The 72089-nt window shown below is 35.8% G+C and overlaps 1 pseudogene; it reads left to right on the top strand.

Moving 5' to 3' along the window:
• The first annotated feature begins 18239 nt into the window (after window positions 1–18239).
• Window positions 18240–37108, top strand: LOC149546057 (SUMO-activating enzyme subunit 1B-1 pseudogene; annotated as a pseudogene).
• The last annotated feature ends 34981 nt before the right edge of the window (window positions 37109–72089 follow it).

Here is a 72089-nt window from a genome sequence, read left to right as displayed (position 1 = left end):
CTTTCTCTGCTTTGTTGAACTCTCTCTATCTCAACTGGTCGAATGGAATGGAACATTCCTTTTGTCTTCTACCAAAAGGTTTTTCCCCTCATTTCTGAATTCAAAAAATTTCCACCTACCATGCAATAAATATAATTAATCATTCAGCAAGCCGTTAGGGAGCTAGTTGGGTGTTTGGCTCCAGGGAGAAATGACTGACTGCATTAAATATTCCAACACTTATTAGGTGCAAGTTTTTTTTTTGCTATTAAGGCTCCTTTTAATAAGATTGTCACAAATTTATGCTTTTAGGGTTCATGAGCATGCAAGTGAACCAATAATTCTTTTTAGTGGCATTTTAGAGAAGAAGCTAGCAGATACGCCTCTTGCTGAAGCTACCATGTATTATGAGGAAAATAAAACTTGGAGGTATTTTCCTCCACTCTGGCATATAGCATACATATGCAATAAAAAAAAGTTTGATTTTTTATTCAGCTCTAACGTTCAATACTTGAAAAGCCATACATGATTTAACTCAAAGAAATCCATATGATAAAATGCATGATGAATGGTAATAGCATTATCTTCTCTAAAATTGAAGTGAAGTTGACACAAAGCAAGATGATCTAGAGGCCATAAAAAATATAGTAACATTTTCCTTAAATTTCAATGTAGCCTAGAGAAATAAAAGTTCTCTAAAGCAATAATTATGGAAGAAATGAAATTTAGATGTGATAACCAATTTAAACAAAACAATGGGAGGGAGATGTTCTTATGAATTTGTGGTTGCCAGTTTAGCAAAAATTGAGCCTTCTCCTAGTGGTATTATTAAAATAAGCATTTGTCCAAGACCACTACCTTTTTATATTTTTCATAGTTTTCTAACAAGTTATGGTGCATAAACTCATCAAGTGAAAATATGGCATCAAAATAGAAGACACTCTTATTTCAAAATTTCAAACTTGTTATGACACTAGCACTTGCACCTTTGATGGTGCAAGGGGTTATGCCCATAGTCTTATGTACTTTTGAGTATTTTCTTTAGTATATTTTCTATGTAATATGTTTGATTTAGTAATGTAATTTTGATTTCTTGTTACAATCACAATACAAATAAAGACTTTGTATTTAACTCCCTACCCCAACTTTTATATCTTGTTTACTCACACACATAGACACTCATTTCTCTCCCACTATCTCCATATTATCCCCCTCTTTGCATTAAACCTCTGTAAATATTCTAATTTCTATGATTATATTTGATATGTTCTATATAGATATATATCTAGCTATACTTCTATTCATCTATCACTTCGTATATCATTATCATTCTACCTCTTCATCTTTGCCCTCTCATCTCTCCCCTTATTTTTTCTTCCTCTTCCAGTCCCTTCACATCTATCTCACTCAAACACATAGATGTGTACCTTCTCTCACTCTCTCTCACTCTCCCTCTCTATTATTTTTATCTCTATCAATATTTACACCTTTCTATCTCTCATTATCCCTCTTTTTCTTATAAATATTACTTGTTTTGTCCCCTTCCCCATATCTCCTTATCTAACTATAATTTTCTATATAAAATAGACAAACAAGCTTGTTGAAATTAACCATTAAAAATTGGTTGAATCTCATCATATCTATTGCTTCCTCTTCATCTCACCCTATATATCTATATCTCCATTTCTCCTTTTTTATTGTTTTATCTCTCTATCTTAACCTATCCCTCCACTTCTCTTCATATATATATATATATATATATATATATATATATATCTTAACTTACCCTTATATTTATTATTTACCTCTCTTTATGTATACCTCATTTCCTTTATCTATATGTCTATCTATCCATCAATAAATTGACTCACATATCTTTCTTGTTCTATCTCTTCATCTTGCCCTCCTTTCCTTTCTTCCTATTTATTCTCCTCTCATTTTCCCCTCCCTCCTTCCCTCCCATTACTTCCTCTTTGTCTATCTTTCATAACTATTCCTCACTTTTTTATTGCATTATAGTCCATCTATCTACGCATTCTCTCACTTAATGAGTATTTTCTTATATAGGGTCCTTATTTGACCATCCTATATAATTCATGCATACTTTTTCAAGCTAGGGCCCAAGAGATTCCAAAAAATTTAGTTCTAGAAGAGAACAATTGGAGGTAATACATTAATGTTTTATTTTTAGAGTATGGTGGAACTCCTTATATATGAATCCTCATATAGTTTTGCCTAAATGATTCAAGCATCCTTTGTCAATCTAGAGCCTAGTGGGTTGTAAAGCTAATATTTCCTAATGCAATGAATAGTCAGAGGAAATATTCATATAACTAATGTCTAAGAGTATAATTAACTTCATCTATAGTACATAAGAAATATTTGCGTTAAACCTAGCATTAAGTAATGTCACAAAATTATTAACAAAAAAATTATGAGTAAGAGATACAAAGAAGAAACACTCACCCCATCTGACAAACCCTTGTACTTAACAGGAACCTCAAATATAGAAAGTGAGTAGGAATTATATAAAATTATAATTTCCTAAACTAAAAAAAGTTCATTCAGCTGAACCATTTTCCATTCAATAGACAAACATTTCAAAATGGTAATCTACCATTAAAACAAACATAGATATTTATTTAATCACTTGCAAATGGTATTGGTTTTATTGTAGGGCATTGTAAAGTAGAATCACATGTGTAGATGGGTATTATCATTATCATTATTAGATTTGAGATAATGAAGATAACAACATAAGAGTAAGTTAATAATAAAATATATCTATATTTTTTATAACAAAATGATAAAAATATCCTCATTAATAACTTACTAGAATTTAAATTCGACAAAAAATAATATTGAAATACATAACTAATTTGTGTAACAATAAATAATATAAAAAATAGTAATAATTAAAAATAATAATTTTATTATGTAATGAATTTTATAATGTAAATGAAATCATTAAAATATCCTCATTTATTAACTTATTTTTAAATTTGATTGGAAGTTTAATAATTTTATCCAATAGAAGAATTAAAAATATTGCATTTATAAAAAAATCAAAACTAAAAAAATCAAAATAGAAATATTCAAATCTAGTTGGATGAATGAAAAAATCTTGCTCAGTCAGCATGCCTCGGTTTGCATAGCACATGTCTTCTTATTATTTGCATGCCACATGTCACATCATCAACAAGTAAGAGACCATATGTCATATGTCTTCTTATTATTTGCATGCCACATGTCATGCCATCAACAAGTAAGAGACCATATGCCACATCTCTTCTTATTATTTGCATGCCACATGTCACGCCATCAGCAAGTACGACACCGTATGTTAGGTGTCCTCCTTGCTCAGTCAACATGCTTCAGTTTGCATGCCACATGGCATGTCATCAACAAGTAAGAGACCATATGCTAGGTGTCCTCCTTGCTTAGTGAGCATGCTTCAGTTCACATACCACATCACATCATCAATAAGTAAGAGATTGTATGCTAGGTGTCCTCATTCATCTCTCAACATGCTTAGATTTGCATGCCACATGTCATGCATGCAAATGTCACGTCATCAACAAGTAAGAGACCATATGCTAAGTGTCCTCGTTGCTCAGTCAACATACTTTAGTTTGCATGCCACATGTCACATATTTTTAATTTAAATATAAATAAATAATATTTAAAATCTATTTAATATATTTTATTTAAATTATATCTTAATTCATATACATTAATTTATATTTAATTAATAATAATATTATTAAATACTTATCATCTCTATCATTGTGTGTGTGTGTAAAGCGTGCAACTACTAAGAAGACTTTGTCACTACTTTTCATTATAAGTTGGAAAACAAGACGTTTTATCCAAAAATTGGCTTTGGTTAGAAGCTGTTCACTAAGTGAGTAGAGCTCACATTGTAGTTTATAAAATGATTCTTTTATTGTGTATACTAATAGGAAAATCAGCCGGCTTGTTATATAGCTCTAATAGGACAAGACAACTGTGATAGGTCGAATAGTCAAACAATACTATAATGTGTTGTTAATTAAAATAAGTTTCTTATGTGTCTTCCCAATATTAAAATGGAGAGTCAGAATGGCAAAACAATATTATAATGCATGATGAAAAAATATATAATTCATCATGATTAATTTGTGAATTGAAACAAATGTAATGTACATAATTAATTTGTGTAACAATAAATAATATATAAAATAGTAATAATTAAAAACAATAATTTTATTATGTAATTAATTTTATAATATAAATGAAATTATTAAAATATTTTCATTTATTAACTTATTTTTAAATTTGATTGGAAGTTTTATCCAATTGAAGAATTAAAAATCTTGCATTTATAAAAAAATCAAAAGTAAAGAAATCAAAATAGAAATATTCAAATCTAATTGGATAAAATCAATTTTTTTTGTTTAGTCAGCATGCTTCAATTTTCATGTCACATGTCTTCTTATTATTTGCATGCCACATGTCGTGTCATCAGCAAGTAAGTGACCATATGCCACATGTATTCTTATTATTTGCATGCTACATGTCATGTCATCAGCAAGTAAGAGACCATATGCTAGATGTCTTCTTATTATTTGCATGTCACATGTCACATCATCGGCAAGTAAGAAACCATATGCTATGGTTGGCATGCCACATGTAATGTCATCAACAAGTAAGAGAACATATGCTAAGTGTCCTCCTTGCTTAGTGAGCATGCTTCAGTTTGCATGCCACATGTCATTTTCATCAACAAGTAAGAGACTATATGCTAGGTGTCCTTGTTGTTTATTCAACATGCCTAGATTTTCATTCCACATGTCACACATGCAAATGTCATGTCATCAATAAGTAAGAGACCATATGCTAAGTGTCCTCATTGATTAGTCAACATGCTTCGATTTGCATGTCACATTTCATGTCATTTGCAAATTAAATTATATATATATATATATATATATAAAGTGTGCAACTACTAAGACAACTTTGTCGCTGCTTTTCATTATAAGCTAGAAAACAAGATAGTTTTGTCCAAAAATTGGCTTTGGTTAGAAGCTCTTGACTAAGCAAGTAGAGCTCACATTTTAGTCTATAAAATAATTCTTTTATTGTGTATATGTGAGAAATATAAATTAAAATTTGAACTCAATACTTACAACCCTAACTCAAAATCTTTACTCGGCATTGACACTCAGTCATGCCTAGAGGAGCTTAGCACTATCTGAATCTGCTTGCCTTTTCTTCTATTCGCTCCTTCGTCTTGCTATTCATCAGCATCCTCTTCACTCATAATTAGCACTTTACTTGATGTGCTCAGTGATTAATCAATTGAACCATACCAAGACTGATTTTCATGAAATTTCACATCTCTTGAAAGCATCATCTTGTTGTTCAATGGGTCATACAATCTGTATGCCTTCGATTCTAGGCTATACCTTGTGAAAATGCATTTCACACCTTTGTTGTCCAATTTTTTCCTTTTCTCTTTAGGCACATGTGCATATGCAACACATCCAAACACCCTTAAGTGTTCAACTGTCCATCTTCTTCATGACCATGCTTCCATTGGAATTCTGTCATGGACTGCCTTTGTGGTGATGCAGAGCCACACCTTGGAAAACTCAGGAGGAATTAGACACTCAACTGAGTTGCTTCAAGGGGCATCTACAACCTCCAAGATCACACACTAAAATCAGATTCAAAACAAAACTTTGAAAATAAAATCCCCCACAATATCTTCTTGCTACCTCCAGATAGACCTGCACTCACACATGAATAACTTTCGAACCAAAATAGATTTACTCAATCCAACTGTTGAGATTTGGAATAACTAGGTTTCAAACACATATAAAAATTTGAGAGAAATCTAATGGTTCAAACCCGAGATATTGACCACGCATCAGAGTACATTTTTCTGCAAAACATTGCTTCTTGCTGTCTCTAGATAGACCCGTGAACAAACATGTATAACTTTTTAACCAGACAATATTTTCTCAATCCAACCATTGATATTTTGCATAACTAGGTTTCAAACAACATATAAAAATTTGAGAGAAATCCAACAGTTCATTTGGGAGATATTACCCATGTACTAAGACTAATTTTTTGCAAACATACCGAATTCGACCCAAAACTAAAACTTTTTAATCTTCTGCAAACTATCAACTTGTTTCCAGTGAAAAGATAAGAAAAATCCATTCAAAACTCAGACCATCGAAAACTTGCACAAAGACAAAATAAAAAAACATTCCATATCTCTCCAAATTCGATCCCTGTCTTACATAGCCGACTGGGTCATCCTTAAAATTGACTTTCTTTTTCCTATTAAAGGATGTGAAACGTTTTCTTCTTATTTTAGAAAAGAAGAATGTCTTCTATCCAAAAAAAGGATAATAATCCGAAACATTTTTTCTACCAATATTAGACAGTCGTTTTCTAAGTCAAGAATATTCCAAAAATTGCCTACTACCTATTATTGGATTCTAAAAATCATTAAACACTCCACCTACGAACTAAAAAAAACTATTCTAATTTAAGATCCACACACCTGGTCCTAGGTGGCTATATCTGGAGAGCTTATCGAACTGCTACTCTAGGTATGCCACCACATGTAGGACGTTATTACAAACTTCAAAAACTAAAAGCATTTAAAACATAACATTAAATTTCCTATTACATTTTCAACAATGTTGCCTCCTATAGCGTTTCTCTTCTCTGCCACTGCAGCATACTCCCCTGTAGAATGAATCTCAAGTCCTCTTGAGATGATGTGTTGTAGAAATGAATCTCATTCTTCTTTCGAACTTTCCAATTTCTTTGAACTAGGATGAGCATATCTACAAGAAAAACAAAAATAATATCCAACTTCTCCACCTTGTAGCTTTGATTCTTTAATGCTGTAAATGTCACAGAAAATTCTCCAGCATGATTCACTATACATGAAATCTGCATCTCTGCATAAACATTATTAGAAGAAAACATATCATCAGCATTAAGATTATTTGAGTTCTCTTTTTGAATATGAGCTTCCTTATACACTATTTAATGTGCATCATATCTATCTTCATCAATAGTAACCATAAACTTATCTGCTTCTTGACTATCAACCAGTTTCACATCTTGAATCTTAAGAATTGTATTTGTCTCTTCTTCCTTTATTAAACATTTATCATCATCTTGATCTTTTGTAGTAATCTCACTTTCAAATATCTCTTTCTTATTACAACTTTGCTCAAGAACAATAACAGTATTGCACTCTTTCCTTTCTTCTTCAAGCTGAGTTTCCATACTACCACCATGCCTTTTCCATTCTCCCACAATGGCTGCAAATTTTTCCCATAAATCAGATTCTTCTTTAGAACTTGCTGTTACACATTCCTTAGCTTCATCTTCATGCCATTCCTCTTGACATTTTTCTTCATTATGCATATTTAAGGCTTCATCAGTTGCCTCCAAAATCTTTTCCATAGGAGTACCTTCCAACATTGTACTCTTCTCTATTTTCAAAAGACATGTTACTGTTCCAACCACAAATTGTTCACACTCAAATCCCATAGGACTTGTCTCATTACTGCTCTCACCAATAGTTACTTGCTGCACTTCTTCTTTCTGCATTTTATTTTCTCTCAACTTAGCTTCATTCTCTTCAAGTTTCCTTCTCAAATTGTTTATCTCTTCTTCTATCTTGCTTAACTCTTCTCTTTGTTTTCTCCTTTCTTCTTTCTCTTTTTTCTTCTTTTCCTCTATCTCCTTCTATTTAGAATCCTTTCTCTGTCGATACCTTCTAAAAAGATACAATAAAGTTGCTTCTTCTTGTCTCATCATTCCTTAGCTAGGTTATTTTTTTCTTATCTAGTCTCCTGGACTTCTTCTCAAACTATTTCTATCAATCTTTCACAATCACACAAACATATACACAACTACTTTTTCCCAAACTTTTTGTTGGGCTCTGATACCAAAAATGATGTAGAGCCACACCTTGGAAAACTTAGGAGGAATCAGACACTCAACTGAGTTGCTTCAAGGGGCATCTACAACCTCCGGGATCACACACCAAAATCAGATTCAAAACAAAACTTTGAAAATAAAATCCCCCACAATATCTTCTTGCTGCCTCCGGATAGACCTGCACTCAGACAAGAATAACTTTCGAACCAAAATAGATTTACTCAATCCAACCATTGAGATTTGGCATAACTAGGTTTCAAACAACATATAAAAATTTGAGAGAAATCCAACAGTTTAAACCCGAGATATTGACCATGCATCAGAGTACATTTTTCTGCAAAACATTGCTTCTTGCTGTCTCTAGATAGACCCATGAACAGACATGTAGAAATTTTTAACCAGACAATATTTTCTCAATCCAACCATTGATATTTTGCATAACTAGGTTTCAAACAACATATAAAAATTTGAGAGAAATCCAATAGTTCATTTAGGAGATATTACCCATGCACTGAGACTAATTTTCTACAAACATACCGAATTCGACCCAAAACTAAAACTTTTTAATCTTCTGAAAACTATCAACTTGTTTCCAATGAGAAGATAAGAAAAATCCGTTCAAAACTCAGACCATCGAAAACTTGCACAGAGACAAAATAAAAAAACATTCCATATTTCTCCAAATTTGATTCCTATCTTACATAGTCGACTGGCTCATCCTTAAAACTGACTTTTTTTTTCTATTAAAGGATGTGAAACATTTTCTTCTTATTTTAGAAAAGAAGAATGTCTTCTATCCAAAAAAAGGATAAGAATCTGAAACATTTTTTCTACCAATATTAGACAGTCGTTTTCTAAGTCAGGAATATTCCAAAAATTGCCTACTACCTATTATTGGATTCTAAAAATCATTAAACACTCCACCTACGAACTAAAAAAAATTTATTCTAATTTAAGATCCACACACCTGGTCCTAGGTGGCTATATCTGGAGAGCTTATCGAACTGCTACTCTAGGTATGCCACCACATGTAGGACGTTATTAAAAACTTCAAAAACTAAAAGCATTTAAAACATAACATTAAATTTCCTATTATATTTTCAACAATGTTGCCTCCTATAGTGTTTCTCTTCTCTGCCACTACAGCATGTGGGACACCTATTAATTAGGTAAACTGCTATTGCCATAGCTTCTCCCCAAAATTCAGTTGGAAGACCTTTCTCTTTCATCATGCTCCTTGCCATTTCAACAATGGTTGTGTTCTTTATTTCAGCCACTCCATTCTGCTGTGGTGTATAGCTGGCTATGAGCTCTTTCTTAATGCCATATTTCTTGCAAAAATTTACAAAAGAATTGGAGGTATACTCCCCTCCTCTATCTGATCTTAGGACCTTGATATATTGTCCACATTCTCTTTCAGCCTAGGATTTAAATTCTACAAATTTATCAAATGCTTCAGATTTATTCTTTAAGAAATACACCCATGTCCTATGATTGAAATCATCTATGAATGTCATAAAATAAGTACTCTCCCCAATGGAAGTAACTTGCATAGGACCGACTATGTCAGTATGCACTAATTCTAATGGATATCTAGCCCTCCTAGAATTTTCAAAATTAAAGGGAAGCCTATGTTGCTTACCCAAAATACAAGCCTCACACTTGTCACAAGAATTTCCTACATGTGGCAAACCATCTACGATTCTTTTATTTGACAATAAATTTAAACCAGCATAGCCAAGATGACCATACCTGAGGTGCCATAGCCGTGAGGAGTCTTCAATCACACTCCTTAGAGCTGATTGTGTGTGAGGTGCAGCACTAACTTGAGATGAGAAACATGTCTCAATCCTCAAGGGAAACATTTTGTTCTTGGTCATTTGAACTGCTACAAGTATATTCTTGCTCACATCTTTTTCATGAATGACACACGTGTCATTCTCCATCAGCACTTTATATCCATTTTGAATGAGCTAACCAATGCTCATCAAATTGTGCTTCATACCAGCGGTGAAATACACATTTTGTATTTCCCTTTTCTCACCTTTCTTGGTGCGGACCATAATAGATCCTTTACCCACAACTGGTAGGGTTCCATTGTTACCCATCTTAATTTTTGATTTGAAACTCTTGTCAATGAATGAAAGCAAGGTTTCATTACCACTCATGTGGTTGCTACATCCTCTGTCGAGGTACCAAACCTCAGGGCTTCCTTCTTCACCAACATTACACATGATGAAGGCATCAGCATTGGGTCCTCTTCCCATGTTCACATCAGCCACATTCTCTTGTCTTAACTGATCATTCTGCTTCTTCCAGCATTCATTTGCATAATGCCCATATTTATGACAGTAGTAGCATTCTACATTACTCTTATTTGAGTTGTAATTTTTCTTACCTCCTCTTGAAGTATTTTGTGAGGTACTTGCTCTATCTGCTCTTCTTGAGCTTTCTACTACATCATTTCTTTGTCCTCCATTTCCTTGGCCTCTACCTCTGGAGTTTCTACCTGAGCCATTTCTTCCTCTCCCCCTTCCTCTTGGATTTGTCTGAGCCTTGAATGCTTTCTCTTGGGAAGAAGAAGATGTGAATCTATTGATCCTATGCTCATGGGTTTGAAGAGTATCGATCAACTCATCCATTGTCAGAACAGTGAGGTCTTTTGCCTCTTCTATGGTCATGACCAAATTGTCATATTTATGAAGTAAACCCCTCAATATCTTTTTCAGTATCCTCTGCTCTTGATAGTCTTCTCCATTTGACTTCAATTGGTTAATCACATTGGAGGTCCTTGAACTGAAGTCTGCAACTGATTCATTCTCCTTCATCTGAAGGTTCTCAAACTCTCTCTTGATGGCTTTACTATGTGGACTTTATCAGTCCCCTTGAAGTTCATCTCAAGGATATCCCAAGTTTCCTTTGCATAATTTGCTGCTACAATCTTAGGAAATACTGTCTCTGTCATTGTTGCTTCAATAAGGCTTAATGCCTTAGCATCCTTCCTCCTTGACTCTTTCAAATGAGTCTTATGTGCATTTGTGAGGGTAGCATACTGAGTTCGATCAGTCACGTCATTGAATCCATTGACCACAGACTTTCACAAATCATTTGCTACCATAATGGTCTTCATCTTCTTTGCCCATGTATAATAGTTTTGCCCATTAAAGGATGCTGACTGCTACCATATCTTTCGTGCATCTCCTGCCATGATAAATATCCCAAGAAAACAAATGCCCTAACTCACTTTCGATGTGAGGCCTCAAAGCTCTGATACCATGTGAGAAATATAAATTAAAATTTGAACTCAATACTCACAACCCTAACTCAAAAACTTTACTCGGCACTCAAAAGGTGCTCGGCACATGAAGGTGCCGAGTGCTAGTTTTACTCGGCACTTGATGGTGCCGAGTGGTAGGTTGCTCAGCACTTGATAGTGCCGAGTGATAGGCAACAGGTGCCGAGTGAACTCAGCACAAAGAGGAGCTCGGCACTTGAAAGGTCGACAGCAATAGATGCCGAGTATGCTCGACTCCAAAAGAGATGCTCGGCAACAATAGATGCAGAGTGAGCTCAGCTCCAACTAAAATTTATAACTTAGAAAATTTCCAATGTGAATGCATTCACCATTGAAACCAAAGAGCCAAAGCTTTAAGCTTTCAAACAAATTTCTCAAATGCAACATATAAGGAAAGATCAATAGATTCAAGTATGTTTGCTTGCTTTTTATTCAATCTTTCATTAAACTATTGCAAATCTAAGAGCATTTGGCTTCAACCAGAAAATTCTAAAATAACCCTAAACTGATAATACTTCAAACTTCAATAAACTTTAAACCTGCAACTCTAATGGCTGCATATAATGGTGCCTGGAGCAATCACTGCTTCAACAGGACAAAATCAAATAACAACAAACTTACTAAGTGAGGAGGGGAAACATGTGCAACTGCAGGCACAAACTTCTTTCCTTCTTCCTTCTCTGCTCAACTTTGCAACTTCTCTCTGATCTGCTTGGTCTGCAAAAACTCTTTGAATGAATAAATAAACATTCCTTTTGTCACTTTCCATTTTCCCCCTCTTTTTCAGAATTTGGAAAAACCTTACCTACCCGTATTAACTTTTCTGTCTATTCTAGACGTTAGGGTGGTAGGTGAGCGTTTGGCTCAAGGGACAAACGTCAACGCTCCATGAAGTTTTCCAACAGTATACTCATAGGAAAATCAGCTGGCTTTGGGCTCAACGGGATAATGGGTTTATAGTTCTAATAGGACAAGGCAATTGTGATAGGTCAAATAGTCAAACAATACTATAATGTATCGTCAATTAAAATAAGTTTCTTATGTCTCTTCCCAATATTAAAATGGATAGGCAGAATGACGAAACAATATTATAATGTACGGTGAAAAAATATATAATGCATCGTGATTAATTTGTGAACTGAAATAAAAGTAATGTATTAGCCATGGAAGCTTCCGGCTACATTCAGGTAACACAGTTATAAAATGTTCACAAATGATGAATGCTCTTCGTATAAAGTATTGTTTCACCAGTCTGCGTATGTATTAAAATAATTATCGTCAATCTCGAATCAATATTTTTATTCGCAAAGTGTTTTCCGTCAAGGCCCCACATGTTCAGTCTCCAATGTGAAATGAAGGAAAGCGGTACATTATTGTTGAGCAGTATCACAAATCGGCTACATCAGACCGGTTCAATATTATAATGTCAAGGTGTAACGAATTTCTTAGCAAGGTTGTGTTACAATATTTTAATTATTACACTATTATTATCATTGAAAAAGAAGGTCCATAGAAATGCCGATTAAGCGTGTTTGATCAGATGGACAAGATAAGGCATTAAGCTTCTCTCTGATTGGTGAAAACAGTTTCGGTGTAGGCAGCCGGAACTCTTCTTTTCAAAGTGTAATCTGCTTTTCACGGCGTCCGACAACGTTCAAATTAACTTTTCCCTTTAATTTGGACTATTAAATTTTTTTCTCCTAAACATGCTTGCTCAGTAATCTCCATGCACAATTGCACTACCAGAGCGTGCATATAAATAACGAATTTTATCTAAGGAGAAAATTCAAAGCAGTGGAGGAGTAAATATAAATTTAGTTAACATATCAAATACATCAAACTCTTTAAGAGATCCAACTTCTCACATTAAAAGTGTCATTTCAAGACACTAATCAACTAGTTCATAACAGGGACAGTACTCTTGCTCCTACAACCCCTCTTCTAACTTCAACCTCCAATAGGCCTTCAAAAACAACAAGATCCTCAAAGGATCATTCCAAATCACACTAGATTCACCTTAGCCCACATGCAGAAACAGTAACACTCACCAAACTCTGATGAAACATTGACCATTTCAGCATTCATATGTTTATTTGCGTAAATAGCAAACTTGACAGTTTCCTATCAGCATTTTGCCTAAACTCATATTCTATTATCATTATCATTTGGTTCCCATTCACCCTCAGATTAAGAAATATTACACCTATCCAAGGGTTTATCCACATCTATTCTGACCTTGGATCCCCTATGTGATTCATTTCCAAGATAATTAAACAGTTATCTTACTCTGCTATCCTTACTGTGACAACAACCTTAACTCTGCAACCTTCTAGGCATCAACCCCCCTTTTGACTTGTTTTCTATACAAAGACTCTACACAGGTTATAATATATTCCTCAAACCCTTCCAAAGGTTTTCACACTATCCTTTCAACCATCTACTCTCAAGACTTTGAATGCCAACCTTCGTCAGTATGGACACCACCCTCAATTTCCTTTGCTTATGTTCTACTTGGCACTAAGATGGTTACAGTCATATTTATCAAACCAAATAATGTATACCCCTTCGCATGCCTTCCCATACATTACATATTATGTAAAACATGTGGTATTCCATCCCCACTTCCAATTTGGGGGCTGAACAAACACAAATATCAAATTTATTACATTTTATTTGCTCTCAGTTTCCTTAAACAAGGGTTTAGACAACTTTCACGAAATCTACAATTTCTCACTCAATACTTGATGGAATTCAGTCAAACAAAAACCAAACTTTCAAGGACTCATTACTTTAACCAATAAAATGAAAAATGAGCTAAAAAAATTAAGTCTTGCCACGTTAAAATGGGTTACAATCACACTATTTATGCAGAAAACCCAGAAATAAAACAGTTTTCAATAAAAAAGAAATATCTCTCTTAATACTCAATGGAATTAAGTGCCACGAAAGCCAAAATGTTCTTAATTCAATGAAATAACAGTAATAATCAAATACAATTCAACTTGACCACGTTTGTACCACTGAAAACATATTTGAATATAACTGTAACAAGAAATATGTATCTGGGATTTGCAGCAATCTTAATCTATATTCATGAAAACTCCTTCAATACAATGATTCCCCTTCATTTTGATTGTATCTTTCACACTTTATAATATATTTTAAATGTCCAGATATGTACCATCTCCTAAAACTACCCAAAAACTGCCCAAAACTAACTTCTATTAAAAAAATATAAAAGAGATAGAAAATTGGTGACAGCAGATAACAAAAATTATTTTATTAATCTGGCTGCACCCAAACAACCAATTACATAACCTCTATAAATAGAGGACTCCAGCTATAAAACCAGTAGAGGAAAATTCTAGGCTTTTGACAAGTGGATGGCTGCATGAGCTGTAAGACTTAGTACACAAAGAGATGTGGATTTTATAGAGTTGTATGACCTATTCTGGAGGACAGCATCCATATCCTTTTAGCAAGAAAATCTATAGTGATTATAACAGAAGCTGATGTGGATTTGACCGGCATGGGTTTTTGACTATTTCTAACATCCTCCCTTAATTTCTACCACTAAAGACTCTTTCAATGGGAGAAATTACAATAAGAAAACTAAACATGATAGGTCCCGGCATTAAGCCTTTTGAGGTACCCATTTACAACATAGAAAATTCATTTTTCTTGTTAAGTGGTTTTTAGCTTACCACAAACTCTTCGGAAAAAAATGCTTTCGGATCTTTCACCCAAACAAGTGGTTTTTGTTTACCACAAACCCTTCAAGAATTTTAGGTTTTTCACCTAAATAAGTGGTTTTGGCTTACCACAAACCGTTCAATAGATTTACTTAAACAAGTGGTTTTGGATTACCACAAACCCTTCAAACTTCACAAAACCATTGATCCAATGATAGGTAAACCAACTCTAAACTTTTTCTCTAGCATACTAATATTGAGTCCATATGAAAAATAATCCATCTACCGAGTCACATGGGTACCCAGCCGCTGTGCTCGCTAGTTCTCTAGGAATATTTTTCAGATACATGGTTCATCAATATAGTAAAAACTTTTGAAGTGTCGGGTACAACCGATAGTACACCTCTTGCTACAACCATCACTATTGTGATCTTCATATTGCAGACATTGACTTCAATGATTAGCCTTTCTTTTCATTTGACAACAACATATCTTCTCTAGCTTGCTCCAACTTGCATTTCCACAACTCCTTTTCTCTATCAATTTGGTGAGGTTCCCCAATTTCTTTATTTACTAACCTCTTTAAAGCCTTCTCTCTTAGAGCATTCTTGATTGCAATCTTTCAATCTACAAAACCACTTCCATCAAAGATAGGCAAAACTTCATTTGAAGAACCCATGTTAGCAAAAAATCAGCCTTCAAACAAATCTAGCAATATTCCAGCAGCATAACAGCCCTTCAACCAAATATCACTCCAAAAAAAATATCAACCCTACAAACAAACCATTTCCAGCAATATATTTTCCTTCAACAAAACCCTCTAGCAATATTTCTAGTTGAATTTCTAAATAAATCTCCAGCTGAACTTGTCTAAACCTTGCTCTGATAACATCAAGACACAACAACGCTTGGCATGATAAACAGCAGGACCCAACAACACAGCCCAAAAATCTAACAGCTCTGATACCATATTAAAAAAATATAAAAGAGAAAGAAAATTGGTGACAGCAGATAACAAAAATTATTTTATTAATCTTGCTGCACCAAACAACCAATTACATAACCTCTATAAATAGAGGACTCTAGCTATAAAATCAGTAGAGGAAAATTCTAGGCTTTTGACAAGTGGATGGCTGCATGAGCTGTAAGACTTAGTCCACAAAGAGATGTGGATTTTATAGAGTTTTATGACCTATTCTGGAGAACAGCATCCATATCCTTTTAGCAAGAAAATCTATACTGATTATAACATAAGCTGATGTGGATTTGACTGGCATAGGTTTTTGACTATTTCTAACAACTTCTTAATTGATTTACTATACTGATTTTTATATTGTAAAGTTAATTAAATTGTCAACTCAACAACTTATTAACCCTAGGTGCTTTCCATTTACATTGAAAATGCTTGATAATGATAATATAAAAAAACTTCAACTCAGCCTTGTTTTAGCTCATAACCCTAACAAAGTGGCCCTTATAGGCTCTATTGCGCAACATTGATAATTTGAACATATGAACATAGTTTGACTCAGAAAACCTTAAAATGGTTCTAATTACCTCAATTACATAAATTTAGGGCCTTAAAGGTCACCTCAATATTTAAACTGATCGTAAGGAGAATTAGGATGGGAGTCACCAAGTGGATGCTGCAAGGACTGTTTATTACAGGAAATGCTGCCCACTGGTTAGAGGTCTATTAAAGTCACAGTATGAAAAGTTTATCTGTTATTCAGAATAGTACATAAGTTGGATGTCATAGGTTAAGTAGTATTTACTGTCTTGCTTCTTCTATCAAACTTGTCCTCTTCCGTATCATATTGTCGAATTAAATGCTTTGGAAGTTTGTTCCTATCAGCCCCCTTACAAGGATTCATTCCCTTTCTAGTGCTGGAGTTTGGGATACATTATCTTGGCGACTCTTCGATTATTTGTGTTCTTTCAGTTTTAACTGTTAAGAAATTTTATTTTAGGGTAGAGGTGTATATTTTAAGTATCTTTAAATATGAACAGTTACAATAAATCTTTCCAGTTTTATTTATCGATGCAACTGGAAGTGACTGCAGTCCCATGGCTTGATATCCTTCAAATACTCTTGAAATCATTTACAATAGCTATACCCAGCCCTTCTATACAATACAAAATAGTTAACACCATTATGTCAGATTTAAGTGTCCCAAATAATGCTTGATCAACCCTCCAAGGAAAACATATACATAGCTTGAACCTAGGGCAAAATTGTGTTCCAACCATTCTGCTTGAGCTTTAGAGGTAGGAAAGAGTATATATAATCTTAATTAGTAGATGTAATGTTTAATCATAATATCACTGAATTTTCATTTGTTCACATATGCTTCCCCAAAAATCATCAACATAAATCCCATACCACAGGAACAGATTAAAAAAGTTGGCAGAACATAATTTTCCTGATCTAAATATCTGAGCAATTGTTTCGAGTAGAAAGAAAGATTTCATGATCAATTTCGATACTTCCTCAATGAAACACAAATGAATGGGATATGACTGTGGTTTTCTGAAAATAAGCAATTATAGCTGTCCCAAAACCGAGACTTACTTTCGAAGCTTTGGGTTATATAATTAATCCAAATTGTATAATGTTATTAAATTGCTTAGAGAGCAAACCAGATATAGAAAATTGAAAAGAGATGCATGATCACTCGTTAAAATCATCTCAAATATGCAATGCGATCAAACTAACATGCATAAAGATGTTCATATGGAGCCTTAGAAAAACCCTTATCTAAGTATTTTATGAAGTTCAGGAAGACTGCATGACTGACAGAACTTCTATTCACTTTAGAATTCTAGAATAAAATATTTTGTACTCACATGATTATTTTAATATTGAGCTGATTGCAGTTAACTGATGTATGCTATGATTATAAGGTATTTGGAATTTGATCTTAAACACGGTAACTGAAACATCGTGTAACACATATTTAGAAGCAACTATTTCATATCTTCTTTTCTTTCCAACATTTGAATGTGATGGATATGAGACCTGCCTAAGGAAACAGGGCATACCATTGTGTGCACGTTTAATCTAAGTCATCGACCCAACTAAAAACAAAATGTAGAGATTTCTGAAACTTTAAACTATTGGTGCATGGTCCAGATCATTTTATATTAGGGATAAATAGACAAAGGGGGTCCTAGATCATTTACATGCTACAAAGCTTGGAGGAATTGATGGTGTAGAGGGGTAAGTATCGCTTTCTTAGTCCCCCACAGTTAATGAAGTGTTGAAAGAATTGTCTTAGCTTTCCTTTCTCTATCTCTAGCAGTGACAGGTAATTATGTGCAAAGTGGATGGTGAGTTGTTGACTGACCAGGAAACTGTTGTTTATGATCATCAAATCCGCATTTGGGGAGTAGATTCACAAACAAGGTTAAACAAATATTACGTTTTAGTTATTATAATTACAGGTGTGGTTGCACAGATGTGCAAAAAGATTGTCTTGGAAGGCATTGGTAGTTTAACCTTGATGGATGATAGTCCGATGACAGATGCATGTGGAGGATTCAAAGTACAAGGGGAAATCAATTGCTGAAGGTTTCCAGGAATCTTTAAGGGATTTCAATCCTATGGTCCTTGTTTTTGTTGGAAAATATTACTCTATTTTCTCTGATTGAAAACCTTGAATTTTGAGATATTGAAGTCAGTTCATCTAAGTCTTTGGAGGATAAAAATCCTCTTGTAGAAGATCAATTTTGGTGGTGAAAGATACATTCCCTTGTGATTTTAGGAGAAACCATTCAAGTTTCTCATTTGGAATCAATTATTGGATTCGGGAAATCGTTGAAGTCTTCATTCAAGACGATTTTCTAGGGCTTCGAAGATTTTATAGGTTGCCTGTATTTAATGCTTGGAAATTTCATTAACTTATTGTGCTTGAAAGAGATTATTATCGGATGTGGAGGGAAATTTTCCCTAGTTATGTAGATTCCTTAACTCCAGGCATGGTGTTTATTGGTTATTTATTGGTTATTTGATGGAATCAATGTGCATATTGGAGGAGAACAAGTGCTTTTTTAGAGATGACATGGATGGAAGAGCATGTACATGGTTGGGAGCTAGATAATGTGTCGGGTGTAGAGTATTTTATGTTATAGATTGGTGAGTATTGTGGGAAGACAACTTTGAACTAGAAAAAATTCAAATGGCTACGCATAATCGTGATGCTGGAGATATTTCCATTTGCTATATGTGGGTTTTTGAATATCTGTTGGGCATGGTGATTATCTTCCCTTTTGCCTCTATCCTAAAACTCTTTGAGTCTACCAAACTTGTACAAGCTCAGGAGCTTCTGGAGGAGTATCTTCCTTAGGAATTGGGACTTGCAGAGAGGACATGGAGTCACTTGTGTGATCTTCCTGGGAGTGGAAATAATCATGAGGATTATAAATGATACAATGCACATTGTCGATGCTGCTGGATATTTTGAGTATTTGGAGAATGCAATCCATCACTTTTAATTGTTGTTGTTCAATACTGAATTGTCCATATTATTCTGGTTATTTTGGCTATTGTATCTATACTACTGCAGTTTGAATACAGAATATTCAGTCGAGTGTCAAGACTTGTGCAAGATTATTTCAGTCAATAGAAAGGCAATCAAGTTGAGATAGCCTAATTTTCTAGACAACTTCTATGTTGTAGTTCTCGGACACATATCAATTACCACTAAAATGGAAGTGAATGATTTGTGTTGCAAGACGTCTCAACGAGCTTCATTTTATTCAGTTGACTGTCGAGGGTCCTATGGATAAATATTTGTTGATGTAAAAAATCACACATATAATCACAAAAAGATGGAAAATACTCCTTTAGAAGTTACCTTTCCAAGCTTAGAGGAGGCTACATCTGTGTGCTGAAGCATACTTCCTAGAAACACATCAAAGTTGTACTGTACTATGCGAGTTGTAGAAATATTTGAACAAGTTGAGGGTCAAGAGCCTGGTTATCAGATATCCATAGGTATGACATCTATACTTAAGATGCAGAAAAAGCTCTATGAAGAACAAGAGTTTGTCGAATCCTGAATACCAGATCTTCTTTTGCAAAGAATTATTGATGCTAGAAAGAGATAACTCCCTCCCGTTTGTGCCATTGTTAGGGGCATCCTTGAGCAGGAAGTAACGAAATGTCCTGCAAGGGTGATCCGCTAAATAATTTCTTCTTCTTTGACGTAATGGATGGGATGGAGATAACAGAGGACATTTCTATTGGAGAAAAAAATGGAGTTTATTCTTTAGAGATATATGTCAAAATTGTATGCTATCTTACTGTTTGCAAAAAGAGGGGTAAAAATTTATTAAGACAGAAAGAAATACAACAAGGAGAGCTCAACAAGGAGCTCGATCCTGAGCAACAAGATCATCAAATTCTTGCACCATCTCAAAGGACAGTTGCCTCCTACCCTAATATTCCAACCCGGATCATGACTAGATGCCCATTTGGCTAAACAATCAGCAGTTCTATTCCATTCACAAGGAATATATGTGAACCTAATGAACTGAAAAGAGGAAGAGAAGAAAAGAATCTGCTTAACAACAGTGGCTAGCTTCCAACTAACATCCTCAAGCTCTTGCGAAGAAAGCATGTTCACCACCACCTGGGAATCAGACTCACAGATAATCTTACTCCATCCCCGCAAGCAACACTGTTCCACAGCATATAAAATAGCCTGAGCTTCCATGAGATTGTTAGTATAATCACCCTTATGAACTGAGAAGAAAAATTTAACATCCCCAGAACTACAACGAGCCACTCTGCCAATACCAGCCGGACCAGGATTCCCACGGGAAGAACCATCAGTGTTAATTTTCAGAACTCCATAGGGAGGAGGAGTCCAGTGCCCATCCCGGTCAACCCGACCCTTCCTCTGATGGTGAAGCTGCCTGGACATAGAAGGAAACCTATGAGCTGCAGCTCCATCCTGCAGATGAAAATTGAGGCGATTACAGATAGCAAGATCAACCGGATCCATACCCCATCAAGCTCACACTTCACAAGAATAGTTTCCTGAAGAGAATGTGATATTTTCCACCAAAGATGCAAAACACCAAGTCGAACATCTTGAAATATGCGACGATTCCTCTCCAACCAAATATGCCAAAGCATGAAAGATGGGCCAGCAATCCAAGCAACATGGAGAAAAGAAGACTTGGAGGGAGTAGTACCCAAGCGGGCCCAAAACTCAAGCAAAGAGGAAGCATGCCGACAAGAGCAATCCCAAGCGCTCCACCAAAGGTGCCATATCTGAGTAGAATAGGAGCAATGGAAGAACAGATGGGAGATAGACTCCTCTCCATTACCACACAAAACACAATAAGAGGGGCCCTGAAATCCACATTTACAAAGATTATTCCAGGTAAGACAACGGTTGTGAGCCACTAGCCACATGAAAAAATTGCACTTGGACCAAGAAACTTAATTCCAAACTTGCTTCCACCAAGGGACCTCAGCATCCCCAAATAATTGTCTAGTTATCTCCTGATACCCAGCAGAGACATGATATTTACCAGACAAGGTACCGCCCCAAGCCAAAACATCTAGACCAAGCAAAGAAGAACACTCTCTAGAGGCCAAAATTTGAGAAAGCTCCTGACGATCCATGTCTGTACCTCTAGGAGGCCAATCAGAAGAATGCTTCCATCTGTAACCAACAACAGGTCCCAATTGATAAGGAGTCTTGTAATGAGCCACTTTATCCCATCCAGCGGCAAGAAAAGAGTCACAAAGAGGCTGAAGATGAGGGTATATGGATAAAATGGAAGGGAATCCATCCCAAGCATTAGACCAAAACAAAGCCTGAGAACCTCCTTTACATATCCAAAATAGACCCCTCTTTACCAACATCGCACCTGTCTTCAAAGTATGCCAAACCATTGAGCCACGACCTTCAAGAGGAAGTGCAGAAACAGAGCAAGGATTAGCACCATGAAAATATTTATGAGTGATAATACGAGCACAAAGTTGATGTTGTCCAGAGCACCATCAACAATAAAGTTTAGCAGCCAAAGCTTGACTACTCAATAGAGCAGATCGAAGACCAAGACCACCCTCCTTTTTAGGCCTACAAACAGTTCCCCAATTAACCAAGCTCCATTTAGTACTACGTAAATTACCACTCCAAAGGAATTGTCGAGAAAGAGCATCAAACTCCTTGAGAAAGTAAATAGGTGCAGCGTGAACCATGCTTCGATAAGTAGGAAGAGCTTGGATAATAGCTTGAAGAAGAGTAACCCGGTCAGCAATAGAAAGCCATCTATGAGTCCAATGATTTACCTTATCCTGAAGCTTGGTAATCAAATTTTGTCAGAAGAGACGTGGCTGCCTGGAAACAGTAATAGGGATGCCAAGATAACTCAAAGGAAGTGATCCTATCTGAAACCTTAGGATACCAACAATCCTGTGCTGAATAGAATCAAGAGTGTTAAAAAAGTAAATGGAAGATTTGTGCTCATTAACTTTCTGGCCTGAAGCTGCCAGATAAATGTCCAAAGTATGTCGAAAGGCTTCAGCTTCCTTGATCCTAGCAAGACCAACAAGAGTAGAATCATCAACAAATTGAAGATGGGAAAGAGAAGGTAAGCCATTACCCCACCTCCATCCTTGAATAGAATTCTGGGACACCTGATGCTTAATGAATCTGCCCAAGCCTTCAGCCATGATGATGAATAGATATGGGGAGAGAGGGTCACGCTGGCAGAGGCCTCTAGAAGCACCAAATAGTTGAGAAGGTTGACCATTAATAAGAACTGAAAAAGAGGCAGAAGTAACACAACTCATAATCCAACTCACCCAGTCAGAGCTAAATCCAAAAGAAAGAAGAATACTCCTTAGGAAGCTCGATTTAACTCTATCGTAAGCCTTAGCCATATCCAGCTTAACAAACATGGTTCTCTCCCTTGAAGTAGCCATAGAGTGAATAGCCTTAGTAGCAATAACCACCCCATCCAAAATTTGTCTGCCAGCAACAAAACCACGTTATTCTTCTGAGATAATAATGGGAAGCCACATTTTCAATCTCTCAGCAATCAACTTAGTAATAACTTTGTAAACCACATTACATAAGGAAATTGGTGTAAATCACTCCAATTGATTAGCACCCTCTCTCTTAGGAATAAGAGTCAAGAATGTAGAGTTCAAAGCTCGAAGCATCTGCTTGCTAGCATAGGATTCTTTAACCATCGCCAACAAATCATGATTAATGATGTCCCAAAATTCCTGAAAGAATTCAACTGGAAAGCCATCAAGACTAGGAGCCTTCCCCTTAGGCATGCAAAAGACTACCTCCTCCAGCTCTTCCAAAGAAATAGGACGCATGAGATAATCATTCATTTATTGAGTGATAAGGAAAGGAATATAGGACAAAATAAGATTTTCTTCATTATCAACAGGAGTAGAGTCCTCAGAGAAGAGGGTAGAGAAGTACCAAAAAGCCTCCTAGAACAAAGCTGGCAAGGAATTCAGTTGGGTACCTTGAGAATTAACCAAAGAAGAGATAGTGCTCTGATTCCTGTGAGATTGCACTATTTTATGAAAAAAGGCAGTGTTACGATCACCTTCCTGGAGCCAATCAACTCTAGCCTTTTGCTTCCAAAAAATTTCCTCTCGAAGTTCCCATTCTTCTAGAGCTCTAGAAGCAAGGGATTCAGCCTTGCCAAGAGCCTCTGAGAAACCTTGATCTCTAATCTCCCTTGTGATGACATCAAGATCTTCTTGAGCAAGCCTTTTCATAAAGTGAAGGTTCCCAAAGCAATCCCTATTCCATATCTTAAGCTGCCTTTTAACATATTGAAGCCTTTTAGAAAATGAGAACATTGTAGTACCATATGCAGGAGCACCATCTTTCCACCAACAGAAAACACAATCATGAAGAGAGGAGTCCCGAAGCCACATCAACTGGAATTTCAAAGGAGGATGCTTCAGAACATAAGCCCCTATAGCAAAAAATTTGATTGGCCAATGATCTGAACCCCTCCAATCAAGGATTTATGAAGAGATAGTAAGGGTGCCACTAACCCATAAGCAAGAAACAATAAATCTATTCAGACGTTTTGAGATAGTAGCAACACCAGTCCTGCGATTATTCCAGGTATAGAGACCATTACAAGGCTTAACATCAGAGAGATGCAAAAGAGATATCTGTTGCCAAAGAAGAGCAGAAGAAGGCCCCAATCTAGCCAAACCACCATGCTTCTCCTCCAGACTTAAAACTGAATTGAAGTCCCTTGCTAACACCCAAGGATGATAAGGATGACAATTTCTAACATATTGAATATGTTCCCAAAGTTCCTCCTTTCCCACAAGATCAACAGGTGCATACACATTAGTAACCATGATTACCTCTCCTGAGTCTAGAGCAGAAGCTACCATAGAGAGAGCTGAGCGAGAAGACATCCAACCAAGAGGAGAAATTTTTTGAGGATCCCAAAATATAGCTAAACCATCTGCACTGCCTGTTGTCCCAACACACTGGCATTGGCCATGAGACCAAATACTAGAGGCATGTTGGACCATAGACTCCACAGAGAGCTTAGTCTCTTGGATACAAAAAACATTAGGGTTATGATCAACCACCAAGTTATGAATAGCCTTTTGTCTAGGGATGCTATTCAAACCCCTTACATTCCATGAGAGAATAATCATCATTGGGTGGAATTGGGAAAATGAGAATCCAAAGGTTTCACTAAACCAAACTCAATCAATATATCACCTATGAGTTTAATCTTCTCTTGGTCTGTTTTGCACCCACTCCTTAGAGGAGTAGAAGAAGCCCACTTAAAGGGTCGAGACATCAACCCCAAGGGGAGAGGAGAACCCTTGCCCTTACCTGATGGTAGCACATCCTTAACCAAGTCAGCTAAAACAACATCATTATCCTCCAACACTGCAGGAGTTACCAGAGCCTCTGTCACAGGAGCTACAGGGCCCTCACAGTTTTGATATACTACAACTTGGGATGCCCCACAAGCATCATTAGGAACAGATCTCTCATCTGGGCAAACTGGATCAGAAGAGATAGGAGGAGGAATACCCTCCTCTAGAACCATACTATCCAACACCTCAAAGTAGTTAAAACCTGAATCAGATAATCTTTCTTTCAAAGGCCTCTTTTGACCACGGCCCTTAGCACGAGGGCGAACAGGGGTAAATCCATCCTTATCCTGCATTTGAGGCTTACCCTTACCTGAAGCATCTTGCGAATTCATCCCCTTGGTAGTATTAGCCATTTGAGATTGTCCTTTCCCTATAGTATCTGCCAAACCACCAGTATTGCCAGCTGTAGAACCATCCACTCCTTTGAAACTTGAGTTACGGGGGCACTGACGCAGTAAATGACCATATTCATGACAAATTCGGCAACGAAAAGGGAGAGATTCATAATCTAACTATTGCACCCAAGAAAAATCCCCCATACAAATTTCCAAAGAATCTGGTAATGGGTTATTCAAATTAATTTCAACACAAATTCTAGCATAAGAAATAACCTTTTTATCGAGGGATTGATGTGCGATCGCAGCCGGCTTCCCCAACGAAGTAGCAATTTGTCGAAGGATGTCTTCATGCCAAAATTCCAAGGGAAGACGAGGCAAGCAAACCCAAACTGTCACTGTTGAAGGGAGATCCTCAGCAGAATTAAAACCTGAATGCCAAGGTTTGACAAATAACCCCACATGGTTGTAGAAAAAAGGGCCTCCTTCAAAAACACGATCCCAATCAGACATGCAAAAGAATACAACAAAAAAAATAACTATTCCCTGCCAACATAATCTCCATATCACCTTTCACTTGCCATGAGCGGCGGATCCATGCCTCAAGAGCGGATAGGGAAATCCAAATTCCAAGAAATTTGCATATCAAAGCATGCTTGGTCCAATAATCAATGTCCTCCATTACAGCCATTGGAGGAATAACCAGAATAGGGCGATCATGGCTACACGGAAAACAACCATTAACTTTTTTCAACTTGGAGCTCTCCCTTGAATAAAATGTTTCAGATCGCATTGCATGCATAGTTGGAGAAGAACCATCTGTTCTCACCAACGAAGAAGAAATCCCAGGCCCTGCCATGCAAACAATAAAACCCCAATCCAAAATTGACTGCAGAAGATTTCCAAAAACATCGACGCAAATTATGTCAAGTAGCTAGCAATCCAAACAGAATAGAAAAATAGTAATCATAATGCCTCTACTGATAGAAAAGTAGCTAGCATCATCTGACTGTTATGTGAAACTAGGATAATCTTTTTGTTGTTTAATGAAATATTTTAATTCTTTTTGTCACAGTTTGACATTAAGTATGTAAGATAAAGGCATAGTAGAGATGTAGTTCCAAGCTTCTAAATGAAATATCCAAAGTATAGCTAGAAAACCTTTAAATTGAGCATACATATTATCATAATAGTGTATATAATACCTTGTCCGTGTTATTCCTTTCCTTTCATGGTTTCCTAATAAATACAGGATGCATGGAAATGATTAGCTCTAAGCGTAATCTAGTAGATAGTGCACATGTAGATGATATGTACAAGGAAAGAAAATTTTATAGTGAGATTAATCTCATTGGAGTAACAATTTGAGACTATTCATTGATATTAAAGGAAAATCATTTGCTTCAAATTTTTTCCATGGACATAATTAATTTTTGTTTCATGGAAACTGCTCAATGTTTGGAAAACATATATTGTGACCTACTGAAGTTAGTCATCATGATTGATTAAGGATTACTGTTTGTAACTATCCAAGAAGTGATACACAATCCCAAGATGAAATATTTGTTCTTTGAGGGATTGAAATCATCAAATACAATTGAAAGATACTACATTGAAGAGCTAATGACTTCCCTCATGTCTTATGGAAGTCTGATTAGTTGGTGACCCTATTTGTAAATGGAAAGTAATGATGTTTAGGAAATGAAGGTCATGCCATGAATTATAGGTACTACCTATTACATGACCATGAATTTAATGGCTAATGATCTTAAGTGTATGAAGATGTTCCTTATAGATAAATGAGGCCTAAGGGTGGTGTAATGGTTGCTTGAGGGTGGTCTGATGGTTTCTTGAAAGCTACGATGTGTGATAGGTTGAATAGGGATATGATCAAAATTAAATGACAGATTGATGTATGTAAGGAAGGACCATAGATTCCTTTGAAATAAACACAATAGGATGTTACTTGGGGTAAGAACTCAGAAATAGTAAGAATCAAGGTATGGAATATGTTTGCAAGTATATGGTTTGTGGAATAGATTAACCAACTGATTGGATTGGGATTATGTCATGATGATTATTGATTGGATTAGTATTACTGATTTGGGTATAACTTATTTAGAATTAAGGTGTTCGTTCGACCAGTTGGAGTATTTTATTATTCTTGAAGATTAAGATGATGCATTCATGGAGTAGTTGAGTCATAGGTTGATAATACAGTTATATGTTATTGATCAATTGAGTTTTCAAAAATTAATATTCTTGCTAAAAGACTCTAATGATTTGTTTTTGTGATGTAATATTTCCTTTGTTGTCGATGTTAATTATTGTTAGTTGGACAGCTGTTATTTCTGACCCAAAAATAGCAATAGTATTTATGGGTAGCTTGGACAGCTGTTCGTCCTTATCTATGTATAGCAGCATTAGTTATGGGTAGTTTGGACAGCTGTTTGTCCACTTGCCGAGAATTAGTAAATGGTTGTTGCAAGGATAATTATTTACTAATTTTAGTGATTCCCTTTTGGACACCTTGCAACCAATTCTATTGTTGGCTGTCGAGTTGTCTTAATCTCAACTGTCGATTGTAAATCAATCTCGACCGTTGGTTTATCAACAAGAGTAGTATAAAAGGAGGTCAGGGGGGCATTTGGAGAACATGAAGTTTGGAAAAATGTTTGCAGTGTTAGCAAACAGTCTTGTAGTGTTAGCAAGGGCGCAGTGTTAGCGTGGGGATAGCAGTGGGGAATATCAGCGGGAGAAATTAGGAGGTTGTCGAAGTTCTGCCAGTGAGAGGCAAGAAATTTTTGTATCTCTTGATTTGCTGAAGTTTAATATAATTCCTCATCTATAGAACTGGTTTTCCCTTAGGGGTTTTTCCAGGGACAATTTGTCCAAAAATATTGTGTTCATTGTGTTGCACATTTCTTTCTGTATTTTATAAGTGAAGTTGCAGTTGTGTTATTTTTCGATATTAGCTGAGAATTTATTTTCAGCAGTTTAATAATCGTTTGTGATAGGAGATTAATAATCAGTGACTGCAATAGTTGATTTTTCACATGGTATCAGAGCATTGTTAAGGGTAGAAGAGTTTTGCCCTAGGAAAGAAATTTTGATCTCTTTAGATTTATTATTGCTTTAAACCCTTCAGATGGCTTCAGCTGGTTTGAGAGATCAGGATAGATTGGATGATGCCTCAAATTTTGTAGTCTGGAAGTCCAAAATTTCTTTATTGTTGGAAGAGAATGGTATCAAGGATTATGCTACCAGTGTTCTACCTATACCAACGGATGCAACACAGCTTGCAGCATATAGGAAGGATGATGCCAAAGCAAGGAGGATTATCCTTGATGGTGTCAAGGATCATATTGTTCCACATATCGCAGAGCTAGATACAACGAAGAAGATGTGGGATGCCATTCTGAATCTATACCAGAATGCTACCACCAACAGGAAGCTGATTCTTAGAGAAAAGCTAAAGAATACCTGAATGAATCGGGGAGAAGACATCACAAGTTACCTCACCAGGCTCAGACTTGTCAAGGATGAGTTAGTAGCTGTTGGAGATAGTCTTAATGATGACAAGCTAGTGAGAATAGCCCTAGATGGGTTTACTAAACAATGGAGTGTATTTGTTGAAGTTGTCAGTGGACGAGATACTTAACCGAGTTGGGATTGACTATGGACTGATTTCACTCAGGAGGAGTTTAGACTAAATCTTGTTAATGGGGCCAACAAGAGTAAAAAAAATGAGGTGGAACAAGAGAACGTTGCCCTAGTGGGTAAAGGGAAAGCAAAGAAGCGATCTAGCAAAGGATCAAAGTCACAAAGTGAGAAGAAGAAAAGGGACCTTTCTAAGGTCAAGTGCTTTGGATGTCACGAGTTTGGCCACTATGCCAGTGATTTCCCAGAGAGGAAGAAGGGTAAGAAGCAGGTGGCAGCTTTAGCAAGTGCAGAAGAACTCTCCAGTAGAATGGAAGATGAGTTTGCACTCATAGCTTGTATGGTTAGCTCAACCTCACAGTGTGTTTGGTATATAGATAGTGGGGCATCATTTCATATGATAGGAGTTAGAGAATACTTCTCCAATTACAAGGAGGAGGACACCAACATCTAGATTTCTATAGGAAACTTGTCCAAATTCAACCCTATTGGGAAAGGGACTATTCAGTTTCAAAGGGAGAATGGAAAGATAATTCCACTTCATGATGTGTTATATGTGCCAAGCTTAGGTGTCAATTTGATTTCTGTATCTGTTCTTCAGGATAGGGGATATAATGTACTCTTTAGAGGGACACATGTGTTGATTAAGCACAAGGATTGGAAATCACCCATAACTATTGGAGTTAGGAGTGGTCACCTTTATAGATTGCAGTTTTATACTCCTAAGGCACTTATGAGCAACAGTAGTCCTAGAGATCTTGGAGAGCTATGGCATAGGAGGATGGGCCATATTCATCATGGAGCACTTAGATTTCTTTATGAGACGGTGACAGGTGTTCCAGAGGTGAGCACAGAGCATGACAATCTATGTAAGGGATGTGTGTTGGAGAAGTTTGCGAAAACATCTTTTCCAAGGAGTGACACTAGATCTAAGGGTGTTCTTGATCTAGTACATTCAGATGTTTGTGGATCAATGTCGACAAAATCTCTTAGAGGATATGAGTATTATGTTACTTTTATTGATGATTTCTCTCGAAAGACCTGGATATACTTCTTGAAGACTAAGGATGAGGTTTTCAGTCGATTCCAAGAGTTCAAAGCTCTCGTGGAGAACTCGACAGGAAAGAAGATAAAGGTTCTTCGATCAGACAATGGAGGCGAGTACAAAGGAAATGTCTTCTAGGAGTTTTGCACCAGAGAAGGAATCAAGAGAGAATGGATTATTCCTTACAATCCACAACAAAATGGAGTTGTTCAGCTACAGTACATACATATATAGGAGCAGGTAGTAGACATTCTGACTAAGGCATTGGGGAAGGCAAAATTTATCTTCTTCAGAGATAAGTTAGGTGTCCTGCAAAATAGCTTCCTCGCTAAAAGGGAGTGTTAATTATTGTTAGTTGGACAGCTGTTATTTCTGACCCGAAAATAGCAATAGTATTTATGGGTAGCTTGGACAATTGTTCGTCCTTATCTATGTAGAGCAGCATTAGTTATGGGTAGTTTGGACAATTTTTTGTCCACTTTCCGAGAATTAGTAAATGGTTGTTGCAAGGAAAATTATTTACTAATTTTAGTGATTCCCTTTTGGACACCTTGCAGCCAATTCTATTGTTGGCTGTCGAGTTGTCTTAATCTCAACCGTCAATTGTAAATCAATCTCGGCCATTGGTTTACCAATAGGAGTAGTATAAAAGGAGGTCAGGGGGGCATTTGGAGAACATAAAGTTTGGAAAAACATTTGCAGTGTTAGCAAACAGTCTTGCAGTGTTAGCAAGGGCACAGTGTTAGCGTGGGGATAGCAATGGGGAATATAAGCAGGAGAAATTAGGAGGTTGTCGAAGTTCTACCAGTGAGAGGCAAGAAATTTTTGTATCTCTTGATTTGCTGAAGTTTAATATAATTCCTCATATGTAGAACTGGTTTTCCCTTAGGGGTTTTTCTAGGGACAATTTGCCCAAAAATATTGTGTTCATTGTGTTGTGCATTTCTTTCCATATTTTATAAGTGAAGTTGCAGTTGTGTTATTTTTCAATATTAGCTGGGAATTTATTTTAAGCAGTTTAATAATCGTTTATGATAGGAGATTAATAATCCATAAATGCAATAGTTGATTTTTCACATGGTATCAAAGAATTGTTAAGGGTAGAAGAGGTTTTCCCTAGGAAAGAAATTTTGAAGAGATCATGATAGATTGGATGGTGCCTCAAATTTTGGTGTTTGGAAGGCCAGAATTTTTTTATTGTTGAAAGAGAATGGTATCAAGGATTATGCTACTAGTGTTGTACCAGAACTAATGGATGCAACACAACTTGCAGCATATAGGAAGGACGATGCCAAAGCGAGGAGGATTATTCGTGATGGTGTCAAGAATCATATTATTCCACATATCGTAAAGCTAGATATAGCAAAGAAGATGTGGGATGCCATTCTGAATCTATACCAGAATGCTACCACCAACAAGAAGCTAATTCTTAGAGAGAAGCTAAAGAATACCCGAATGAATCAGGGAGAAGACGTCACAAGTTACCTCACCAGGCTCAGACTTGTCAAGGATGAGTTAGCAGCTGTTGGAGATAGTCCTAGTGAGAATAGCCCTAAATGAGTTTACTAAACAATGGAGTGTCTTTGTTGAAGTTGTCAGTGGACGAGATACTTTATCGAGTTGGGATCGACTATGGACTAATTTCACTCAGGAGGAGTTTAGACTAAATCTTGTCAATCGGGCCAACAAGAGTCAAAAAAATGAGGTGGAACAAGAGAACATTGCCCTAGCTGGTAAAGGGAAAGCAAAGAAGGGATCTAGCAAAGGATCAAATTCATAAAGTGAGAAGAAGAAGGACCTTTCTAAGGTCAAGTGCTTTGGATGTCACGAGTTTGGCCACTATGTCAGTGATTGCCCAGAGAGGAAGAAGGGTAAGAAGTAGGTGGCAGCTTCAACAAGTGCGAAAGAACTCTCTAGTAGAATGGAAGATGAGTTTGCACTCATAGCTTGTATGGTTAGCTCAACTTCATAGTGTGTTTGGTATATAGATAGTGGGGCGTCCTTTCATATGACAGGAGTTAGAGAGTACTTCTCCAGTTACAAGGAGGAGGACACCAACATCCAAATTTCTATAGGAAACTTGTCCAAACTCAACCCTGTTGGGAAAGAGATTGTTTAGTTTCAGAAGGAGAATGGAAAGATAATTCCACTTCATGATGTGTTATATGTGCTAGGCTTAGGTATGAATTTGATTTCTGTATCTGTTCTTCAAGATAGGGTGTATAATGTAGTCTTTAGAGGGACACATGTGTTGATTAAGCACAAGGATTGGAAATCACCCATAACTATTGGAGTTAGGAGTGGTCGCCTTTATAGATTGCAGTTTGATACTCCTAAGGCACTTATGAGCAACAGTAATCTTAGAGATCTTGGAGAGCTATGGCATAGGAGGATGGGCCATATTCATCATGGAGCACTTAAATTCCTTCGTGAGACGGTGACAGGTGTTCCAGAGGTGAGCACAGCGCATGATGATGTATGTAAGGGATGTGTGTTGGGAAAGTTTGGGAAAACATCTTTTCCAAGGAGTGACACCAGATCTAAGGGTGTTCTTGATCTAGTACATTCAGATGTTTGTGGACCGATGTCGACAAAATCTCTTAGAGGATATGAGTATTATGTTACTTTTATTGATGATTTCTCTAGAAAGACCTAGATATACTTCTTGAAGCCTAAGGATGAGGTTTTCAGTCGATTCCAAGAGTTCAAGGCTCTTGTGGAGAACTCAACAGGAAAGAAGATAAAGGTTCTTCAGTCAGACAATGGAGGCGAGTACAAAGGAAATGTTTTCCAGGAGTTCTGCACCAGAGAAGGAATCAAGAGAGAATAGATTGTTCCTTAGAATCCACAACAGAATGGAGTTGTTCAGCTACAATACATACCTACAGAGGAGCAAGTAGCAGACATTCTGACTAAGGCATTGGGGAAGACAAAATTTATCTTCTTCAGAGATAAGTTAGGTGTCCTGTAGAATAGCTTCCTCGCTAAGAGGGAGTGTTAATTATTGTTAGTTGGACAACTGTTATTTCTAACCCGAAAATAGCAATAGTATTTATGGGTAGCTTGGATAGCTATTCGTCCTTATCTATGTATAGCAGCATTAGTTATGGGTAGTTTGGACAGGTGTTTGTCCACTTGCCGAGAATTAGTAAATGGTTGTTGCAAGGATAGATATTTACTAATTTTAGTGATTCCCTTTTGGACACATTGCAACCAATTCTATTGTTGGCTATCGAGTTGTCTTAATCTAAACCGTCGATTGTAAATCAATCTCGACCGTTAGTTTACCAATAGGAGTAGTATAAAAGGAGGTCAGGGTGCATTTGGAGAATATGAAGTTTGGAAAAACGTCTGCAGTGTTAGCAAACAGTCTTGCAGTGTTAGCAAGGGCGCAGTGTTAGCGTGGGGATAGCAGTCAGGAATATTAGTGGGAGAAATTAGGAGGTTGTTGGAGTTCTACCAGTGAGAGGCAAATAATTTTTGTATCTCTTGATTTGCTGAAGTTTAATATAATTTCTCATCTATAGAACTGGTTTTCCCTTAGGGATTTTTCCAGGGACAATTTGTCCAAAAGTATTGTGTTCATTGTGTTGCACATTTCTTTCCGTATTTTATAAGTGAAGTTGCAGTTGCGTTATCTTTTGATATTAGCTGGGAATTTATTTTCAGCAATTTAATAATCATTTGTGATAAGAGATTAATAATCAGTGACTGCAATAGTTGATTTTTCACAGTCGATTTTGGTTTGAGGTCAGATTCAGGTTCATGAATCTGATTTGTAGATTTGTGCTATTTTATTTTTCGTATTATGATTCGTAAGGATTTGTGAATATATATATATATGAATTTGTGTGTACTTATTTCAAGTTTAGCCCACATGTCCTTGGGGACTCGTAATGGATTCATGCGGGTTTGTGATGGATTTGCACACGGTACAAATTTGACCCCATGGATTCATCTAGATTTGCTGTCTGCGAATCCAGATGAAGTTAGTGTCAAATACAAACCTTACGCAAATCCAACAGGAACCGGTTTGCAAATCCAGGCTTGGATCCAAAATGAATTGCAGTAAAATTGAAGCCATAATAAATGTTATTAACATGTTTATCTTATGCCATATTGGCCTTAGACTGAAATATGCTATTTGATGAACGTAATGCCTTCTAGTCTATCCTCTTGACTATCTCAAGGCTCTTACAAACAATCAAGGTACTCCTTTAAAGATGGTGGGTCTACCCTTGAACAAAATGTAATACCCCGATAATCCTAGGATAATCCTATGCTAGGATACTAGGATAATCGTAGCTGACTTCCTCTCATGACCTTTATCATTTTGAAGCTAGGCTAACAAATCTCCAACTTCCTCAATGTTGGTTTGCACTTCTTGAGCCGACTCTTCTTCCTCGTTACATCCACAAGTATGACAAAGTGACCAAATTTGTTGACAACTAAAACATATCTGCTCTTTCCTCATTATGTTCCTGCTCATTTTCGCAGGATTCATAACCTGTGTGCTTGCTGGAAATGTATCTTCACTGGTTTACACTACAAGCTTATCATCCCAATTCATGTACTTTGAGCATGCCCGGGCATGTGGTAAAGCTTGGATACAACTACCTATATGCTTATTTGAAAAACCAAAGATATATGAGACAGATTCATATGTCGGTCTTTCCTCTAGGGGACCTTCCAGACCATTACTAGATTTTTACTTTGACTTCTCTCAACTTACATATATTTTCTTCCAACATTCAGTTGGAGTGGGTCCATCAATTTCTTTTCCATCCTCCGATGTGATACGAAAGAGTGGCATATTCCTTTGTGAAGGATTTCTCAAAACTTCCATATTGTACTCTGCACTACCCTGTCCTTTTGTAGAAGTAAATTCCCTTATAGCAGTCTATCCCTCGGTCCATATATGATTCTCATCATAAAAATGTTCTGAATCTTTTACAATTTTACCTAAATTTAAAACATGAAGATTCCTTTTTACATTCAAAGCATACAGAAATGAAACATGTGACTCCGATGGATCTTTACGTGAGAACTCTTCCCCTGAGAAGCAACTTGAAATATTACCAGTTGCAGATCTTTTCAAAGCTTGTCCATCGTGTGTTGTAATATCTAATCCTGAAACAAGAAATGCTTCCATCTCATCTGTAAACCTAACAGAGTTTTCAAATATGAACGGACTTAGAGCATTAGAGATCACTGATTTCAATTCTCTGGTAGAATGTGTGTTTGCTGCATTTGTCCAATTATGAAAAGATTCCAGAATTCCAGGTGTATAGTGTGTGAATCCTCTTCTTTTATTAGACATTGAAGTTCTCAACGTATCCAGCACTGCAATCTACATCTACTTTGCGAATTCCCGTACCAATTTCAATACTCCAAGGCCTTCATGTTACTATATGCAACATCTGGTGGTTTTGAATATTTTTGTAGTCTTTGATAGTGTGCCTCTGATGTGACAAACTCTTTCACGAAGCGTACACACGCACACACATATATATATTGTGTTGTGCAACTTTACATCAAACCTTTGTCTGTAATAATGTTAAATACAGCTCCACAGATAATATAAATACAGTCCTCACTATATATTGGGTCCACAAATATATATGTACTCTTCAGCTTTGAACCAACTAGCTCTTACGTTTTCACCCGAGTCTGATTACCGAGAGTGGGCTACATAACACTAAATTGCTGCAATTTGATTGTGAGGCGCGCACCCAGCATGTAATAAATGTTTCCCTTGCCTACTTCACATCGTTGGCTGCTCCATTTGAGATTTGATCATTCCAGAAATTCTCGGGCGGTACTTCTGTGAGAAATTCTCCAATCTGGTTAAATCTGAACTCGGTTTCCAAATACCTTTAGAGTACAACTTTCAGAACAAACTGTTCTAACACCTTCTTATTGATATTGTGTAATGCTCTAAGCTTTGATTAATTATTATTTTTCCCTAATACAGTATTCTGATCGCATTTATCAGGAGAGAGAGATAACATGTGACTCATGCCATGCATTAACCAACAGATAACACAAGCATTTAAACAGAGTTCTTCTAGACAGGAAACGATGTACTTCAGTTTGATGAACAATTTTGAAGCCAAGCGACACGACATCTTTCCTTGTTTCAAGATCTGTAATCCTGCACTATATTTGATGGTTCAAGCACAAATGGAAGTTCTCGAGTAGTGCTGCAGGAGCAAGTGCTAGGCACAGGAATAAATTTTTGGTTTGCAATTGTGATGGTGTTTAAATGTTTTTTTGTTATTATTAAATTTTAGGATTTGCATTGCATTCGGGGTGGTGTTTAATTTAAGGGCTCAATTTAATATTTTGTTAGAACTTTAGTAAAGGTTTAAACAAAACCTTTACGGGTCTGGTGGTTGCCAAAACCAGTTCTTAACTGTTTGGCTTCATTTATAAATTCTCTCCGAAATCTTTTGGGAGGGTATGATTTGAGATTTTTCATTTCTGTGTGAAGAAGGACTGAGATGAACAGATGAAATAAATAAAATTGTAATTCTTTGTTGCTACTTGGATTTTGGTTTTATTTTATTCACACTGCAAATTGATTAGGGATGTGTATCATAGCTGTTGTTTTCTGAATAAAATAATAGTAGTAGCATTGTTTTCCTTTTGTAGAAGTTATCATTGCAGGAAGCCAGACTCACACTAGAATCTCTGGAAATTAAATTGTGCAATAATGCCTCTTGCTCGCATAATCACCATGTGAAGTGGCCTAAGTGTGGTGGAGAGCGGGTAGGAGGAATGCACATTACTTTCTTCATGGCCATTTGCAGGAATGGGCTACAGTTTGAAGAAACATGTGTTTGGTAAGGCAGCATCCCTATGTGCTAGCCATGAATGAACACATGTAACCTGTAAGGTGTTGTTCATATTTGGTGTTTCCCTGTAGTTTTTTTTATTTCTTCTTTCCATCCAATATTGAGCCTATTATAGGCTTTGTTCTTGTTATCTCCTCATCATATTGGTATCAGAGCGAGACAAGATCTTGCTGGGAAGTGTATGTCTGCAGAAGAATCACAGGCTGAAGCTGAGGCTCACACCATGCCTCCAAAAAGTATGACTCCAGATGCCATCAAAAAGATGATGGAGGAACTTCTAGAAGAGAAGTTGAAGGAGTTCAAGGAGTCCAATAACAAGGATAAGGAGAATGAGGTGGAAGAAGGTACCAGTGGAGATGAAGAAGAAGAACAACACTAGGATCCACCAACAGAATTGGGTGCAGATCAAAAGACATTCGTTGATGCCTTAAAGTCAATAAAAGGAGATATTAGTGGTAAGCTACCTACATATAGAGGTAGTCTCAATAGTGAGGAAGTGATTGAATGGATTGAAGCAATCACGAATTACTTCGAGTTGAATGAAGTTTGAAAGAATGATAGGGTAAAGATTGCAAAAGGAAAGTTGAAAGGATCTGCTCTCTCATAGTGGAATTATATTCAAGGAGAAAGGATACAAAATAAGAAAAATATGATCTCTTCATGGGAAGTGATGAAGGGAAAAATCAAGGCACAATTTTTGCCTGTAGATTATGAGGTGCAATTGTTTAAGAAGTTGCAAAGCTTGAGGCAATGAGAGATGGACGTGAATACCTATGCAGAGGAGGTCCATAGGTTAACTCTTAGGGAAAAGAAACAAGAGGAGGAACCAGAAAGAGTGGCTAGATATTTAAATGGGCTGAGAATGAACATACAAGAGGAGATCAGCCTCTTGGCTCCAGATACATTGGGGAAGTGTTTTCAACTTGCTGTTAAAGTTGAAGAGAAGTTGAAGAGGAAGAGTGATTAGCAACAAGGAGGGAGAAGTGTAAGGAATGACCGAGGTAGGGGAAACTTCAACAATAGAGGACAAGGCCAGAGGTCCCGAGGTGAGTCTAACCCTAAGGAGCAAGTGGGTAACTCAAGTAGCAGAGGAGGCTATGGTGGAAGAGGATCTAATGGAGGAAGGTCAGATGGATCAGGTAGAGGATCCAAATTCTCAGGAATGAAGTGCTATAGTTGTGGTCAGATAGGGCAACCAAAATATAAGTGTCCACAAAGGGCATCTACTTCTCAAAATGGTGAAAGGAGAGTCACTTATGTGCAGGAAGATAATGTGAGTATGAACTCACCAGAAGTTTAGTTGATGACAGAGGCTCAGGGAGAAAGTCTCATGTTAAGGAGGACACTTCTTAAGGAACCACTGAAAGAAGATACTACTCAAAGGAGGGCTCTTTTTCGAGTTCAATGCAAGGTGAAAGGTAAGTTGTGCAAAGTAATAATTGATTCAGGTTCTACAGATAACATCATCTCACTTGAAGCTATAAACAAATTGAAGTTAGAGAGACTTCCACATTATTGTCCATACAAGGTTAGTTGGTTGAACAAAGGGTAACAGGAAGTTGTGAATGAGCAAGCTTGGGTAGAGTTTAGTATAAGGGAATATAAAGATAACATATTGTGTGATGTCTTCCCCATGGATGCTTGCCACCTCTTGCTGGGAAGACCTTGGCAATTTGACACGAAGGCACGCCATGATGGTGAGAAGAATTCTTATAGCTTCCAAAAGGATGGAGTAACATACAGATTGAATTCTGAAGGAGAAGAGAAAGGGGTTGGTCAAGTTTGACCAAGTGTGTTGATGGTGGGTGAGAAAGAGTTCATTAATACTCTTGAAGAAGATGGAATAGGCTTTGCATTGGTACTAAAGCATATGAAAGATAGGAAGAAGGAGCATAGGACAGTAGGCCGGAAAGAAGTTGAAGAGTTGTTGAACCAGTACAAGGAAATTATTGCTGAGATAATGCTTGAGTCTCTGCCACCAATAAGAGACATAAGTCACTAGATTGATCTTATTCCTAGAGTAGTGCTACCAACAAGGTAGCATATAAGATGACACCACAACAAAATGAAGAGATTGCTAGGCAAATACAAGAGTTTCTTGACAAGGGGTTGATAAGGAAAAGTCTTAGCCCATGTGTCGTACCCTCAGTTCTTGCTCCAAAGAAGGATGGTAAGTGGCAGTTGTGTACTAATTCTAGAGCTATTAATAGGATAACTATAAGATATAGATTTCCTATTCCTAGAACAGAAGATTTGTTGGATTTTTTGGGGGGAACTTCATATTTTTCTAAAATAGATCTCAAAAGTGGGTATCATCAAATAAGGATATGAGAAGGGGATGAATGGAAGATAGCCTTCAAAACTAATGAAGGGCTGTATAAATGGCTGGTTATGGCATTTGGTTTATCTAATGCTCCTAGTACATTTTCTCGACTAATGAATGAAGTTTTGCATGACTTCATTGAGAAGTTTGTTGTTGTCTACCTTGATGACATTTTGGTGTATAGAAGGAATAACAAAGAGCATTTGGAGCATTTGAAGATGGTTTTTCAAAGGCTACAGGAGTAAAAGTTGAAGATAAACCTCGAGAAGTGTGACTTTTTGAAACAAGAGTTGGTGTATCTTGGATTTGTGATATCCAAGGGAGAATTGAAAATGGATCCTTCTAAAGTGGAGGCCATCATTAATTGGCCAACACCAAGGGCTGTTGGAGAGGTTCAAAATTTTCATGGTTTGGCCACATTCTATAGGAAGTTCATAAGGAACTTTAGCAACATTTGTGCACCAATTTTAGACACCATCAAAGGTGGAGGTAACACAAAATTTGAATGGAATAATGCAGCAAATAAGAGTTTTGAGGAACTCAAACAAAAGGTAGCCAAATATCCTGTTCTTGTTTTACTAGATTTTAATAAAGTTTTTACAGTAGAATGTGATGCTAGTGGCTTTGCAATAGGGGCTGTTCTTAGTCAAGAAGGTAGACCCGTTTCATTTTTTAGTGAGAAGTTGAATGAGGAAAAGAAGAAATATTCTTTTTATGATTTGGAATTATATGCCATGATCCAAACATTGAAAAAATAGAGGCATATTTTCTGCCTAAAGAGTTTATTGTGTATACTGACAACCATGCTCTTAGTTTCTTGAATGGACAGGAAAAACTCAACCATAGGCACATGAAATGGGTTAAGAGTTTGCAGGCTTATACTTTCACAATCAGGCATAAGAAAGGACAAGCCAATAAGGTGGTTGATGTACTTAGTAGAAGAATTTTAACAGTGCAAGAAGTACAAATCCAAAGCATGGGTGTAGATGCATTGAAGGGAATGTATGTGAAAGATAGAGATTTCAGTGAAGCATATGAGGTTTGCACTAAATTGGAAGATAGTTTTCATTCTAATTTTTTTGAATTTATTGTGCAAGATGGACTGTTATTTAAGGGCAGCCAACTATGTATTCCCAAATGCTCTATGCAGAAAAATGTTATTAAAGAAAAACATTGTGGAGGTCTTAGTGGTCATTTTGGACTCAACAAGACTTTAGAATTGGTGCAAAGATTTTATTATTGGCCTAAGATGCAAACAGACATTAGGAAGTTTGTGGAAGGTTGTCTGGTATGTTAAAGGGCAAAGGGAGTATCAACAAATGCTGGACTTTATCAGCCTTTACCCATAGTGAACAGACCTTGGGAGTGTTTGAGTATGGATTTTGTAATGGGATTACCAAGGACAAAGACAGGTTATGACAGCATATTTGTGGTTGTTGATAGATTCAGTAAAATGGCTCACTTTATTCCATATAGAACCACTAATGATGCTAGTTATATTGTAGGACTATTCTTTAAAGAAATAGTTCTTATTTATGGTTTTCCATTGAGCATTATATCTGACAGGGATAGCAAGTTTGTGGGTCACTTTTGGAGAACCCTATAGAAGACGTTGGGCACAAATTTATCTTTTAGTTCAGCCTATCATCCTCAAATAGATGGGCAAACTAAAGTGGTTAATAGATCCTTCGAAAACCTTTTGAGGTGCTTGACATGAGAACATGGAGGTAGTTGGGATGCTATCATACCTCAAGTAGAGTTTGCATATAATGACTCAGTAAATCATAGCACAGGCATGAGTCCTTTTGAAGTTGTTTATGGGAGACATCCAAGTGAAATTTTGGAACTCAGAAATATGGATGGTTTGGAGAAAAGGAGTGGACATGCAGAAGACTTTGCTGAAGCAATGGTGGAAGTGCATGAGCACGTGAGGAAAACTCTACAATAGAATAATCTAAAGGTGAAGGCTAAAGCAGATTTGAAAAGAAGAAATGTACAGTTCCAAGTTGGAAACATGGTTATGGTTCACTTGAACAAAGATTGGTTACCTCGGGGCAGCCATACAAAGTTGATGATGAAGAAGATTGGCCTGTGTGAAATTTTAGAAAAGTATGGAGAAAATGCTTACAAAGTGGCATTGCCTCCAGATGTAGCTATTTCACCTATATTTAATGTCTTAGATCTCACATTGTATAAAGGTTCAAACAAAGAAGTTGGTACAAAAGCAACATCACATGAATCAAATGACTGGATTCAAGAATTGCCATCTAAAGAAACACCATAGATGGAAAGTATCATCAACAATAGGGAAGCAATGAGGACAAGACACAAAGTACACATGGAGTATTTGGTTAAGTGGAAGGGCCTTCTAGATTCTAAAGCTACTTTATTGCCGGAAACAAAAATTCTAAGGCAAGGTGAGGATATAGAACAGTTGGTCTCCAAGAGGACTTGAGACAAAATTCACCCCTGGGAGTATGCTGCAAGAGCAAGTGCTAGGCATAGGAATAAATTTTTGGTTTGCAATTGTGATGGTATTTAAATGTTTTTTTGTTATTATTAAATTTTAGGGTTTGTATTGCATTCGGGGTGGTGTTTAATTTTAGGGCTTAATTTAATATTTTGTTAGAACTTTAGTAAAGGTTTAAACAAAACCTTTATGGCTCCAGGTTGGTTGCCAAAACCAGTTCTTAACTGTTTGGCTTCGTTTATAAATTCTCTCCGAAATCTTTTGGGAGGGTATGATTTGAGATTTTTCATTTCTGTGTGAAGAAGAACTGAGATAAATAGATGAAATAAATAAAATTGTAATTCTTTCTTGCTACTTGGATTTTGGTTTTATTTTATTCACACTACAAAATGATTAGGGATGCGTATGATAACTATTGTTTTTTGAATAAAATAGTAGTAGTAGCATTGTTTTCTTTTTGTAGAAGTTATTGTTGCAAGAAGCTAGACTCACACTAGAATCTCTGGAAATTAAATTGGGCAATAATGCCTCTTGCTCACATAATCACCATGTGAAGTGGCCTGAGTGTGGTGGAGAGTGGGTAGGAGGAATGTACATTACTTTCTTCATGGCCATTTGCAGGAATGAGCTACAATTTGATGAAACATGTGTTTGGTAAGGCAACATCCCTATGTGCTGGCCATGAATGAACACATGTAACCTGTAAGGTGTTGTTCATATTTGGTGTTTCCCTGTAGTTTTTTTTAAAATTTCTTCTTTCCATCCAATATTGAGCCTATTATAGGCTTTGTTCTTGTTATTTCCTCATCAAGTAGACCTCCTCTCAAGTCTGTAATTCGCCTCCCGACAAGATCATATACATGGCAAGTCTATCATACATGAATATTCTCTGTCAAACATTAGGCAGTTCAATAGTTCCTTCCTATCCTCGGCTCGATTGTAAGAATTGGAGTGATGTGCTATGATTTTCTTGATAATAGGATCCCCGTACTTCGTGTTACACGTTCCTACTTCGGTATACATACCATTTCCGTGACCCCCAAGTAACTTATGAGGTCTCCTTATAAGACTGGAAACTTCCGGGTTTCAGCTATCTCCTATTCCTGTTACGTATCGTGGCTGTTACAAAATTCCCCTAGGATATTTCCACAGTGAAACTGTCTTCTCCAAAATATTTGAATCACAATTGGTCACCAGCTAGTTGCCTATTTTAATTTCTGGCTTGTAACGTTCCTGACATTAGTTCTGATTCAGTCAATACCGACGCATAGAAAATCTATGTTTAAGTCCTTTAACATTGCACTACGTAATTAGCTGGAAAAACTATATAGTGCTTCTCTTCATGGCTAAATACAAAATATAATCGTGAATAGATATTACTACACTGTTTATATATGGAGATCCTAGCATTCTTAAATGTAGTTGGGAAAACCATCCTAAGATATATTTTTGGTGTTTCACATATGTATTGAAAAATTGTTTAAAACCTTCCAGTTTTTGAGTTGTATCAAACAAAACACTACTGACGTATTAACAATAATTTGAGAAACCACCTATACTTGTATCTAAATTGGTTCTTTGGAAGAATAAAAGATTAGAAGGATAAAGGTTTAATTTTTTTTGTTAATGGATGAATTGAAGATTTTAGAAGAAATATTGATGTGGATATTTCATGGTTAAACTTCAGTACTTTTCTATAATAAGGATTGAGCAATTTTTTTCAAATAACATAGATAGACATAAGAAAGTTTTCAGTTTGTGAAATAGTTATCATTACTTTCTTATAAGTATCCTTACTTTTTGTTTTAAAATGATGGAAATCATAGGGCTATACTGCCATAGATGCGTAGCCATTCTAATGACAGAGGTGAAATAGAAGGTCAATAAATATGAAACTAGAGTTTAGTATCATGAGAACTCTACACAAAGACTCTATCCATATTGAAGAAAGTGACAATTCACTATTATCAACCAGTTGGAAGTCAGAATCAACACTAAACATGTGAAAATATTGTCTTTCAAATACTTGGATAAGCTTGGAATGTATAGAGAAATTGACTGTATAAATTGACATTATAACTTACTTGTGCAAACTTTGGTAAATTGTTACTTCGGGAATTTTGAGGAAAAATGTGATCTCAAACATTGTTTTCTTGATTAAAAGATATTACTATAAAAAATTTACACAAGCTTTGAGCTTAAACATTTTTCTTATTTATTGAATTTGGTTACATAATGCTCATCATATTAATGTTTATTATACTGTACTAAAAAAAAAAATGCATATAAATGTCATTTATTCATATGGATAGAAATTGCTAGAGCTTATAATTGCAAAAAAGTAATATAGTTTTAACTTTTCTTTTATATTGGCATTGAGCTTCTTAGGTCTTAATGGGCTGGGAATGACAGACTAAATGTTTCTAAAACTTACCTAGAATCAGTATTTGTTGGGAGCAAGGAAATTTTCTTTGGCTATTCAATACATACATGGAGGTTATTTTAATACAAATAAGATAGTAAATCTTTAAATAGAATGTGCCATTATTTTAAATAGAATGTGCCATTATCTAATATGGGCCATCCTTAAGCATCTCAGACTAAGGAAGAAATTAAGCTTGAAAAAATAAGTCAATTATGACTATTTAGCACTTTTAATCTAGGAATCAAGCCTTTGTGTATGATATTTAAGTCATTTGATTTGATATGTTATATGATAGAGGGTCAATGTATCCTTAATAATAAGAAGTTTGAAGGCCATTTCTCTAAGTATTAGAAAAGTCTTTAGGTTGGATAACAAACAATATTTTTCTTTTCATTCAGATTTAATTTCACATTGCTAATAGTGGGTAATGTTAATTCTTTGACTTGATGACTAGACAACAATAGTATTAATTCTTTACAAATTACTAATTAGTGAACTTGATTCATTCTTAAGACTTAGAAAAATACATTTCAGTGATATGTCTAATTTATTAGTATTAGTATGATTGATGCTTGTTACAAAAGTGTTAGACATATTTTTGTGCAAAAAGTTTTACATAAAGCCTGATTCTCATAAGAATTGAGTTTGTTGCTGCTAGATTAGTGAGGACTTTGTTGTTGCTGCTTCCATAATTAGTTGGAACGATCACTTCACTGCCATGACATGTCTGCTCTTAACACAAAATCTTCTTGGCCATGTTTGTTTTATAGTTTTTGATGATGCAAGATTGCTTGCCTACATCACAATGAAAAGATTTAGGATAATTTGTTTGCAAGGGCCTTTTGTGGCCCAACTATGGCCAAGAGAGGAAATTCTCATGGGCTTACATATGGGTGTAGTTACTCACTTTGTTTTCATATCTTATGAATTGACCAAGGCCTTAGATTTCATTAAATTCATGAGGAAACAAAGGACTATAGGTATAGTAATTATTTTAAAATTAGAATGTGAGGAAATTTGTTGTGTACTTTGATTGACAGACACAAATATTTTGATGAAGAATTTTCACTTTCTTTCCTTAATTATTTTGCAGAAAAAAAATTTATGTGATAGTTTGAGTTCTAGGGAAACAAGACTTTATGCATATACTGAAGTATGTTTCTCTTTTCATAGTTCTTACTAAATTTTTTTCTTATATATATTTTTTTCAAGTGTGCAATTTATAGATATTATAGCATATATCATAGAAGTATTTAGGAGAGTTTTCCCTTTTAACTATGCCATCAATTATGAATGACACTATATCAAACTCAATAGTTCAAAATTGAAGGAACATATCCAATATTCCATGGATCATCTAGAAGAGATCAGCAAGCCTATGAAAGGGGGTGAAAGTAAGTGAAGGCTTGGGTTTCTGAAGTGAAGGGTGTTATGATGGACAATATGAGAAGGTAAGCCTACTTGGTTGAATGCAATATGGTATAAATATGATTTTAATGTCTCTTTCTCAATATGTCATGAAATTTTTGTTAACATGAGTTGTGATATTTTCCTTCGTAGTTATGTGGTTTTATTTTCTTAATATTGTTGCACTGTTTTCAAAGCATAGAAACTATGTGCTCGGAGCACAAATATTATAGAAGAATCATATTTAAAAGAGAGCCATGGAAGTCACGAATAAAAAACTAGAACTAAATTACTAGTCTAAGCATGGGAATTTGGGTATCCCTATATGGTAATGTTTTTTTTGGGTTTGGTCACATCTGGATGCCAAACTTCTGAAATATATATAGCCTATTTATTTCTTTTTCTCATTCTCCCTGTGCTCTCTTTTATCCTGATGACAGATCACATAGTGTTATTTTTTCACACAATGGCATCCAGAAAAAATAGCTAGATATTTCATGGATTGCTGAAATTGGTTAGCATTAAGAGCACATAAGTTCGAATAACTGTGTGAGATACATATAATATAAATAAATTTAGATGCCATAAAAATATATCCCATGTAGAATACAACATCTTGAACCTTTAGTAAGGGGCTAAGGAAAACCACTGAATGCAAAATTTTATATACATTTTAGATTAAACATCAAGAGCTATAGTTCTAACAAGATCTATTCAGGAAGAAATTTTCCAAAGACCTAAAATGGAGTTAATGTAATTATACAAGTGTTTGATGATATAGTATAGGATTGTTAAGGAGGTTTTTTAAGATCAACAATGTGTTGTGATGTGTATGGGCAAGTTCTTATCTTGTATCATTTGAATATTTTCATCTATAGTATGTGACTCTAAATCTTCAATGTGATTAGAGAATGGGGTGTTTGAATAGAAAAAGATTAATGAGATGGTGTTAAAGGAATATGGAATTTTCAACAGAAGATGGAGTTGTCATTGGTAGGTCTAGTAAGGTCTAAAGGTTGAAGTTTAGAGAAAATTGAACAATGTTATAATCAAGTGTTGATTAAGACTAATAGTGAGTCATGATTAACTATTTAAATAATTTTTGATAATGGTGATGTCTAATTAATATACTAATTGATATTTCTCACTATATGACATAGAACTTAAGGAGAAATATACATCATGTAGATAGAGGAAATTTAACTATTTCTAAGTACAATAATCAATTATACTTCTATTTAAGAAAAGAAAAAGAAAAAGGTACACTAATTATATATATAAACCAAGTATAAATCACTAAAGAAATGATTGTGATTAACTCAAAAGATAAGAACCATGATGATGTAGAAAGTTACACATTGTATGATAATTCTATAAAGGGTTCTAGCTCAATGGAAGAGCACTTCCTTTACAAGCAGATGGATGGTGGTTGGATTCCATTGTGCCCTATTATGACCAAATACACTATTAAATATACTATTAAAGGTTTGATCAAATATACTACTAGATATGGTACTAAATATAACACTAAGCATGTGACTAAATATACTAAATATGTGACCAAATTTATGATTAAATATGCTACTAGATATACTACTAAACATGTGACTAAATCAATATCAAATATACAACTAAATATGTGATTAAATATACTACTAAATATGTGACTAGCAACATGATTAAATCAACTACTAAATAAATTACTAAATATACTACTAAATATACCATTGTATATACTACTAAATATGCCACTAAATCAATGATGAAATAAATGATTGCATAGTAACTAGTATTATTCACATGACTACGTTTAGTCACATATATACAAAATTTACTGGTTTTTTCAGTCATAGATTACAATTTTTGTACTAGTGTAGTGCTCCTTTTATACACCATATAACTTAATCATTCTCTAGGTACTCTTTTCATCCTTTCTTTTCAAATCATCTTCATTAATCATTCAAATGATAGCATTCAGACCAAAATAACAATTGTGTTACCAGCAAGTAGCAGGTTTGACATCAGTGACAAAATAATGATTGGTCCATAATAGGTTCCAATACTTCAACAATCTTCTTTTTCAATATGTCCCCATTACAAAGAAAGAATAGATAGGAGGACCAAAGGTGAAGCTAGAGTTGTGTATGGTGATATAGATACCAAATCATCACATTTTGAAGATGCTAAAAGAGTAGAAGTCTTAGTTAATTGAAGATTCATAACGAGTGGTGTTGCCCCCTCTTTTGTTCTCCACTTGCTAAAGCAAATGAAACTTATATTTTGAGTTTAAAGTGGTATTCTATTGATTATCTTATGATGAGTCTAGGTCTAGTTTTTCTTATGGTAAGAGGTCTTTATCGGGTTTCCCTCATCTGCCTTCTCTTCTAGTGAATTGGGTGGGTTACCCTAAATTTATGTCTCTGAATTGGTAAGTTTTAGTACCTAACATAACAAAGATCATATTTTACTCTCACAACATAATGCATTTCCTTGAAGATGAAATTCAAATTCCCATTCTTCATATTGCAACTCCTATGGGAAATTCCAATCTGCCTTCTCTTTAATGAGTTTCAACCCATCAATGTAGATTTTCTAACACACACAAAAGAGTATCAAAGAATGATAATAGAAGTTAGGTATTAATGAGATCCAGGTCAGATAGATAAATGAGGCATTGGATCAAACTACTATAGACAAACATGAGACATTGAAAATCATTAAAGTGGTAGATTCATTCTTATTTGGGATATTGAGAATATGATATAGTGACTAGCGATGGTTGTATTGGCATAACTTAAGGTGATGTTCAGGATTAGTGAATTATAAGGTCTTCACTATATGTTGTAGTGATAAGATCATTAGTGATTGAAGGAAGCAATTTTATGCTATGGTGATTAGCAATGAGAAAAATGAGGTCACTATGTGATATGGTGATAAAGAGATAGATTCTGAAAATGGATCGCTATATGCTATAGAGATGGGTTAACATTGGTCATGGATCGCAAATGTATAAAATGTGCTATGCCAATAAGCGATAAAGAAACTAAGATCACTATATGTTATAGCAATAAGGTTTACATAAGCTGCTATACCCAATAGCTTAGTGAATATGCTTGCTAATTGTTGCTCAGACTTACAAAATTCCATCTTAATTTCTTCATTTTCTACTAGTTCTCTAATGAAGTGACATCTAATCTCAATTTTCTTACTTCTCCCATGGAAGACTAGATTTTTGAATAGTGCAGTTGAGGAAATATTGTCACAAAAGATTGTGGTTCCATCCTACTATTTTTCATTCAAATCTACCATGATTCTACTTAATGAAATAGCTTGACATGTTACTTCATTCATTGCTATCTATTCATCCTCTACTATAGATTGATAAGCAATTGGTTACTTAGATTTCCATGAAATTTCACCCGAGCTCATATGAAACATATATGTAGAAGTTCTCTTCCTATCATCTAGGCTTCTAGCCCAATCACTATCAGTGTACCCAACCAACTTAAAATAATTATTAGTAGTATACAAAATGTCAAATCCTTGGTACCATTCATATATCTTAGGATATTCTTTCCTAGTTGCCAATGGGAATCGTTTGGGGTTTCCATACATCTGGAGATCAAACTTACTACATGCATCATGCTAGGTTGAGTTGTTGTATAATGTTGGATTCACACTATTGTTACAATCTTCATCACTCAACTTTAGACCTATTGTTGTTGGTGTTGGGGCTGCTTTACTATTCTGCATTTTGAATATCTCCAAGATCTGATTTCCATATTTTTCTTGACAGATGAATATGTCATCATGCATTTTTTTACTTCTATGCCTAGAAAATACTTCAAGAGACCTAGGTCAATCATCTCAAATTCATTCTTCATAGCCTCTTTGAACTCACTAATTAGGAAATTATCATTTGTAGTGAAGATTAAGTCATCTACATACAAGAAAACAATCAACACTTTACCATTTTTTTCTTTGATAAAGAAAGTGGACTCACCATCACTTTTTCTAAGACCATTTCTCATAAGTTATGAATCAATCCTATTGTACCGTGCTTGTGGAGCTTTCTTGAGCCCATATGGAGCTCTCTTCAACCCTATAGACCCTGTGTTCCTCATAGCTAATAACTAGATGGCTGCTCCACATATACCTCTTCTTTCAATATACTATTTTAGAAGGTGGACTTCACATCCATTTGGTATACCTTCCATTTGTGTTGAGCTGCAACATGATTTCCATTCTTGTAACCAAGGCATAAGTCTCATCATAATCTCTATCATACTACTGCTTGTACCTCTTTCCTACTAATCATGCCTTATGCGTAGCTACTTTTCCTTCAACATTACACTTGATCTTGTAAACCCATTTAACTCCAAATGCTTGTTTCTTGGGAGGAAAAGTAGATGAATCCCATGTTTTATTTCTTTCTATAGAATCTATTTCCTTATCCATGACATTGCACCATTTCTTCTTTTTCATAGCTTCTTCAAAATAGATGGGAACACTATGAGAAAATAATGCAAAATTAACACTGTCATCATAATCTTCATCTTACCTTTCTTCTTAGTAAATCTCCCTTATACTCTTAGTCTTTCTTGGTAATACAAAGGATAAAGTGGGATCTAAATTTTTAGTATTACTATTTCCATAATTATCCATACCAACTCAGAGTTGTCTTGAATTGCTAGGAGCCGAAACTCTGCATGTATGAGGCTACTTGCCTTTTTGCCCGTTTCTACAACTGTCTATGTTTGTTGTTCCATAATATTTTTGATAACCAATTTTATCTTCTTTATCAATACTTAGCACTTCCCTTGAAGTTTTTGAAGATTCATCTACCAAGTCATCCCATGACTGATCTTCAAGAAACTCCACATCTCTTGAAATGATGATCTTCTTGGTGATTGGATCATACAACATATAGGCCTTTGATTCTAAGTTATAACATGTGAAGATACACTTCACACCTTTGTCATCCATATTTTTCTTTTGTTCCTTTGGCACATGTGCATATGCAACACATCCCTTAGACTCTTAGTCTTCCTTGTCAACAGGGAGGCCAGAGTGGGATCTAAATTTTTAGTATTATTTTTGCCACTATTGTGCATACCAACTTAGAGTTGTCTTGAATTTCTAGGAGTTGAAACTCTGTATGTTTGAGGTTGCTTTCCTTTTTACCTTTTTCTTTAGCTATCTATATTTTTTGTTCCATCATCTTTCTGATCACCAATTTCATCTTCTTCATCATTAATTGGTGCTTCACTTGAAGTTCTTGAAGATTCATCTACCAAGTCATCCCATGATTGATTTTCAAGAAACTCCACGTCTTGAAATGATGATCTTCTTCGTGATTGGATGATACAACTTATAGGCCCTTGATTCCAAGTTGTAATATGTGAATATGCACTTCATACCTTTTTCATCTATATTTTTTGTTTGTTCCTTTTGCACATGTTCATATGTTACACATCCAAACACTCTCAAGTGCTCAACTATTCATCTATCTCTTGACCATACCTCAAGAGGAATCTCGTCACAGACTGCCTTTATATGATACATATTTGTCAAGTATACTGTTGTTGCTACAACCTCTCCCCAATATTCATTTGGGAGTCCCTTTTCTTTTATCATGCTCCTTTCCATCTCAACAATGGTCCTATTCTTCCTCTCACCCACTCAACTTTTCTATGGAGTATAACTGGATTTAAGCTCCTTATTGATCTCATTCTTTCAGAAAAAAATTACATACAAATTGGAGGTATACTCCCCTCCTCTATCTGACCTTAGGACTCTTACATAGTGTCCACATTCCTTTTCAGCGAAGGCTTTAAATTTTAAAAAATTATCAAATATTTTAGATTTTCTTTTCAAAAAACACACCCATGTCCTATGACTAAAATCATCTATGAATATCATGAAATAAGTAATTCTCCCAATAGAAGTTGTTTGCATAGGGTCAACTAAATCAGAATGTGCCAATTCTAATGGTGCCCTTTTCCTTCTAGAATTACCAAAATTTAAAGAGAAACCTATGTTGCTTACCCAAAATAAAAGCCTCACACTTGTCACATGAATCTACAATGCTTGGTAACCCATCTACCATTCCTTTCTTGGACAATAAATTTAAATAAAAAAAGCCAAGATGTCAATACCTAAGATGTCATAGCTTGGAAGGGTCTTCAATAATGCTCCTAAGAGATGATTGATGATGTATTTTTGTACTTGCATGCTTGGGATGTACAACACTAAGATGATAAGAGAAACATGTCTCTATCTTAAAGGGGAATATCTAGTTCTTTTTCATTTGGATTGTTGCAAGTATTATCTTACTACCATCCTTTTCATGAATGACACACTTGTCATTTTCCATGAACACCTTGTAACAAATTTGTATGAGTTGTCCAATACTCATCAAATTGTGCTTCATACCTAGGGAAAAATAAATATTTTGTATCTCCTTGTTCTCACATTTCTTGGTGCGGACCATAATAGATCCTTTTCCCACAATGGGAATGGTTCAATTGTTTCTCATCTTAATTCTAGACTTGAAATTTCTATCAATAAAAAAAAAAAAAACTTTCATTACCATTCATGTGGTTGCTACAACTATTGTCCAAGTATCATACCTTAGGATTTCCTTCTTCACCAAAGTTACACATAATGAAGGTTGTGAAATTGTTTGCATTTTCCATATTCATAACAACCACATTTGCATTCTATTTTGACTAATTACCTCACTTCTTCTAGCATTTACTTGCATAATGCCCAAATTTATGACAATAGTAACATTTTACATTGTTCTTATTGGAGTTTTAATTCTTCTTACCTCCTCTAGAGGTGTTTTGAGAGTTGCTTGCTCCCTCTTGATTTCTTTCTCATCCTAAGCTTTTTGTACCACTAATCCTCTAACCATTTCTTCCATGACCTCTACCTTTTGAGCTTCTACTAGAGTCATTTCTTCCTCTCCCCCTACCTCTTGAATTTTCTTGAGCTTTGAAAGCTTTCTCTTTGGAAGATGTAGTTGACCTATTAATCTAGTGCTCATGAGTTTGAAGATTTCTCATCATCACATCCATGGTCAAATGGTGAGGTCCTTTGCTTCCTCAATGGTCATCAAATCATTGTCATATTTTTGAAGTAAACTCCTCAATATCTTTCCCACTATCCTTTTCTCTTCATACTCTTCTCCATTTGATTCGAGTTGGTTTATCAAAGTACAAATTCTTGAGCTAAAATCTACAATAGGATCTTTATCCTTCATTTGAAGGTTCTCAAACTCTTCTGATCATCTTTAGCTTCACTTCTCATACTTTATCAATTCCTTTGAAGTTTTCCTCAAGAATATCTCATGCTTCCTTTGAATAGTTAGCTACTACTATTTTAAGAAAAATAGTTTCTATCATAGGTGCCTCAATCAGACTCTTAAGGCTTTTGCATTCTTTCTTCTTGACTCCTTTGGCTATGTCTTCTAAGGGTTGGTGAAGGAAACATACTATGTTGGATGATCTATATCATTGAACCCATTCATAAAAGAACTCCCACAAATCATTATCAAACATTATAGTTCTCATTTTCTTTGCCTAGGTGTCATAATTTTGTCCATTAAAGGTTAGTGGCTACTGCCATGTCTTTCGTGAATCTCCTATCATGTCAAATAACCATAAACAAATTCCAAAACTCCTAAGGATTTAGGGCCTTAAAGCTCTAATACCATGTGAAAAACTTCAAAAAATATTTATCGGCAATCAAAGACTTAGTGAGTGTTGAGTTGCTCAACACCTTAGGTAGCTGAGTGATAGGAAATGTTGAGTTGGTCAAAAACAATGGGACCAGAGTGACTCAATTTCCAAGGGAAAGAAATTGGCAATGAAACTTAGCCAACACTACACCTAGTGAACTCAATTGACAAGAGACCAAGTGAGCTCAGTCAACTCGATCAGGGAGGGGGCTGATTGAGTTTAGATAATACAGTGATCAAGAGAGCTTGGTCAACACTAAGAACAAATGACTTGGTAAGCAAGGAAAGGACTCGATCAACACTAGAACTAAGTGAGGGAAGAGAACTTGGTTAAAAGGATATTGAATTACTTGTTGATTGATCTACAGTCTAGTTTCTTCCACCATTGAAACATAGAGACAAGAACAATAACTTGTAACTATGTTCTTCTCAAATACTAAACACAATGAAAAATGAATAGAAAGGAGACAACAATAGGCCAAACAACTAGATCCACTAATATGACTACTTGCTTGCTTTCTATTCAAAAACTAATTTGACTCTTACAAATCTGGTAGCATATGACTTCAATCGAAATAAAAAATACTTTAATGTACAACTATTATTTGAAATATAAACTTACAACATTAGATGGATACAATAACACTTGGAGCAATCACTGCTTTTCAAGAAAAAAAAAATTAACATAAAAAGAACAAAAAGATCAATAATTGTGCTACTACTACAATCTTCTAATCTTCTTCTTGAACCTTCCTTCTACTCTCTCAAAGCTCTACTATGTTCAACTAGTCTTTTTACCAATATAGAAGTGAATAAACATTCTTTCTTTTTGTCTTGTCTCAATAACTTTCCCTCTCATTTAAAAAATTCAAACTCACCTACCAAATTTAATGTCTCTAACACGTAGATGGTGGTTGGCTCAAGAGGCAACCCATAGATTTCAACAAAAATATGTCAACTTGGTAAACCAAAGCCAAACCTTAATGCAACTAAAAATCTAATATTACTCCACATTTCAATAATACCAACAATTCCAATGTAGTTAATCCTATTAAATTTACTTTAGTCACATCTATTATAGAATAAAGATTATGAGAAGTGAGGGTAGGACACCAATCTTCACCAATTAAAACCTTTCTTATTCTGGTTGCACTTGAGAAAGTTATGGATTTACTACTTATCATAGAAAACTAATAATCACTTGCATAAATTTGCAACATTGAGATCTTCAATGCGTACTCCTCTAATTAGTAATGAATATATATGAAATTTCCCTTGACTTTGATTTTATATATTCCAACCACTAAAGCCTTTTTTCCTCCCTTTCATCTAGGAACTTAAATCTATATTTTGCTTGGACTCATTTGAGCATGATTCAACAATTTTGTCAATGACTAATCATTTTGAGCGCAACTTTGGTTTCAAAGTTTTGTCTAATCTATACACAAATATGGGATGCTTTTTCTTTTATGGTCTATCTTCATAAAATTGATAGAGTATGCATTCACTACTTACTTGTATAAGTAAGCTGAAGTAAACAATATATTTATGAATGAAAATTTGATTATATATATATATATATATATATATATATATATATATATAACTTAGACTCAAAAATTAATTTATATATAAGTCTATTTTCACATCTTAATAATTTTTTTGTAATATGAAACCTTTAAGCTATGCTGCTCATTCTATAAAATAATTTATTCATGATAATATTAATCTTAATAATTAGATTTTCATTTATGTTATTATAAATATCTATATTCTACTCTAAATCTCCCTCTTTAACACAAGCTAGGAGGATGCTACCAAGGGTTGTCTACCATCGTACCTACCAACTACATCTACTTACAATATCCCAACACATATCCATTATGTTGATATTTTACAATAGTTATATTTAATGAGACCATACTTATTTGAAACTTTGAATGCCACTATTGCAAAGAACAATAGACATATTAATATCTGTAGTGGCATGAACTATTTGAAATAGCTTCTTTAAAATATTACTTCATATTATATAAATATATATACATATAGTTTTTTAATCGATGGCTACTACATAAATAGATGCATTTATTAGTGCCAATTCACATTTATTTATGCAAAAATTCTTTAAAAAATAAATAGAACTTAGATGCATTGCACCTCTTATTTGACGAAGGTGGATGGATTGGATCAACAATGATAATTAAACACAAAATACACAATACAAGCACTTATAGCAATTATAAAATCATTCCATTGCCTATCATATAAAACATTACATTGTGCCTCTTTATAGAGGTCTTTGATTGTTTTAGAAAACATCTAAATTAACCAACATAAGACAAATAAAAACCTTTTCTAGAGCTATCTACACATAAATGACTTCTAGAACTTTACAAAACTAAATATTAATTTAATCTTACCCTATTTGGTAATCTAGCTAGAGTTTTTAGAATCTCTTTTATGTTTTTACATTTCATTTGAAGTGAAATTACACATTCACACACTCCCCCTTAATTTTGTTCTCAAATGTTGTCGCATACAAATTCCATTGTGCGATGATTATTACTTATTTTTCTTTGCCTATTTTAGACATTTGAACCTTTTTCCTCTTTGATGTCTTTCTCAAATTTTTTTCCCAATGTTGCTGCATTCCTTCTCACACTTGAACATTTGTATTGAATAAACCTATGATCATTCCTATAATTTTCTACCAATTTGATCTATAGCTCCAATCACAATCCATTTTGATGAAACCAGCCATAAAATTCTTGTTGCACTCTCTATTCCAACATGTCTTATCACAATAATTTTTCAAACCACAAATGTTATAGGGATTTAAATCCCACTATCTATCCTTTGCATGTCTTTTCCTATTACAGTGTGAACATTGCACAATCTTTATGCCTTCATTTAATTCTCTTGAACCTTTATTTATATTTCCACTGCCTACATCATATCCAAGACCTACATATTTTGGCTTTACTATAGTCTCAATCATATTCCTTAATTCTTGCTCATAATTTCCTAGACCTTTACCTTTGAAACCCATTCTTTCCATAATCTTCAAACCAATACTATTATCATCATAACAAATGAAATCTGCAAACTTCTTGTCATTTTTGTTCTTATACAAGTTTCATAACCACTTTCAGCTTCAACAAGATAACATTTCTTAATTGTATAATCACTCAAATCATTTGTGTTATATGATACATCACATACAAATGGTTTCAAATTCAAACATTCTTTCTCTTGTTTCAGAGTAGACAATTCCTTCTTTAACATATTATTTTCCTCTTCCAATTTCTTCACATTTTCTTCTAAAACTTTGTTCTTTTTCTCAGCATCTTCAAATAACTTTAACTTTTCTTCTAATTCTTTATTTTTCTCTCTATGTTTACAGGTTTTCTTCACCTACCAATTATGTACTTCTTCCATACATTTTGGCCTATCCTCTAGCTCTTCCATTCTCTCTTTATATCCACTAATTTCATTTAAATGTCTACATTTTTCTTCTGATCTCTCTCTAATCATTGCAAACTTTTTTGTCTCTAGTTTCAATATTTTTTCTTTTAAACAATCCATCTCAGGATTCAAATTTATAAATTTTTTTAACACTCTTTTACCTTGTTGTCCCATTTTAAGAAACTCAGAACTATCAAATGAAAATCCAACCTCCCTCTTAAAACAAAATTGTGAAAACTTTTGTCACCATCAACTATTAACATCAATTTTCATTCTTACCATGATTCATATCAACACTCATGAATGCCAATGATTGTGATCTCTTTTCACAGACTCAATGTGCTTTGCAAACACTTCAATGCTTTCTTCACAACAACAACATCTTTCATAGAAAAAATAGAAATCTTCCACAAATAGGTGCCTCCAATAAAATGCTCACTCTTTCTTTCAATCGAAGCAATGATTTTCTTCTTCTCCAAACAAATTTCTTGACACCAATAATTCTTGAAAACTTCCACATGATATGATCCATTGGCTGGACAACAACAATCATATACTTCTTTGTTTTAGAAGATATTATCTTCACCATATGAACTTCACAACCTAGTTTTGATACCAAACTGATGGAGGTGGATGGATTAGATCCACAATGGTAAGTGAACACAAAATACATAGTATGGGCACTTATAGAAATTATGAAATCATTCCATTATCTAATCATAGAAAAAATTACATTGTGTCTATTTTATAGAGGTCTTTGATTGGCATCTAAATTAATCAACGTTTACCATACAAGCTAAAAGAAACTTAACACATCTAGTATAGCATGATTCAACACAGAATAGATACTTTATTCATATATGCACTCAATGATTATAATCAGAATACAATGACTACAATGATGATTCCAAAGTCCATCTCAGATGTGTACATATACCTTTCTAAAGGGGTGCCTCAAGCATCACGCCTCATTCAGATACTACTCAACCTATCGGCTACACTATACATTTTATCAACAACATCATCCCCCCTAAAGAAAAGGTCATCTCCGGATGATGGGTAGAGTAGTATCCAAATGGGCATGTGACACTTGAGTCACCCCTTTGGAAAGGTATATGTACATATCCAAGATGGACTTTGGAATAATCATTGTATTCCTTTTATTTATATTGTAATCATTGAGTGCATATATGAATAAAGTATCTATTCTGCATTGAATCATGTTATACTATATGTGTTAAGTTTCTTTTACCCTATACAATAAACATTTGGCACCATTGCCAGATGTACCTAGAATGAAGGAATGATATGAAGATTAATGCCAAATTTTTTTAACAAGGATAGGAATAAGGTGAAAGATAAGTATGAACTATGTACAACACAAGAAATTTTAATTTTAGCACAATAGGCAAAGCACATGCAAAGACTTCAACAAATTGTTGAGGGGGACCGAAGGGATGAAGAGGAACAGATAGAGGGAGTGCACTCACCTAGTAGGCTGAGGAGTGTCGAGAAATTATTGGAAGAGACTTGACAATGATTATATTTGGTGGAAGAAATGAAGGAGTTCCTTAACTTGTATACATCGAGGGGATAGTGTCTGAATGGAAGGGAAACAACTCAAATGGCTTGGAGTGCCAAGGGAGCACGAGTGTGGAGTGAACTGTTCATTCTTGATACATTGGATGAATGAATATAGATAGAGAATAGAACAACCTCACTTGAAGAAGACCTTTCACCAAGCAACATGGTTGTAGGAAACAAGGCTATTATCTAGAAAAATATGAGTCCTTTGAATAGAGTGGCTGCTTTGAACAACATGGGTGATTTGAATAGCATAGGTGCTCAGAATAGTGTAGGTGCTCAACAAGTACCTCAGAATCAAAGGAAAGTAGCGATGGGAGGTCCTAAGGAAAAATTACCCAAGTTTAACAATGATGGTACAACAGATCCTATCTAACATTGTAAAACATGTGAAACCATATGGGTGGCAAATGGTGTGGCAAATGAGGATGATTGGATTAGATACTTCACAGCAACTCTGCGGGGTGTGGCAATTGACTAGTTTTTCAACGTTGACCCTCAGAAATTGACTACATGGGCGAATGTTAAAAAAGAATTTATAGTAGAGCTCAGATTGCTTTGAGATGATAATGAAATAGTAGTAGAGATATAAAGTACTAAACTAGGAAAGAATGAAAAATTATAGGCCTATACTAGACAATTGAAAGACCCGATCAGGAAGATGGAAATTGAATTGATAGATGGTTTGAAAAAAAGATGGTTTATGGAAGGGCTATAGCCGGCTCTTAAAAAGAAGATGAAGATTGTACCACCAGTTTTGTACATCGATGTGTATACTCATGCAATGGATTTAGAAAGTAAACAAAAGATGAGTAAGAAGATAAAGCACAAATCCTTTGATTCAGATGATTCATCCTCTAAAAGTAGCAGTAGTGATGAGGAGTTGAACAAGAAGGTGCGAGCATTATAGAAAGATATGGTTCGAATGATGAAAGAATTTAAGAATTTAAAAAAGAATCTAGACACATTGAAGGGAGACCTATGGTGCAAAAATTGTAAAGAGGATGGCCATATGAAGGGCTCATGCTCGAAGAAATAGTTTTGTGACATCTACCAAGTTGCAAGACATTCCCTAAAAGAGTGCCCATTTAATATGAAATCAAAAGGACACCAAAAGGTGTTATGAATACAGGAAGCATCCAACAACAATAGCACAAGTAATGATGCAACTTTGTGTGGATATTGCAATAATAATAGACATCAAAGGGATGGAAACAACAATAATAACAATGGATGCCAGAGTTGAATACAATATGATGCGAATGGACAACCAATGATATAGTGTTGGGCATGCAATCTTTGGGGCCACTTCACTAGGGATTGTCCTATGAAGGAGACACCAAAATACTATGTAGATGGTGTGGTTGAGGGGACCACAAAGATGCAAAATGTCCAAAATAAGGGGTAAATCTATTAAGCTTTGAAACATGTGATGAGAAAGTACTAGCAGTTACATAGGAGTAGGTGAGGAAAGAAAAATATTTGGATGCAAAAGAAGAGAAGGAGAGGTTACAAAAAGAACGAACAAAGATAGAAAAGTAGATGAAAGCAGATAAATCACAAGTAATGGACACAACCAAAAAAGTGAAAAGGAATTTGGTAGAACAAAACATGATGAAACAGATAATGCAAATAGAAGTGCCAATTAAACTAAATGAGCTTCTCATGATGCCACAGTTGCATACAACCATTATGAATATGACACCATCCCCTAGAGTGATGGAGGACATAAGGGATAATAAGGGAACAATGATAATAGACCCAATGCTACTGGTACATACAATAGAAAGACACCTAGTAGTAGTGGAGATGGGCATTTTGGGTACTATGCTGATGGATACAATTGTAGACAGAGGATGGGGGGTGAATGTGCTACTAGAAGATATTTGGAAAAATCTTGGACAGCCCACACTATAGCCACCTACTTTCCAATTACTCACAGTAGATCAACATGGGATAAATCCATTGGTAACTTTAATGGCATAGTAATAATTGGGACACAACCATTTTTACTAGATTTTATGGTCATCCCACTGAAGAGAAGAGGGTACGACACCATCCTTGGATAGGGGTGGTTGGTGCAAGAAAAGATAAAAAATGATTGTAAACAAAACACCATGTCCATGGAGAAGGGAGGCAGGAGATTCATAATCGATTTGCATACACAAATTGTAGGGGAAGAAGCAACATTGTTGGACTCAGAAGGTGAAGGCGAGAATGATGAAAAAGGAAAAAAGACAATGGAACTAGATGAAGAAGGGGTGTTGAGATTAGAAGGAGGGTCAACTGGTGACAACCTAGATTCGATGAATGGAATAGTACACTAGCAAATGGAAGATTTCAAGGTCTTTTTGAGCTACAACATTTTGGGTGTTGAGGAAGAAAATGTAGGCAATGAGTTCTCGAAGGAGTATAGTAAACTAAAGCAAGGAGAAGCGTAGGTTGATGAGACACCAGTCCATACATTCAATGAAGATAAGCTAATAAAATATGAAGAGGCCATAGTACAAATCATGAACCTTAGAGATGATGTTAAACCCAAAAACATATTGGTGGGAGATAACTGGAATCTAGTATTTAAAATAGTTGCATTTAAAATAGTATGACCTTTTAAGAGAGCAAAGAAAGTACACAGTACAAACAAGCATCAAAAGGAATTTTGGTTGCACTAGCACATGTGGAGGAGAGTAGAAGGGAGTATGTTTTCCATAAAATAAGGTCATATGACCTATCAAGTGTGTAAGCAAGAAAGGAAGGCGATAAAGAAAAACAAAATGTTGTACAACCCAGGAAGGATGATGTATGGCTAGGATAAAGATGGTAGGAAATCACCTCACTATACAACTAGATAGGAGAAGATATTGTGCATGACACACTATACGACTCAAGAGAGGAAGAAGTATCACCATGCAGGTAATAACTAGCTAGCGAATTGGACCATACGGACTCAAGAAGAACAGAAGTTAATGCACCTTATAGCCTTAAAGAAATCACAAAGACCATATGGCCATAAAAGAGACATCAATTCTAAAGTAGTGACCATATGGCCATATAGATATAAGAAGATCCCTATAGCAAACAAGTCACCACTGCAAAACCATATGAAAGGAGGCTTAGATTGGATACCATATGGTGTATAACCTATATAAAGGGTAAAGCTTAGGAAAACAACAAAGACTATATGACATTATGCAAATGCAACTAGAGAAAGCTTGACCGCATGGAGAATAGAAGGAACACCATACAGTGTATAATTAGAAGCTTGGAGAAATAGGAACACCATATGACCCATCTTTTTATGGTAAAAAACTTGTGGTAAATTAGAACACTTTATAGTGAAGAAAATAAACGAAACATCTTCTATATGGCCCAAAAGGAAGAAGGAAGCATCATATGATGGTTTGTATAGCCTGGTATTTTAGGAAGTAATCAAAACCATATGGCTAATAGGAGCAAGGAAGATATACTTCAGAGAAGGAGAAGTGGGAACATCTTCAATAGAGGAAGGGAAGAAGAAGATTGCAATACACTGGTAGACATAGAAGAAGGGTGACAAAAGGTTTTCTGAAAGACAAAAATGATGATAGATTGAAACAGTTTAGAATGAGTAACACATGATTCCAAAGGGAAGGGAAAGACAAAAATAGGTAGTAAAACATAAGTACTTGGCAGAAAGAGTGTGGAATCAGAAGAAAATGCCGAAAATGGTGTGTTCCATGGACCTCGCAAGAGTGCTTCCCCTCAACCCCACTGGGGGTGATCCCCCCTAGACCCCTAGTTGGTGTGATTATTAGTCATGGGAAGTGTAACCAGTTGATGAGACCAAAAGTTGTTGTAGGCATAGTGTGTCAAAGGTGCAAAAATCAATGGAGCAAGCCTTTTGAGAGGAGTGATATTCTTTGAGGCACTTGGAGTAGGTGTTGGACGTGAAGCCATTTACAAAATCAAAATGCTTTGTTCCATAGAATTGAAAGGAAATTCAGTTCTAATATTATGTCATAATGTATTCAGACAAGTTTATATTTATTCATTGCTTCAAATACAAAAGATGATGATTCTTCCTTCAATAACTAGTAAAAGGGAGCAAGAACAACCAAATGCGATTAGCATGAACATGAACCAACCAAAAGCATCCATTAGCCAAAGGAAGATTTTCTAACTTAGCAAAATGAGAACCACCAATGAAAAGGATAACCTATAATCTAAAGAAACTTGGGTCAGATTTATACTTTTTGAATAATTCAAAGAACATTTCTTCATCCCCTTACATTTTTTAGACCAAAGTCATTGCACCATTGTATTTTCTCTCCTACACCCTACTCGTACAACTCCAAAATCCTTCAAATACTCTAACTAAAGAATCTTCAAATCCATTTCCCTTTCAAGCAATGCACCTTGATTTTCCTAGCCCTCGCAAATAGTTCTATACCATTGAGTAGCACAGTTTATACCAAATCTTGATGTGCCTCCAGACAAAATGGACATTTTAGCCACATTGTCTCATTGACCTCCAGGTAATAGAATGCAAGGTCTTATTATCTCAAGAGGAGTTAGCTCTTCATTCCAAGCTTCCATCAATATATTAGGAAGAAGATTTCTCACATCTAATATGTCTATAGGAACCATTATTTCCTTAGCTATCTCTGGATTTCTTATTAGACACAAGTTGTGCATGTTCCTTTTGCCGATACCAATAGCCTAACTGGTATTCTTTTGATTTGGACAAGCAATAGCATCTTTCATTGAAGTGATTTTTTATTCTCCTTAGCTTTTAACATTTCCTTCTTTACCAAATAATTCCTTTCTGCCAAATCAATGTGGTGTTGGCAGTACATATGATTAACATGGGTGTTTTTGGATTGCCAATTATTTGCACCATCTATTTGTTTGAAACACATATCATTTGGGATACTACATTCCTTTCTTTTTCTTGTCTTCTTCCCCTTTTTTGAGCATGGATCATGGTTCTCTTTCTCCATATCTACCAGTTGTGTCTATTGCTAAAAATACTCCTCTTTAATGAACTTTGTCCAAGTATAATTGTCATCTTCCTCAAAACTTTTTGAATTAAACACACCTATAATAAACTCAACAACACCATACCAATAGTTCTTCACATACTACACATCACTAACAAGATCCTCATGTAAACCATCATCATTATCATCAAAATTTTAGTCAATTCCAGCATCCCATAATTCATAAACATTTACCTCTTTCACATATTCATCTTCTCTTGCTTCTTTCATATCATCAACAAGGCATGTAACCACTTCACTTGTTTGACCTCCAACCAAGGCATTTATTGTTCCTCTCTTCCTTTTCATCTTCTTCGAATTCTTTTTCATCTTATTCTTCCTTCTCTTCCTTTTCATCTTTTTCATCATCTTCTTCTCTATTTTTCACATCCAAATGATCATCAACATCTCTTTTCTAGTGATGTGCTCTTCTCTTTTGCAATGTTGCTTCTAAATCATTCACTTGCTTCTACAAATCAAAGAATGCAACTTGTAATGTCTCTTGATTTCTTACTCTAATTTTCTCAAGTCTAGGAATCCTTAGAATTCATCCTATCATCAAAGTCAACTTCTTGTTTCTCTTCTCCATAATCAAGTCTTCATAAGATAGACTCTACTCATAAGATAGACTCTACTCAATACAAGTACCTCATGCAAACTACTTCACAATCAATAATTTGTGTACACAATCATGAACTCCTTCTTCACATTTGGCAATCTATTGACATAGTCAAGCACTCATGCTCTAATACCACTAATAAAAGTATGCTCTAATACCACTTGATAAAGGTATGCCTTGATAACATAGACAAAGGGCCACACCACCCTTAGCAAATCACAACAAGAGTACACAAAAATATAGAGATAAAGAGAAGATAAATTGCTTCACAAAGAAATAATTTATTATACTTGAATATCCTCATGTTATCAAAATGAGAGAACTCCAAATTATTACAATATGAGAGCTTACAAAGCAAGAGCCTCTACACAAGAACACTCCAAATAAAAATTGAGCCACAACTTCTACCTAAGAACACTAAAGAAGAGAAGAGCAAGAAACCTCGCCACACCAAAAATAAGGCCATTATTGAAGGTGCCAAAAAAGTGACTTCCCAAAGATAAGGAAAAAAAATCCTAAATTAGAACCTGAATGAGAGTGGAAAAGTCAAAGATAGCCAAAAGGCCATATGACGAGAAGGCTAGATCCATCTAATGTAGGAGGTAAAAATAAAGGCATAGAAGATTCCAAAAAACATTTAAGGAATTTTTTTAGAGAAATAGAAACTTAGAAGTAGTGGAAGAGAACTACCAAATAGGAGAATTAGGGACTCAATATTAGATGCTATCATCATAGACGTAAGATTCATTTAATGAAAGATGTAGTCTAAATTAATTTATTTGACAAGGAAACCAGCCTAAATTAGAAGGAGAAGGAATTAAAAACTTCTCTTTGAAGCCCTTCCATCTAGAGAAAAAATGGAGTAAAATAACAAGGCTCCCAAAAGAGAATGTATAATAGAAATGCTCTTCCCCAAAATGAATGATCTCCTTAAAGAAGGAAAGTGGGGGCATTAAAAATAAAGATCCAAATGTTAGAAAACTCCCATGGTTCACCAAAATAACATATATAGAGGAAGAAATAACACACACACACCATTCTATTTCCATGCTTTTAGAGAGGAGAATGTCTTTAGTTAAGAGCTATGAATGCATCTATCTATCTTTTCTCATGTGATATAAGAGATCTAATAAAGTGATCATGCTCAATGGTATAAATATCTTTTTTCTACTCAATAATCTAAGTTATTTCAACATAGTTTGAATCATAGCTTCTTCTCTCATAATTTCATGCAAAGTTTCTAATTTATTAATAATTTCTTTCACCCTTACCCAATAATCTCTCACATTCACACATTACTTCATTTTCATGTTCTTAAATTGTCTTTCCAAGGTTTGTGACTTATCAACATTGATCTAATCAATACTGTGCTATAATTATTTTATAGTCTTTGAGGCATCACTAGTTGCCTTTGCATTTACAATTCTAGAGAATACACTCTTATCAAGAATCATCTAGATGTGAAATAAAGACATTGCATTTTTCTACACAACTTCCTTTTTAGTCATTTTTACATTTACTTGAAGATCATGACAATCATTAGACTCCTCATACTGTAATTCAACAATATTTCAAAAATCTTTGTCTATTAAAATAGTCTTCATTTTAATTGAACAATTTGATAATTAGACTTATTGAATTTTTGGATTGACAATGTATTCATCATGATGAAAGTCTTCATCACTCTTGAAGTTCTTATATAGAATGAAGAGCTTGTAACAATAGTCCCAAAGAATAATCACATGTATTAAATAACAAACCAAAAATAAAAACAATTATAAGAAAACTAATTCTACAAAATTAACTGGATATTCAGCCTTCTTCTATTATTCTCATAAAAGAAAACAACTCTGGAATAACTTTCAACACACTCTTGCAAAAAGAGGGGTAAAAATTTATTAAGACAGAAAGAAATACAACAAGGAGAGCTCAACAAGGAGCTCGATCTTGAGCAACAAGATCATCAAATTCTTGCACCATCTAAAAGGATAGTTGCTTCCTATCCCTAATATTCCAACCTGGATCATGACTAGATGCCCATTTGGCTAAACAATCAGCAGTTCTATTCCATTCATGAGGAATATACATGAACCTAATGAACTGAAAAGAGGAAGAGAAGAAAAGAATCTGCTTAACAACAGTGGCCAACTACCAACTAACATCCTCAAGCTCTTGTGAAGAAAGCATGTTCACCACCACCTGGGAATCAGACTCACAGATGATCTTACTCCATCCCCACAAGCAACATTGTTCCACAGCATATAAAATAGCCTAAGCTTCCATGAGATTGTTAGTATAATCACCCTTATGAACTAAGAAGAAAAAAATTAACATCCCCAGAACTACAACGAGCCACTCTGCCAATACCAGCCGGACCAGGATTCCCACGACAAGAACCATCAATGTTAATTTTTAGAACTCCACAAGGAGGAGGAGTCCAGTTCCCATCTCGGTTAACCTGACCCTTCCTTTGATGGTGAGCTGCGTGGACATACAAGGAAACCTATGAGCTGCAACCCCATCCTGCAGAGGAAAATTGAGGCAATTACAGATAGCAAGATCAACCGGATCCATACCCCCATCAAGCTCACACTTCACAAGAATAGTTTCCTAAAGAGAATGTGATATTTTCCACCAAAGATGCAAAACACCAAGCCAAACATCTTGGAATATGCGATGATTCCTCTCCAACCAAATATTCCAAAGCATGAAAGATGGGCCAGCAATCCAAGCAGCATGGAGAAAAGAAGACTTGGAGGGAGCAGTACCCAAGCAGGCCCAAAACTCAGGCAAAGAGGAAGCATGCCGACAAGAGCAACCCTAAGCGCTCCAGCAAAGGTGCCATATCTGAGTAGAATAGGAGCAATGGAAGAACAGATGGGAGACAGACTTCTCTCCATTACCACACAAAACACAATAAGAGGGGTCCTGAAATCCACGTTTACAAAGATTATCCCAGGTAAGACAACGGTTGTGAGCCACTAGCCACATGAAAAAATTGCACTTGGACCAAGAAACTTTATTCCAAACTTGCTTCCACCAAGGGACCTCAGCATCCCCAAATAATTGTCTAGTTATCTCCTGATACCCAGCAGAGACATGATATTTACCAGACAAGGTACCGCCCCAAGCCAAAACATCTGGACCAAGCAAAGAAGAACACTCTCTAGAGGCCAGAATTTGAGAAAGCTCCTGAAAATCCATGTCTGTACCTTCAGGAGGCCAATCAGAAGAATGCTTCCATCTGTAACCAACAACAAGTCCCAATTGATAAGGAGTCTTGTAATGAGCCACTTTATCCCATCCAGCGGCAAGAAAAGAGTCACAAAGAGGCTGAAGATGAGGGTATATGGATAAAATGGAAGGGAATCCATCCCAAGCATCAGACCAAAACAAAGCCTTAGAACCTCCTTTACATATCCAAAAAAGACCCCTCTTTACCAACATCGCACCTGTCTTCAAAGTATGCCAAACCATTGAGCCACGACCTTCAAGAGGAAGTGCAAAAACAGAGCAAGGATCAGCACCATGAAAATATTTATGAGTGATAATACGGGCCCAAAGTTGATGTTGTCCAGAGCACCATCGCCAGTAAAGTTTAGCAACCAAAGCTTGACTACTCAATAGAGCAGATTAAAGACCAAGACCACCCTCCTTTTTAGGCCTACAAAGAGTTGCCCAATTAACTAGGCTCCATTTAGTAATATGCAAATTACCACTCCAAAGGAATTGTCGAGAAAGAGCATCAAACTCCTTGAGAAAGTAAATAGGTGCAGTGTGAACCATGCTTCGATAAGTAGGAAGAGCTTGGATAACAGCTTGAAGAAGAGTAACCCGAGCAGCAGTAGAAAGCCATCTATGAGTCTAATGATTTACCTTATCTTGAAGCTTGGTAATCAATTTTTTCCAGAAGGGACGTGGCTGCCTAGAAACAGCAATAGGGATGCCAAGATAAGTCAAAGGAAGTGATCCTATCTGAAACCTTAGGATACCAACAATCCTGTGCTGAATAGAATCAGGAGTGTTAAAAAAGTAAATGGAAGATTTGTGCTCATTAACTTTCTAGCCTGAAGCTGCCAAATAAATGTCCAAAGCATGTCAAAAGGCTTCAGCTTCCTTGATCCTAGCAAGACCAACAAGATCAGAATCATCAACAAATTGAAGATGGGAAAGAGAAGGTAAGCCATTACCCCACCGCCAGCCTTGAATAGAATTCTGGGACACCTGATGCTTAATGAATCTGCCTAAGCGTTCAGCCATGATGATGAATAGATATGGGGAGAGAGGGCTACCCTGGCAGAGGCCTCTAGAAGCACCAAATAGTTGAGAAGGTTGACCATTAATATGAACTGAAAAAAGAGGCACAAGTAACACAACTCATAATCCAACTCACCCAGTCAGAACTAAATCCAAAAGAAAGAAGAATACTCCTTAGGAAGCTCCATTTAACTCTATCGTAGGCCTTATCCATATCCAGCTTAACAAACATGGCTCTCTCCCTGGAAGTAGCCAGAGAGTGAATAGCCTCAGTAGCAATAACCACCCCATCCAAAATTTTGTCTGCCAGCAACAAAACCACCTTTTTCTTCTGAGATAATAATGGGAAGCCACCTTTTCAATCTCTCAGCAATCAACTTAGTAATAAATTTGTAAACCACATTACATAAGGCAATTGGTCTAAAACACTCCAATTGATTAGCACCCTCTCTCTTAGGAATAAGAGTCAAGAATGTAGAGTTCAAAGCTTGAAGCATCTGCTTGCTAGCATAGGATTCTTGAACCACCTCCAACAAATCATGATTAATGATGTCCCAAAATTCCTAAAAGAATTCAACTAGAAAGCCATCAGGACCAGGAGCCTTCCCCTTAGGCATGCCAAAGACCACCTCCTGCAGCTCTTCCAAAGAAATAGGACGCATGAGATAATCATTCATTTCTTGAGTGATAAGGGAAGGAATACAGGACAAAATAAGATTTTCTTCATTATTAGCAGGAGGAGAGTCCTCAGAGAAGAGGGTAGAGAAGTACCAAATAGCCTCCTAGAACAAAGTTGGCAAGGAATTCAGTTGGATACCTTTAGAATTAACCAAAGAAGAGATAGTGCTCTGATTCCGGCGAGATTGCACTATTTTATGGAAAAAGGCAGTGTTACGATCACCTTCCTAGAGCCAATCAACTCTAGCCTTTTGCTTCCAAAAAATTTCCTCTCAAAGTTCCCATTCTTCTAGAGCTCTAGAAGTGAGGGATTCAGCCTTGCCAAGAGCCTCTGAGAAACCTCGATCTCTAATGTCCCTTGTGATGACATCAAGATCTTCTTGGGCAAGCCTTTTCATAAAGTGAAGGTTCCCAAAGCATTCCCTATTCCATATCTTGAGCTGCCTTTTAACATATTGAAGCCTTTTAGAAAATGAGAACATTGCAGTACCATATGTAGGAGCACCATCTTTCCACCAACTGAAAACATAATCATGAAGAGAGGAGTCCTGAAGCCACATCAATTGGAGCTTAAAAGGAGGATGCTTCAGAACATAAGCCCCTATAGCAAAAAATTTGATTGGCCAATGATCTGAACCCCTCCAATCAAGGATTTCTGAAGAGATAGTAAGGGTGCCACTAACCTAGAAGCAAGAAACAAGAAATCTATCCAAACATTCTGAGATAGCAGCAACACCAGTCCTATGATTATTTCAGGTATAGAGACCATTAGAAGGCTTAACATCAGAGAGATGCAAAAGAGATATATGTTTTCGAAGAAGAGCAGAAGAAGGCCCCAATCTAGCCAAACCACCATGCTTCTCCTCCAGACTTAAAACTGAATTGAAGTCCCCTGCTAACACCCAAGGATGATAAGGATGACAATTTCTAACATATTGAATATGTTCCCAAAGTTCCTCCTTTCCCACAAGATCAATAGGTGCATACACATTAACAACCATGATTACCTATCCTGAGTCTAGAGCAGAAGCTACCATAGAGAGAGATGAGTGAGAAGACATCCAGCCAGGAGGAGAAATTTTTTGAGGATCCCAAAATATAGCTAAACCACCCGCACTGCCTGTTGCCCCAACACACTAGCATTGGCCACGAGACCAAATACTACAGGCATGTTGGACCATAGACTCCACAGAGAGCTTAGTCTCTCAGATACAAAAAACATCAGGGCTATGATCAACCACCAAGTTATGAATAGCCTTTTGTCTAGGGATGCTATTCAACCCCCTTACTTTCCATGAGAGAATAATCATCATTGGGTAGAATTGGGAAAATTAGAATCCAAAGGTTTCACTAAACCAGACTCAATCAATATATCGCCTGTGAGTTTAATCTTCTCTTGGTCTGTTTTGAGCCCACTCCTTAGAGGAGTAGAAGAAGCCCGCTTAAAGGGTCGAGACATCAACCCCAAGGGGAGAGGAGAACCCTTGCCCTTAACTGATGGTAGAACATCCTTAACCAAGTCAGCTAAAACAACATCATTATCCTCCAACACTGCAGGAGTCACCAGAGCCTCTATCACAGGAGCTACAGGGCGCTCACAGTTCTGATATACTACAACTTGGGATGCCCCACAAGCATCATTAGGAATAGATCTCTCATCTGGGCAAACTAGATCAGAAGAGATAGGAGGAGGAATAACCTCCTCTAGAACCATAATATCCAGCACCTTAAAGCGGTTAAAACCTGAATCAGATAATCTTTCTTTCAAAGGCCTCTTTTGACCATGACCCTTAGCATGACGGCGAACAGGGGTAAATCCATCCTTATCCTGCATTTGAGCCTTACCCTTACCTGTAGCATCTTGCGGATTCATCCCCTTGGTAGTATTAGCCATTTGAGATTGTCCTTTCCCTGTAGTATCTGCCAAACCACCAGTATTGCCAGCTGTAGAACCATCCACTCCTTCAAAACTTGAGTTACGGGGACACTGACGCAGTAAATGACCATACTCATGACAAATCCGGCAACAGAAAGGGAGAGATTCATAATCTAACTGCTGCACCCAAGAAAAATCTCCCATACAAATTTCCAAAGAATCTGGTAATGGGTTATTCAAATTAATTTCAACACAAATTCTAGCATAAGAAATAACCTTTTTATCGAGGGATTGATGTGCGATCGCAGCCGGCTTCCCCAACAAAGCAGCAATTTTTTGAAGGATGTCTTCATGCCAAAATTCCAAGGGAAGAGGAGGCAAGCGAACTCAAACTGGCACTGTTGAAGGGAGATCCTCAGTAGAATTAAAACCTGAATGCCAAGGTTTGACAAATAACCCCACATGGTTGTAGAAATAAGGGCCTCCTTCAAAAACACGATCCCGATTAGACATGCAAGAGAATACAACAAAAAAATAACTATTCCTCGCCAACATAATCTCCATATCACCTTCCACCTGCCATGAGCAGCGGATCCATGCCTCAAGAGCGGATAGGGAAATCCAAATTCCAAGAAATTTGCATATCAAAGCATGCTTGGTCCAATAATCAATGTCCTCCATTATAGCCGTTGGAGGAATAACCAGAACAGGGCGATCATGGCTATGCAAAAAACAACCATTAAATATTTTCAACTTGGAACTCTCCCCTGAATAAAATGATTTAGATCACATTGCATGCATAGTTGGAGAAGAACCATCTGTTCTCACCAACGAAGAAGAAATCCCAGGCCCTACCATGCAAACAATAAAACCCCAATCCAAAATTGACTGCAAAGGATTTCCAAAAACACCGACGCAAATTATGTCCAGTAGCTAGCAATCCAAACAGAACAGAAAAATAGTAAAGATCAAACACTAAGAACAGGCTAGGGGAAAAACCCTAGCCCAGCCGGCAGCCAACGCTTCTCCACATTCTCCTTCACCAAATGAACTCAACACACTCTTAAAACTTAAACCCTTTAACAATAAAAGAAGACTATACTCTTTTCAATATAACCAGACTATTAAAAATAAAAATAAAGTTTATTTCAACATGTTACAAAATACAATCTAACTAATTAAGATTGGAGAATTAACATAGTTCACATGTCACTCCGATTAACATTAACCTTGATGTCAAGATATTTCCAAGTAGAAGAACTATATCTAGGAAATAAATACTTGATATCAATATAAATATTAATATGGCCATGCTTATTTAGTTCAATGATTAAGATAATGTAACAATTAATCTTGATATTTAATTAACTCAGTAGATCCTCATTCAAGAGGGAGCTAGAACTTAAGAAATGGAATCTGGATGCCCTATCACTAGTTGATATCATTTGTTCCCATCTACGGCAGAAAAACTTATGGATCTATTGAGTGGCA

The sequence above is a fragment of the Cupressus sempervirens genome, chromosome 7, assembly GCF_028749045.1.
Source record: "Cupressus sempervirens isolate cs-2001-9-10 chromosome 7, ASM2874904v1, whole genome shotgun sequence".
NCBI lineage: Eukaryota > Viridiplantae > Streptophyta > Pinopsida > Cupressales > Cupressaceae > Cupressus > Cupressus sempervirens.
This window is presented reverse-complemented; position numbering and strand designations above follow the sequence as displayed.